Source organism: Aegilops tauschii, chromosome 7 (genome assembly GCF_002575655.3).
Source record: "Aegilops tauschii subsp. strangulata cultivar AL8/78 chromosome 7, Aet v6.0, whole genome shotgun sequence".
In the NCBI taxonomy this organism is placed as follows: domain Eukaryota; kingdom Viridiplantae; phylum Streptophyta; class Magnoliopsida; order Poales; family Poaceae; genus Aegilops; species Aegilops tauschii.
The window spans coordinates 144940531-145012619 of record NC_053041.3 but is presented as its reverse complement, the minus strand read 5'-3'; the positions used below and the strand labels follow the sequence as shown (position 1 = coordinate 145012619).

Here is a 72089-nt window from a genome sequence, read left to right as displayed (position 1 = left end):
ACAACCCTGGTCTAGGCGCACCAAGATCCTCCCTTAAAGGAATAGTATCATATCCCGAAGGGATGAGATCAGGATCCCTAAAAAGGGGGTAGCAATGTGTAGGGAAGGAAAGGAGGGATTTTCTTCCTCCCCCTTTGACCAACGACCCTAGGGCCTTCGAGGGCAAGCCACCAGCCCCCTCCACGCCTATATGAAGGTGGGGAGGCGTTGGGGGCAGCCCCCCTTTCGACGCTTGCCCGTTACCTCTCCCAACTCCTCCCACGTTTCACCGGTACGTGCTTGGCGAAGCCCTGCCGGAGTTCCGCTGCCACCACCACGCCGTCGTGTTGGTTTAGACCTCATCTCCCTCACTTGCTGGATCAAGAAGGAGAGGACGCCGCCGAGCCGTACGTGTGATAAACTCGGAGGTGTTGCACGTGCGGTACTTGGATCGGATTGGATCGCGACGCGAGTACGACTACGCCAAACACGATCTCTAGATCGTTAACGCTTTCGGTGTGCAAGGGCATGTAGACACCAGTCCGCTCTCGTTGCTATACATCTCCTATATTAGATCTTGGGTGTTCGTTGGAATTTTTTTGATTTTCATGCTTCATTCCCATCAAAGCGCGCCCGACACGACGTCGAGGCCGGCAGCTCCGACCGGCCCTCAGTCGAGCCATAGCGCTCGAAGGAGACCAAAGAGCGTGGCACACTCTCATGCAACAGTGGCCGAAAGGCGTGGAGCAGCTTTCACGAGGTCGGCGACGCGCTTTGGCCACCACCAAGGGTCTCTGCGAGGCGCAGATCGAGCTCCACGCCACAAAGGAGGCGGTGGACGACGATAAAGACGCCGCCGCCGAGCAGCTCGAGGCGGCCAAGGAGGGGCATGAGCTCGTGTGAGTTCTCTATCGGTTCACGGCCAAGTTATACCTCAAGTAGCATGAACTCCGGTGAACTATCATAGCACGAACTTTAAATTTCAAATATGCAGTATGGTTTAGCGGATCTGTACTGTCTGGCCTTTCGCGGTACAGCAAATTCTTCATTTTTTCTGTTTCTTTTCCTTTTTTGGTTTTTTATTTCATTTTTATTTTGTTCTCTTTTATTCAAAAAAGGTTCAAAATATTCAAAATTTGTTCGCGTTTTCAAAAAATGTTTGAAGTTTTCATAAAAATGTTCTCAGAATTAAAAAATTGGTCACATTTTGTAAAAAATTGTCATGTTTTGCAAAAAATGTTCGGGTTTTACATTTTTTTCAAAGATTTAAATTTTTTTCCAGATTTCAAAATTTTGTTCATGTTTTTAGAAAAATGTTCACACTTCCAAATTTGTTCGGGATTTCTGAAATTGATCTCTGCTTCAAAATTTGTTCTGAAAATTCAAAAAAATGTTTGTGCTTTAAAAAGTTGTTCATAAATTCCAAAAATGCTTGTAGTTTCGAAAAATGTATGGGAAATATAAAAAATCGGTTTCATAAAATTGTTTGCGTTTGTGAAAAATTGTTCGTACATTCAAAGAATTACTCAAGATTTGGAAAATTGTTCGGATTTGGTCAAACAATGTGAAGTGTGATACTGCCGTTATTCTTTTAGTGTTCCGTTGTTTTTCTGTCCACAGAGTTGTTCGATCGTAGTGGTTAGTAACGAGCTTGCGCAAGTAGGGAGTGATGTGTTTCATTCCTAGCCACCGCATGAAACCCTTTTTGCCATTTTTCACCCTCGTATTCGCGGTGGACTAAATGGGCCGACCCAGTCGGTGCATCCTGTGTGATGGTGCTTGTATTTGCCGCAAAACACGGCAAACAGGATCTCCCGCAGATCCGGTCAAAAAAACAGCTTGTAGGCCCATATCGTCCCAACTCCGCCACATTTACTGGATAGATGTCGATTTAGGGTGCCTATCCGGCATTTCTACCACCCGCCTCCGCCGCATCCCACCTTCTTCGGCGACCGATTCACGCGCGCATGCACCTGTTTAGAGCACATCAATGGCCCGCGGAGGTCGCGGATGTGGGACCGTGGCGGGTCACCGCCGCACAAGCGTGCCCGACACGACATCGAGGCCGGCAGCTCCGACGGGACCTCAGTCGGGCCATGGCGCTCGAACGAGACCAAAGAGTGCGGCACCCTCTCATGCAGCGGTGGCCGGAAGGCGTGGAGAAGCTTTCACGAGGTTGGCGACGCGCTTTGGCCCACCACCAAGGGTCTCTGCGCGGCGGAGATCGAGCTCCACGCCGCGAAGGAGGTGGTGGACGACGATGAAGATGGCGCCGCCGAGCAGCTCGAGACAGCCAAGGAGGGGTACGAGCTCGCGTAAGTTCTCTATCGGTTCACGACCGAGTTCTACCTCAACGTGAAGCCCAAAATTATGTTTTACTTACTATGTTTTTAAGTTTGTACGTTTAAATGTATGATGAACTCTGGTGAACTATCATGGCACGAACTTTAAATTTCAAATATGCAGTATGGTTTAGTGGATCGGTTCTGTCTTGCCTTCCGTAGTACCGCAAATTCGTTTTACACGAACCCTTTCAACGCGGCGCATCGGCTGGATCCCATCATAGACCGCCCGCGTCGCCAACAGTATCGAGCTCCCGTCCGCATCCTTTGTATAGACCGCCCCGATCCATTCCTCTCTTGAGCGAATAGTTCTTTTTACGGAGGCGGGAGGGAGTGCAGCGACCGTGGGCTGTCTGTACTCGGCTAGATGTTGGGCTGTCTGAAGCGGTTACATATTGGTCCACTTTACCAGAGAGCTTTGATTTTCCTCCTGGAGTAGCTGCCCCTTAGGACAGTTGATCTGACAGGCCAGAAACGACCAAATCAGCCAAACGGACGGTTAGGAACGCTACGGCGTGGGAGGGCGGGGATTTGGTTCAGTTTTACTATCCTAAATGCACACAATTTCCAGTCTACCTACTATTGTTGTTTACAACACATATAGGGCTTGTTCGAAAGTCCTCCCAGCTCTCCCAACTCCAAAAATCCAGCTTCTCACTCCACATGACGATTCATGTCCGTTCTGCACCGTTGATGGGATCCACGCGACGATGCAACCGATCAACCACCCACACATGATTTTGGAGGATTAACCAGACAAAGAATTTGCATTGGGAAAAGCCCACATCTTCCAAATCATAGCAAGCATGGGACTAAAGGTAAGTCCAGCAAGTTGTGCCATGTACGCCAATGACGCAGTATATTCGCCACTAGTGGTGAGTTTTCAGGTTATTGTGTCATGTTTATCTTGGCTGAGGGTAACACCAGCAAGCATCTCCTAAAGGGCAGCGAACTTCGGAATATGAGTCAAGGTTGTTGGAATTTTGCTAGTAGGCCTTTGGCCCAAAGCCCAACTAAAATTCTGAAATTCTCTTTGCCCATTCATGCACACATGTGAGTGGAGTGAGTGAGACTAAAGTTTAGTCCCACCTCGGAAGTTGAGAGAGAGTTGCACCTCTTTATAAGGTGAGCTCTTCTACCACTTGTATGAGCATGAGAAGAGGAGACCTACTCGCTCGCCTCGCCTCGTCACGACGCGCCGCGGGTTGCGGGATTGAGCCGAGCCAAGGACAGAGCTATGCACGTTGTCTATATTTTTGCTGCTCGGGAAAATTAATGAGTCATTAATTAATAATTAATGGACGCGTTACGTCTACCCTAGCCGCCGCCGCTTCGTATGGTTTCTCACCACCGTTCCAGATCATTGCGCCGCCAAGCAAGTCTTCTCCATCCCTCCTTTCGGCGTGCACCGGGAGAAGGGACAGCAGGCCTCCGGAACCCCGCCTCTCGTGATCCTGTTCGGGAGAGGGGCGATCAGGTTTTTGGGGAGCGCACTCGCGCGACTGCTGGCAGCGACGACTTCGCGAACGACGACTTCTTCCCCGACCTCGGCAACCTCATCCTCGACGACATGGGCGACAACGTCAACGCCGGCGGTGCTGCGCCCGCTGTACCGTATGTGATTCTATCCTTCTTGTTCGAGATCGTGGTAGAATTCATGTTTCTAGTATGTGCCCTACATGTGATCTGTTCATCTACTATGCTAGTTCGCATGATTAGTTTAATCTCTGCCATTGCTGTCATGATCTATTTCCTATTTATTCGGATTAAATCTCGTAGTAATTTGCTCATATTTCCAACAATCCAAAAACCTGATTATGGGCAATTTACTCCGAGTGGTTTTGCTGCGCATCTGAAACCGCCTGCCTTTAAGGGGGCGCAGTATAAGAGGTGGCGCACGAGAGCAGTCTACTGGTTCCAGACCATGGGCTGCTATGACGCCACCAAGGGCAAGCCTGAGGGTGATCTTAATCCAGCACAGCTGGAAGCTTTTGAGAAGATCGATACCCTCTTTAAAGGCGCTCTTTTGAGTGTTCTTGATGACTCCATTGTGGATTCGTATATGTCGTTTGACAACAGCAAGGACATGTGGGCTGCGCTCGAGGCCAAGTTTGGTGCCTCGGACGCCGGCAGCGAGTTGTACGTCATGGAGCAATTCTATGACTACAAGATGACTGATGAGCGCCCTGTTGTACAGCAGGCTCATGAGATACAGTCGCTCGCAAAAGAACTTGAGTACTTCAAGTGTGTGTTGCCGGACAAATTTGTTGCCGGAGGCATCATTGCCAAGCTTCCACCTTCGTGGAACAATTTTGCTACTTCCCTGAAACACAAGAGACAGGAGTTTTCTGTTGCGGATCTCATTGGTACTCTTGATGTTGAAGAGAAGGCGAGAGCAAAGGACACACGTGCTCGAGTTGCTGGGGGAGGTTCTAGTGCCCACATGGTACAGAAGAAGAACTTCCAGCCCAACAAGTTCAAAAAACAACAAGAACAAAACTCAGGACAAAGGCAAGTTTGATACAAAGAACAAGCCATCACATTCTACCAACTTCAAGAAGAATTCTCATAAGAAGGGGAAGGGACTTTGCCATGTCTGCGGTGATCCTAATCACTAGGCTCTGAAGTGTCCTAACAGCCAATATGAATTTAATTCCAAAAATCTCTACTATCAAAGGCTCTAAGTGCCAAGTATGTGTGCAAGCTAAGCAACCTCGCAAGTCCCATAAGACTGCAGAGGCAAGAGACTTGGCGCCACTAGAGCTTATACATTCTGATCTTTGTGAGATGAATGGCGTGTTGACAAAAGGTGGAAAGAGATACTTCATGACGTTGATTGATGACTCCACTAGATATTGTTATGTGTATCTTCTGAAATCAAAAGATGAGGCTTTAACTTTCTTCAAAAACTATAAAGCCGAGGCAGAGAACCAACTTGATCGAAAAATTAAACGGCTTAGGTCTGATCGTGGTGGAGAGTATTTTTCCAATGAATTTGATTTGTTTTGTGCGGAACATGGTATAATCCATGAGAGGATGCCTCCCTACTCACCCCAGTCAAATGGGGTAGCCGAAAGAAAGAACCGAACTCTAACTGATATGGTTAACACCATGTTAGACACTTCGGGTCTATCCAAGAAATGGTGGGGGAGGCGCTAATGACTGTGTGTCATGTCCTAAACCGAGTTCCCACAAAGCATAAGACCATGACTCCATTTGAGGAATGGGAAAGGAAAAGGTTGAAACTCTCTTACCTACGTACTTGGGGTTGTTTGGCGAAAGTCAATATACCAATTCCCAAGAAGCGCAAGCTTGGACCAAAATCCGTGGATTGTGTTCTTCTGGGCTATGCTTTTCATAGCATCGGCTATAGATTTTTGATAATAAAATCTGAGGTATCCGACATGCATGTTGGTACGATTATGGAGTCGAATGATGCAACTTTCTTTGAGGACATATTTCCTATGAAGGATATGTCGAGTTCATCAAATCGGGAGATACCTACTCCATCTAGTGAGGAATTCGCTGTAATTCCTGAACCCACCATTGCGATGGAACACGTTGAGAATCCTGTTGAGGGTGACAATGGAACTCCTGTGAGGAGTAAGAGACAGAGGACTGCAAAGTCCTTTGGTGATGATTTCATTGTGTACCTCTTGGATGACACACCCAGGACTATTTCAGAAGCCTATGCATCTCCTGATGCTGACTACTGGAAGGAAGTTGTACGTAGTGAGATGGATTCCATCTTAGCTAACAGAACCTGGGAGGTCACTTATCGTCCTTATGGGTGTAAACCTGTAGGATGTAAGTGGGTGTTCAAGAAGAAGCTTAGACCTGATGGTACGATTGAAAAGTACAAGGCACGGCTTGTGGCTAAGGGTTATACCCAGAAAGAAGGTGAAGACTTCTTTGATACTTACTCACCCGTGGCTAGACTGACCACAATTCGGGTGCTACTATCACTGGCTGCCTCACATGGTCTTCTCGTTCATCAAATGGACGTCAAGACGGCTTTCCTCAATGGAGAGTTGAAGGAGGAAATTTACATGGATCAGCCAGATGGTTTTGTAGTACTTGGTCAGGAAGGAAAGGTGTGCAAGTTAATAAAGTCTTTATATGGCCTTAAACAAGCTCCTAAGGAGTGGCATGAGAAGTTCGAAAGAACGTTAACTGCTGCTGGCTTTGTAGTAAATGATGGTGACAAGTGTGTGTACTATCGCCATGGTGGGGTGATACGTCTCCAACGTATCTATAATTTTTGATTGCTCCATGCTATATTATCTTCTGTTTTGGACATTATTGGGATTTATTATTCACTTTTATATTATTTTTGGGACTAACCTATTGACCCAGAGCCCAGTGCCAGTTCCTGTTTTTTCCCTTGTTTCAGTGTTTCAAAGAAAAGGAATATCAAACGGAGTCGAAACGGAATGAAACCTTCTGGGGAAGTTATTTTTGGAAGGAAAGCAACCCGGGAGACTTGGAGTCCACGTTAAGGGAGCTTCGAGGAAGCCACGAGGTAGGGGGGCGCGCCCTCCACCCTCGTGGGCCCCTCGTGGCTCCCCTGACGTATTTCTTCCGCCTATATATACCCATATACCCTAAAACGATCGGGGGGCAGAATAGATCGGGAGTTCCACCGCCGCAAGCCTCTGTAGCCACCAAAACCCAATCGGGACCCTGTTCCGGCACCCTGCCGAAGGAGGGATCCCTCACCGGTGGCCATCTTCATCATCCCGGCGCTCTCCATGACGAGGAGGGAGTAGTTCACCCTCGGGGCTGAGGGTATGTACCAGTAGCTATGTGTTTGATCTCTCTCTCTCGTGTTCTTGATTTGGCACGATCTTGATGTATCGCGAGCTTTGCTATTATAGTTGGATCTTATGATGTTTCTCCCCCTCTACTCTCTTGTAATGGATTGAGTTTCCCCTTTGAAGTTATCTTATCGGATTGAGACTTTTAATGATTTGAGAACACTTGATGTATGTCTTGCGTGGGATAACCGTGGTGACAATGGGTTATTCTATTGATTCACTTGATGTATGTTTTGGTGATCAACTTGCGGGTTCCGTCCATGAACCTATGCATAGGGGTTGGCACACGTTTTCGTCTTGACTCTCCGGTAGAAACTTTGGGGCACTCTTTGAGGTTCTATGTGTTGGTTGAATAGATGAATCCGAGATTGTGTGATGCATATCGTATAATCATACCCACGGATACTTGAGGTGACATTAGGGTTTTGGTTGATGTGTGTCTTAAGGTGTTATTTTACTACAAACTCTAGGGTTGTTTGTGACACTTATAGGAATAGCCCAATGGATTGATCGGAAAGAATAACTTTGAGGTGGTTTCGTACCCTACCATAATCTCTTCGTTTGTTCTCCGCTATTAGTGACTTTGGAGTGACTCTTTGTTGCATGTTGAGGGATAGTTATATGATCCAGTTATGTTATTATTGTTGAGAGAACTTGCACTAGTGAAAGTATGAACCCTAGGCCTTGTTTCCTAGCATTGCAATACCGTTTACGCTCACTTTTATCGTTCGTTACCTTGCTGTTTTTATATTTTTAGATTACAAATACCTTTATCTACCATCCATATTGCACTTGTATCACCATCTCTTCGCCGAACTAGTGCACCTATACAATCTACTATTGTATTGGGTGTGTTGGGGACACAAGAGACTCTTTGTTATTTGGTTGCAGGGTTGCTTGAGAGAGACCATCTTCATCCTACGCCTCCCACGGATTGATAAACCTTAGGTCATCCACTTGAGGGAAATTTGCTACTGTCCTACAAACCTCTGCACTTGGAGTCCCAACAACGTCTACAAGGAGAAGGTTGCGTAGTAGACATCATGGGGGCGAAGGAGGTTAAGGATTTCTTATCTCGCTGTTTTGAGATGAAGGATCTAGGAGTAGCTGATGTTATCTTAAACATCAAGCTGTTGAGAGATGAGAATGGTGGGATCACACTGCTTCAGTCTCACTATGTGGAAAAGGTCTTGAGTCGCTTTGGGTATAGCGACTGCACGCCTTCTCCAACTCCATATGATGCTAGTGTGTTGCTTCGAAAGAATCGACGGATTGCTATAGATCAACTGAGGTATTCTCAGATTATTGGCTCGCTTATGTACTTGGCGAGTGCCACGAGGCCTGACATCTCGTTTGCTGTGAGCAAGCTGAGTCGGTTTGTGTCAAACCCAGGAGATGATCATTGGCATGCGCTTGAGAGAGTTATGCATTATTTGAAAGGCACTGCGAGCTATGGGATTCACTACACCGGGTATCCAAGGGTACTAGAGGGTTATAGTGACTCAAACTGGATATCTTATGCTGATGAGATTAAGGCCACAAGTGGTTATGTTTTTACACTTGGTGGTGGCGCTGTTTCCTGGAAGTCTTGCAAGCAGACCATCTTAACGAGGTCAACTATGGAAGCATAACTCACAGCATTAGACACTGCCACTGTTGAAGCAGAGTGGCTACGTGAGCTCTTGATGGACTTACCTATGGTTGAAAAATCAATACCCCCTATCCTGATGAACTGTGATAATCAAACTGTGATCGTCAAGATAAACAGTTCTAAGGACAATATGAAGTCCTCAAGGCATGTGAAGAGGAGACTAAAATCTGTCAGAAAATTGAGGAACTCCGGAGTTATTACGTTGGATTATATCCAAACGTCGAATAATTTGGTAGATCCCTTCACAAAGGGTTTATCACGTAATGTGATAGATAATGCATCGATGGAGATGGGTTTGAGACCCACCGCATGAGTTGTCCATAGTGGTAACCCACTCTATGTGATCGGAGATCCCGTGAAGTAGAAGTGGGAGACAAGCTGTTGGTCAGCTGGGAGGAGAGTATCCCTATATTAACCATCCCACTCCGTGAAGATGCAATACTCTCCTGATCTGCATGGCAGGTTGATACTTATCTTAATGTGTTCCAAGTGGCTTATTCGGGTAAGCAGAGATGTTGTCCTGCAGAACATCTTCTGAGGAACACACCTATATGAATTTGATTGTTAACGTCGCAGTCTGTGAGAATTGGGTGTTCTCTAATAAATTTAATGAAAAGGCCCTGGAGTACGATGTATACGCTCCACCCGCGGGGAAGCCTTGCGGCAACCCAGTATCGGTCAAAAATTTGTGTGAAACTAGTTTCACGGAAAACTTGTAGTTCAAGGCATAGTCCACTATTCAAGTTGTGATCTAATGTAGCACAAAACTCTAAGTGGTATATAAACAATGTTTTGGAACTAAATGATGAGATGTGCCAATGAGACTTTGTGGGGGATTGTTGGAATTTTTCTAGTAAGCCTTTGGCCCAAAGCCCAACTAAAATTCTGAAATTCTCTTGGCCCATTCATGCACACATGTGAGTGGAGTGAGTGAGACTAAAATTTAGTCCCATCCCGGAAGTTGAGAGAGAGTTGCACCTTTTTATAAGGTGAGCTCTTCTACCACTTGTATGAGCATGAGAAGAGGAGACCTACACGCGCGCTCCTCCTCCTCGCTCGCCTCGCCTCGTCACGACGCGACGCACCGCGGGTTGCGGGATTGAACCAAGCCGAGGACAGAGCTATGCACGTTGTCTATATTTTTGCTGCTCGGGAAAATTAATGAGTCATTAATTAATAATTAACGGACGCGTTAATTACTGAACCGTTTCCGATTCTTTTGGATCGTGACGACTCGGACGTGGAGCTTACTCCCACGACCTACCCGGCCTGCACTATATAGTCCGGCAGACGTCTACCCTAGCCGCCGCCGCTTCGTATGGTTTCTCACCACCGTTCCAGATCATTGCGCCGCCAAGCAAGTCTTCTCCATCCCTCCTTTCGGCGTGCACCGGGAGAAGGGACAGCAGGCCTCCGGAACCCCGCCTCTCGTGATCCTGTACGAGAGAGGGGCGATCAGGTTTTTGGGGAGCGCACTCGCGCGACTGCTGGCAGCGACGACTTCGCGAACGACGACTTCTTCCCCGACCTCGGCAACCTCATCCTCGACGACATGGGCGACAACGTCAACGCCGGCGGTGCTGCGCCCGCTGCACCGTATGTGATTCTATCCTTCTTGTTCGAGATCGTGGTAGAATTCATGTTTCTAGTATGTGCCCTACATGTGATCTGTTCATCTAATATGGTAGTTCGCATGATTAATTTAATCTCTGTCATTGCTGTCATGATCTATTTCCTATTTATTCGGATTAAATCTCGTAGTAATTTGCTCATATTTCCAATAAAGGTTGGCCCCTGCTGGGTTCCGATCTGACGGACCCAAAAATTACCGTCAAGAGCCTCGCTAACCAAGCACACCTTCTTTTTTTATATCTTATGTGCGATGTCTTTTTTTGACGAGTAATGTGCGATGTATTCGGGTAGACGGGGGAGCAACTAGTTAACGAGCGCTCCTTCGGGAGCCTCGCAACGATCAACGCCACTTGGCGCGCTCTCAGCCATTCGCCACGTGTCGCGCTCTGAACGCTCCCTTCGGATTTTGTTTTTTTATTTTTCCGCATGCGTTTTCCTTTTTTTAAACGATTTTTTCTGCGTTTTTTTTACGTTTTGGTTTTTCCCCGGTCTTCCTTAGCTTTTCGATCAAAAAAAATTTGAAAAAAAATTTTATGCGCGAAAAAACACGTTTTCTTTTTTTTCTTTCGCAAGAGTCACGGCCATGTCTTTCGGAAACAAAAAAACGCGTTTTCTGTTTTTTTTCTTTCGCGAGAGTCACGGTTTTGCTTCCGCGAGAGGCACGGTTGTGCTTTCACGAGTCACGGCCGTGCCTCTCGGAAAGGGAAAAAACAAAACGCGTTTTCTTTTATTTTCTTTCGCGAGAGTCACGGTTTTGCTTCCGCGGTTGTGCTTTCGCGAGAGTCACGGCCGTGCCTCTTAGAAAGGGAAAAAAACACACGTTTTCTGTTTTTTTCTTTTGCGAGAGTCACGGTTTTGCTTCCGCGAGAGGCACGGTTGTGCTTTCGCGAGAGTCACGGCCGTGCCTCTCGGAAAACGAAAAAAACACGTTTTCTGTTTTTTTTTCCTTCCATGAGAGTCACGGTTTTGATTCCACGAGAGGCACGAGTGTGATTTCGCGAGAGGCATGGGCGTGTCTCTTTCGGAAAGGGAAAAAGACCGTGCTCCCGGTTTCGGTTTTTTCGCCCAGTTTTTTTCGTCTGGATTTTTCGTGAAAAAAAAGTTCGTCAAAACCTATCAACATGGGATCTTGACGCGAGGAATCCAATGGTGAAAACGGTTCGAGATTTGGACGCACGGTTTAAAAGATAAAACGTTTTGAATAAACGGATCTACGAAAAAAGGGAAAACTCCCAGGTTGCGACAAGTGGCGCGTTGCATGTGTGCCACTTGTCGCGACCTGGGAAAGTGGAGTGTTCTTTGCAACGAGTACTCCTTAATTAGTGATTTCGGATATAGCAAGGGAGATTCCTAGAACTGGGCCTTTTTATAATCTCCAATGAGGACATCCACGTGGCCGCTGCAAAAAATTCCTTATCACTACCATTGCAAGGCGTTCCCAAACCATCCCAATTCCTAGGTGCATCGGCATATCTGATCTTAGATGTGGACCGTGCTTGTTAGTTCAGCGATTTTGTTTTTAATTGGAGGAGATAGTTGCCATTACATGCTTAAGTTGGTGTGGCTAACTCTCATCTAGACAAGAAATAACTAGGTCTCATCTAACTCTTACACCGTTGAATTTTACATGAAGATTGGGGTTTTCATTTATATTTTTTCTTTGGTTAATCAAATAGTTTATGAGTTAACAATTCTCATTTAAATGAGAATTAACAAATCTGTTTTTTCAGCGGGTGGCGCTTAGCTCCAAATCATTTTACACGAAAGATGGTGGTTATGTTTATATTGAAGTCTCTCGTAATGAGGTTGTTTTGCGTAATTTACTTGTCGGTTGAAGAAATCCTAAACAACACAGGAGACCAGGACACAAACTGAACTGAACACCCACGAACAGTAACTCACAACACACACCAGGACGTGCCAATAAGGCCAATCCGCTAGCTAGCTCAACGTCCAGATTTCACAATCGAGCAACCACCGACCACCCGCCAGCCTGAATTTACACGTAGCGCGCAGAGAATAGATAAAACAAGCGAACAACCACAACATACGCACCTGAACTACAATCTTTTCATCTACGTCCATCGGGTAATAACCCGGCCCGCGACTTCAATGAGCTCAGGGGTAGTCGCTGTAATCGTAATAGCCGCCGCCGTTGCCGACCCCGCCCCCGCTGACGTAGGGGTCGCTGTTGTCGCCGCAGTCGACGGCGGATGGGGGCGGGGCAGGGCTAGCACCTTTGTCTCCAGCCTTTTTGTGTTTGAAATGTTTGCCTCCAGCCTTGGCATTAGCGCCGACTCCAACCCCTCCCACGCCGGCCTTAGCGGCGACTTCCACGCCGACGTTAGCCTCCCGCAGCACTCTGGCGGCCGCCGCGAGGGGCACAACGGAGCCCAGTTGCATCTGCATGACGGCACCAAACACAACGAGGAACATCACGGTGCTCCGAAGCCGAACCATGTCAGCCATCACAAGCTGCTGAAGGTTGCTTGTTAGGTGTGTGTCGATCGACAGGGAGGATTTACGGGTGGTGTGCGTGTGCCTGTGGTGCTTGATCTGTTGTTCTTGTAGTGGTGTGAGAGTTGACATCTATGCAAAGGTGGGTTGAAGCTCCCGCCGGTACGGTTGTTGTAGGTCCCATTAAAATGAACTAGTTTGCCTGGTAATTGTATTGTTTAGCCAGCTCTGTCTTCTGCTAATTTGCTTCAAATAAGCTAAGTTGCATATTATTTGTAGACCGGAAGACCAACGTGGATTGGTCACCCAACCATGAACAAACGATATGTGTCTTTTTAGCAAAAATGGCTGACTTTTTATGTTAGAGTTGTGTCGAATATTATTGTACAAGATATGTTACAGTTGGACTTGGTTTTGGACTGTGTGTAGACAGGATAGGAGTTGTGTCATAATAGGACACTTGTATCCTAAGCCTCTCATATATATCGGGGGTAGGCACACGATGTAACCTATGCCAACATAATAGCACGGGCACGCGGGGGAGCCGGCGGCGTGTGCCGGCGCCCGGGCGGCCGGGGTGCGGTATTGTGACGGTGACATGGGGAGGAGCGCCCGTAGTCATGTCCTGGAATGTAGCCAGATCGATGAACCTCGTTAACAAATCTCGGTGTCGTGCTTGTGTGATTACTTGGTCCTCGGTATATCGACGGAGCGCCTCGGATATATCATAAGCAAGATTCGAAGAGGCCGTGGAAGTTGATCTAGAGGATCTGCCGCAGAGATCGGAAGTTGATCGGCGTGTGGCTGAGAGATTGAAAGTTGCGGCCACGGTGGATAGCAACTGGTTTGATCGGATCGGCGACATGATCAACCGATCTGCGTGGATTGGCAGCAAGGCAATCGGAGAAGCACGTAGATGCGTCAGCGTGGAACTCGGGAGGCAGATCGATTCAGTTCGAGGCCGGTCGGCTGGCTGCTGCGTGCAGTCAGCAGACGGGATCGAATCCGATCGGAAAGCAACTTGGCGGCAGTGGCGGCGGAACGTGCGTCAGGACTCGAAAGACGTAGCGATCGAGCCGAGGTGGCTAGTGACTACAACAGGAGTCATAGCAGGCCGTGGCCCATGGCTGGGCTGCACTACGGACCGGTGCAATAGGTGGCTGATAGGCACTGGGCTGGAGCTGACAAGGCCCATGTTGGGCTGCTGGGAGTTGCAGGTGAGACTTGTGCATGGTCAGAGGGGAACCGGGACAAAGCGCAAGTGCTGGAGAGTTGCAGGAGGCTGTACGTACAGGTGCATGAAATTTGTTTATAAAAAAGAGAGAATCTGCAACGTACAGTATGTACTGTGTCATGGACAGCAGTGGTATAGAAAGAGGAGTGATGGGACTTGTGGAGGCATGCATGGTGCAGCCACGGAAGATACCATGGTAATAACTCTTTTTTGGGGTTGCATTGCTAATCGCATAGGTGTTTTTTACCAGGAGGTTTGCAGGTTGCCGTCACATGCAAACGAACGTGCTTGGTGTCCAGGAGTAGTTGGAAGATAAAATAGCTTGTCTTGGCTGCTAGGGGTACACGGACAAGTGCTAGCAATGGATAAGGAAAATAATTTTTCAAGGAATCAGGTTTGCACGGAAGGTTTTTCTGTCAAGATTGCTAACAGGGTTCAAAGAGTATGTGGCGAGGATGGCGACGTGCGTATAAGGCTTGGAGGAGTCTGGAGCACGCCGTGACAGGATCATGCAAACACACGGCGTCAAGGCAATGCACAGATGTGCGAGGCGGACAAGACGTAGGGTGGAGCATGTTTGCAGTCGGACAATTTCGGCTGGGTCGGACTGGACTGTCTGACGGATTGACGGGGATGTCGGTCAAAGCAGGAGACGGCGGTTGATTTCAGCGACGACGACATAGGAGCGTGATGCTGATGGTGGCCGACTTCTGGGGCGTGGAAACACGTGATGCAGGCCTGAGGGCTTGTGCGGCTTCGACGGACTATGGAGCGGGGTTGATTCAAGATGGTGCGCACAGGAGAGTTTGAAGTCGACAGGGCGCGGGAGGGTGGCACGTACATGTTGAAGGTGGAGTTGGAGTCTGATGGACGACTTCACTCTGTGCTGATGGAGGGGCTACGACGTAAGAATTCGGAGAGTCGAAGCCTATTTCAGCGGGATAGCAAGAGACACGTGGATCGGACTGGGTACCAGTGGTCTGAGGAGACGTGATACTCGACATCGGTCGGTGATGATCGATGGTTCTCTGCAGTGGGGGTTGAGGCAGTGTGGGCTAGCTACCCGGGTGACTCAACATGGACAGCAGAGGCTCGACGCGGTGATAGCGGCGAGGCGTGCGGTAAGCACGGGACACAACGACAGGCCAAGGCACTGATGGTCAGATATGTTGTCAGACAAAGTGTGCAGGGGATGCTGAAGCAGTGTTGACGAGTACCGGATTCAAGTTGGTGACTGGGTCTATCGGTGCCGGTTGATGGACATGAGTTGACCATGGAGAATCTGAGAAAGTGACGGAAAGTCTGAAATTGTCAAAAGCTGAGAGAGTACATGGCCGTATATTCTGTGGTGTTCAGTGCACATGGCAAAGTGCGGATGACAAGTACAGAAGGAGGCAGAGTGCTATAGCTGTGGGACATGTCAGAGACTATCTGGGAAGAAGGGTGAGACAACTGTGAATTTGACTCAGGGTGACACATGCGACGGTGAAATTCCTTCAAGTTTCAGACAAGCAGTCAAGAAAGAGCGGTGACGTTGAGTTCAGGTAACTCTTATATGTGGCGTTCAATATGTGGGTTGTTCATTTTCATGCAGACAGTGGTCGGTGTGTGATAGCCTTGAACGGATACCCCGGAAGTTGGGAGCACAAAGTAGAGTAATGAGGAACTTAATTTTTCTCGAGTGTTGACTGTGAAGAAGACGAGAAGGGACTACAGTTGCAGGTGGAGTCACAGGGAGTCCGGGAGTAGCAGCAGAGCTCATGGCGTATCTCAAGTCCAATATACATGGAGGTTCGACGCATGAATGAATTCAAGGTGGTGAAGAATATTTGTCAAGGTGGATTTTGTTAGGGTTGTGTCGAATATTATTGTACAAGGTAGGTTACAGTCTGACTTGGTTTTGGACTGTGTGTAGACAGGGTAGGAGTTGTGTCCTAATAGGACACTTGTATCCTAAGCCTCTCATATATATCGGGGGTAGACACACGATGTAACCTATGCCAACATAATAGCACGGGCACGAGGGGGGAGCCGGCGGCGTGTGCCGGCGCCCGAGCGGCCAGGGTGCGGTATTGTGACGGTGACATGGGGAGGAGCGCTCGTAGTCATGCCCCGGGGATGTAGCCAGATCGGTGAACCTCGTTAACAAATCTCGGTGTCGTGCTTGTGTGATTGCTTGGTCCTCGGTAGATCGACGGAGCGTCTCGGATTTATTCTAACACTTTGAATTGCTTTTTCAATAGAGGGAGGATCTAATTTACTCAAAATGAAGCATCAAATGGATATAAACACAATGAGCACACACACCCGGCCTTTATATAATTAGGATGCACATATGTAACACACTGACAAATAGCAAAGTCATATATGACCAAAGCTATGCCTGAGCGAGGAAAAGGAAAGCAAAACCCCGAAGCATTCAAATCCACGATCGACAAACTACAACTATGACCATATCTGCACCAATTATCTCATGACACTACAAGGACAATGAAATTCTTCAACAATAATGCCTTCAAAAAGGGAGCGACACTTAAGCACCGTCGTCACCGGACCAATCACCAAAGATCATATTCTGGATTTTCACCCTGAAAAGTCCTTCCGAGCAATGCCTACAATAAGGTAACGATGCGAAAACATCATCACTACAAGGTATAACCAACTCGGGTCAGACCTGGTTTTCACTCTGATGCTTGTCCAAGTCAATCATGTGTTGTCTCCACCACTGTCCGCGATCCCGGCAGCTACATGAGCTGGCCTAGAAAACTTGCCGCAACTGCACATACATACACTCTATGAGCCATCGTCTGTAGATTGCCTCTCACCGTTCAAGGCAACCATCGGATTTAGAGAGAGGATCCCTCATCAAGACCTATCGATGGCCATTGCTATCCGCAGTGAGGCTGCCACCGCAGATCGAAGTGATCGTCCATTTCCGTCATAGCAGCCAGAGATGGAGAAGCCGGATCCGACAAAACCATTCCGAACAGCCATTCGTGAGGATGCAGCCACTGCAGAACAGCCATGGAGCCTCCGAGCTCCACGACACCGTTGTACTGCCGATGTCGATGCCCCCAGCCACCACTACCAGCCCGATACGTACACGCCCAGATCCGATGAGGCAGCACCCAATCACGCCGGTGGCAGCTGGACACTAAGGTCGGCCTCCGCCCATCCTAGGAAAGAGCCGTGGGGAGGAGGCCCAGCCAGGGCGGCGGCTACGCGAGACACACACGGGCAGCAAGATCCAATTGTTGGGAATCGTAGCATAATTTAAAATTTTCCTACGCTCACCAAGATGCATCTATGGAGTCTACTAGCAACGAGGGGAAAGGAGTGCATCTACATACCCTTGTAGATCGCGAGCGGAAGCGTTCCAATGAACGTGGATGACGGAGTCGTACTCGCCGTGATCCAAATCACCGATGACCGAGTGCCGAACGGACGGCACCTCCGCGTTCAACACACGTACGGTGCAGCGACGTCTCCTCCTTCTTGATCCAGCAAGGGGGAAGGAGAGGTTGATGGAGATCCAGCAGCACGACGGCGTGGTGGTGGATGTAGCGGGTCTCCGGCAGGGCTTCGCCGAGCTTCTGCGAGAGAGAGAGAGGTGTTACAGGGGAGGAGGGAGGCGCCCAAGGCTGTTGGTTGCTGCCCTCCCTCCCCCCCTTTATATAGGCCCCCTGGGGGGGCGCCAGCCCTGGGAGATGGGATCTCCAAGGGGGGGGCGGCGGCCAAAGGGGGGGAAGGGGTTGCCTTGCCCCCCAAGGCAAGGGGGAAGTCCCCCCACCCTAGGGTTCCCAACCCTAGGCGCATGGGGGGAGGCCCATGGGGGGGGGCGCCAGCCCTGGGAGATGGGATCTCCAAGGGGGGGCGGCGGCCAAAGGGGGGGAAGGGGTTGCCTTGCCCCCCAAGGCAAGGGGGAAGTCCCCCCACCCTAGGGTTCCCAACCCTAGGCGCATGGGGGGAGGCCCATGGGGGGCGCCCAGCCCACTAGGGGCTGGTTCCCTTCCACTTTCAGCCCATGGGGCCCTCCGGGATAGGTGGCCCTACCCGGTGGACCCCCGGGACCCTTCCGGTGGTCCCGGTACAATACCGGTACCCCCGAAACTTTCCCGGTGGCCGAAACTGGACTTCCTATATATAATTCTTCACCTCCGGACCATTCCGGAACCTCTCGTGACGTCTGGGATCTCATCCGGGACTCTGAAAAACTTTCGGGTTTCCGCATACATATATCTCTACAACCCTAGCGTCACCGAACCTTAAGTGTGTAGACCCTACGGGTTCGGGAGACATGCAGACATGACCGAGACGCCTCTCCAGTCAATAACCAACAGCGGGATCTGGATACCCATGTTGGCTCCCACATGTTCCACGTTGATCTCATCGGATGAACCACGGTGACGAGGATTCAATCAATCCCGTATACAATTCCCTTTGTCAATCGGTATGTTACTTGCCCGAGATTCGATCGTCGGTATCCCAATACCTTGTTCAATCTCGTTACCGGCAAGTCTCTTTACTCGTACCGCAATGCATGATCCCGTGACTAACGCCTTAGTCACATTGAGCTCATTATGATGATGCATTACCGAGTGGGCCCAGAGATACCTCTCCGTCACACGGAGTGACAAATCCCAGTCTTGATCCGTGCCAACCCAACAGACACTTTCGGAGATACCCGTAGTGCACCTTTATAGTCACCCAGTTACGTTGTGACGTTTGGCACACCCAAAGCACTCCTACGGTATCCGGGAGTTGCACGATCTCATGGTCTAAGGAAAAGATACTTGACATTGGAAAAGCTCTAGCAAACGAAACTACACGATCTTTTATGCTATGCTTAGGATTGGGTCTTGTCCATCACATCATTCTCCTAATGATGTGATCCCGTTATCAATGACATCCAATGTCCATAGTCAGGAAACCATGACTATCTGTTGATCAACGAGCTAGTCAACTAGAGGCTTACTAGGGACACGTTGTGGTCTATGTATTCACACATGTATTACGATTTCCGGACAATACAATTATAGCATGAATAATAGACGATTATCATGAACAAAGAAATATAATAATAACCATTTATTATTGCCTCTAGGGCATATTTCCAACAGTCTCCCACTTGCACTAGAGTCAATAATCTAGTTACATTGTGATGAATCGAACACCCATTGCGTCCTGGTGTTGATCATGTTTTGCCCTAGGGAGAGGTTTAGTCAACAGATCTGCTACATTCAGGTCCGTATGTACTTTACAAATATCTATGTCTCCATTTTGAACACTTTCACGAATGGAGTTGAAGCGACGCTTGATATGCCTGGTCTTCCTGTGAAACCTGGGCTCCTTCGCAAGGGCAATGGCTCCAGTGTTGTCACAGAAGAGAGTCATCGGGCCCGACGCATTGGGAATCACCCCTAGGTCGGTAATGAACTCCTTCATCCAGACTGCTTCCTGTGCTGCCTCCGAGGCTGCCATGTACTCCGCTTCACATGTAGATCCCGCCACGACGCTTTGCTTGCAACTGCACCAGCTTACTGCTCCTCCATTCAAAATATACACGTATCCGGTTTGTGACTTCGAGTCATCCAGATCTGTGTCGAAGCTAGCGTCGACGTAACCCTTTACGACGAGCTCTTCGTCACCTCCATAAACGAGAAACATATCCTTAGTCCTCTTCAGGTACTTCAGGATATTCTTGACCGCTGTCCAGTGTTCCATGCCGGGATTACTTTGGTACCTTCCTACCAAACTTACGGCAAGGTTTACATCAGGTCTGGTACACAGCATGGCATACATAATAGACCCTATGGCCGAGGCATAGGGGATGACACTCATCTTTTCTCTATCTTCTGTCGTGGTCGGGCATTGAGCTGTGCTCAATTGCACACCTTGCAATACAGGCAAGAACCCCTTCTTGGACTGATCCATACTGAACTTCTTCAATATCTTGTCAAGGTACGTACTCTGTGAAAGACCAATGAGGCGTCTTGATCTATCTCTATAGATCTTGATGCCTAATATATAAGCAGCTTCTCCAAGGTCCTTCATTGAAAAACACTTATTCAAATAGGCCTTTATACTTTCCAAGAATTCTATATCATTTCCCATCAATAGTATGTCATCCGCATATAATATGAGAAATGCTACAGAGCTCCCACTCACTTTCTTGTAAACACAGGCTTCTCCATAAGTCTGTGTAAACCCAAACGCTTTGATCATCTCATCAAAGCGAATGTTCCAACTCCAAGATGCTTGCACCAGCCCATAGATTGAGCGCTGGAGCTTGCATACTTTGTTAGCATTCTTAGGATCGACAAAACCTTCCGGCTGCATCATATACAACTCTTCCTTAAGGAAGCCGTTAAGGAATGCCGTTTTGACGTCCATCTGCCATATCTCATAATCATAGTATGCGGCAATTGCTAACATGATTCGGACGGACTTCAGCTTCGCTACGGGTGAGAAAGTCTCATCGTAGTCAACCCCTTGAACTTGTCGATAACCCTTAGCGACAAGTCGAGCTTTGTAGATGGTCACATTACCATCCGCGTTCGTCTTCTTCTTAAAGATCCATTTGTTTTCTATGGCTCGCCGCTCATCGGGCAAGTCAGTCAAAGTCCATACTTCGTTTTCATACATGGATCCTATCTCGGATTTCATGGCTTCTAGACATTTGTCGGAATCCGGGCCCGCCATCGCTTCTTCATAGTTCGAAGGTTCACCGTTGTCTAACAACATGATTTCCAGGACAGGGTTGCCGTACCACTCTGGTGCGGAACGTGTCCTTGTGGACCTACGAAGTTCAGTAACTTGATCTGAAGCTTCATGATCATCATCATTAACTTCCTCCCCAGTCGGTGTAGGCACCACAGGAACATTTTCCCGCGCTGCGCTACTTTCCGGTTCGGAAGGGGTGACTATCAGCTCATCAAGTTCCAGTTTCCTCCCACTCAATTCTTTCGAGAGAAACTCCTTCTCCAGAAAGGACCCGTTCTTTGCAACGAAGATCTTGCCTTCGGATCTGAGGTAGAAGGTATACCCAATGGTTTACTTAGGGTATCCTATGAAGATGCATTTTTCCGATTTGGGTTCGAGCTTTTCAGGTTGAAGTTTCTTGACATAAGCATCGCATCCCCAAACTTTTAGAAACGACAGCTTAGGTTTCTTTCCAAACCATAATTCATACGGTGTCGTTTCAACGGATTTCGACGGAGCCCTATTTAAAGTGAATGCGGCAGTCTCTAAAGCATAGCCCCAAAATGAGAGCGGTAAATCGGTAAGAGACATCATAGATCGCACCATATCCAATAGAGTGCGATTACGACGTTCGGACACACCATTTCTCTGAGGTGTTCCAGGCGGCGTGAGTTGTGAAACTATTCCACATTTCCTTAAGTGTGTACCAAATTCGTGACTTCAATATTCTCCACCACGATCTGATCGTAAGGATTTAATTTTCCTGTCACGTTGATTCTCAACTTCACTCTGAAATTCCTTGAACTTTTCAAAGGTTTCAGACTTGTGTTTCATTAGGTAGACATACCCATATCTACTTAAATCATCAGTGAGAGTGAGAACATAACGATAGCCACCGCGAGCCTCAACACTCATTGGACCACACACATCGGTATGTATGATTTCCAATAAGTTGGTTGCTCGCTCCATTGTTCCGGAGAACGGAGTCTTGGTCATTTTACCCATGAGACATGGTTCGCACGTGTCAAATGATTCGTAATCAAGAGACTCCAAAAGTCCATCTGCATGGAGCTTCTTCATGCGCTTGACACCAATGTGACCAAGGCGGCAGTGCCACAAGTATGTGGGACTATCGTTATCAACTTTACATCTTTTGGTATTCACACTATGAACATGTGTAACATCACGTTCGAGATTCATCAAAAATAAACCATTGACCAGCGGGGCATGACCATATAACATATCTCTCAAATAAATAGAACAACCATTATTCTCGGATTTAAATGAGTAGCCATCTCGAATTAAACGAGATCCAGATACAATGTTCATGCTCAAAGCTGGCACTAAATAACAATTATTGAGGTTTAAAACTAATCACGTGGGTAGATGCAGAGGTAGCGTGCCGACGGCGATCACATCGACCTTGGAACCATTCCCGACGCGCATCGTCACCTCGTCCTTCGCCAGTCTCCGTTTATTCCGTAGTTCCTTTGGTGTTGCCGGCCTTCTTCTTGTCCGCTAAGTATTTGGGGCAGTTCCGCTTCAAGTGACCATTTCCCTTGCAATAAAAGCACTCAGTCTCGGGCTTGGGTCCATTCTTTGACTTCTTCCCAGTAACTGGTTTACCGGGTGCGGCAACTCCCTTGTCGTCCTTCTTGAAGTTCTTCTTACCCTTGCCCTTCTTGAACTTAGTGGTTTTATTCACCATCAACACTTGATGTTCTTTTCTGATTTCCCCTTCCGCTGATTTCAGCATTGAATATACCTCAGGAATGGTCTTTTCCATCCCCTGCATATTGTAGTTCATCACAAAGCTCTTGTAGCTTGGTGGAAGCGACTGGAGGATTCTGTCAATGACCGCGTCATCCGGGAGATTAACTCCCAGCTGAGACAAGCGGTTATGCAACCCAGACATTCTGAGTATGTGCTCACTAACAGAACTGTTCTCCTCCATTTTACAGCTGAAGAACTTGTCGGAGACATCATATCTCTCGACCCGGGCATGAGCTTGGAAAACTAATTTTAGCTCCTCGAACATCTTATATGCTCCATGTTTCTCAAAACGCTTTTGGAGACCCGGTTCTAGGCTGTAAAGCATGCCGCACTGAACGAGGGAGTAATCATCAGCACGTGATTGCCAAGCGTTCATAACGTCTTGGTTCTCTGGGATTGGTGCTTCACCTAGCGGTGCTTCTAAGACATAATCTTTCTTGGCTACTATGAGGATGAGCCTCAGGTTCTGGACCCAGTCCGTATAGTTGCTGCCATCATCTTTCAGCTTGGTTTTATCTAGGAACGCGTTGAAATTGAGGACAACGTTGGCCATTTGATCTACAAGACATAGTGTAAAGATTTAAGACTAAGTTCATGATAATTAAGTTCATCTAATCAAATTATTTAATGAACTCCCACTCAGATAGACATCCCTCTAGTCATCTAAGTGAAACATGATCCGAGTTTAACTAGGACGTGTCCGATCATCACGTGAGACGGACTAGTCAAGATCGGTGAACATCTCCATGTTGATCGTATCTTCTATACGACTCATGCTCGACCTTTCGGTTCTCCGTGTTCCGAGGCCATGTCTGTACATGCTAGGCTCGTCAAGTCAACCTAAGTGTATTGCGTGTGTTCCGAGGCCATGTCTGTACATGCTAGGCTCGTCAACACCCGTTGTATTCGAACGTTAGAATCTATCACACCCGATCATCACGTGGTGCTTGGAAACAACGAACCTTCGCAACGGTGCACAGTTAGGGTGAACACTTTCTTGAAATTATTATAAGGGATCATCTTACTTACTACCGTCGTTCTAAGCAAATAAGATGCAAAAACATGATAAACATCACATGCAATCAAATAGTGACATGATATGGCCAATATCATTATGCTCCTTTGATCTCCATCTTCGGGGCACCATGATCATCTTCGTCACCGGCATGACACCATGATCTCCATCATCATGATCTCCATCATTGTGTCTTCATGAAGTCGTCACGCCAACGATTACTTCTACTTCTATGGCTAACGCGTTTAGCAACAAAGTAAAGTAATTTACATGGCGTTATTCAATGACACGCAGGTCATACAAAATAATAAAGACAACTCCTATGGCTCCTGCCGGTTGTCATACTCATCGACATGCAAGTCGTGATTCCTATTACAAGAATATGATCAATCTCATACATCACATATATCATTCATCACATCTTCTGGCCATATCACATCACATAGCACTTGCTGCAAAAACAAGTTAGACGTCCTCTAATTGTTGTTGCATGTTTTTACGTGGTTTGTAGGTTTCTAGCAAGAACGTTTTCTTACCTACGTATGACCACAACGTGATTTGCCAATTTCTATTTACCCTTCATAAGGACCCTTTTCATCGAATCCGTTCCGACTAAAGTAGGAGAGACAGACACCCGCTAGCCACCTTATGCAACTAGTGCATGTCAGTCGGTGGAACCTGTCTCACGTAAGCGTACGTGTAAGGTCGGTCCGGGCCGCTTCATCCTACAATACCGCCGAAACAAGAAAAGACTAGTAGCGGCAAGAAGAATTGGCAAACTCAACGCCCACAACTGCTTTGTGTTCTACTCGTGCATAGTAACTACGCATAGGCCTGGCTCTGATACCACTGTTGGGAATCGTAGCATAATTTAAAATTTTCCTACGCTCACCAAGATGCATCTATGGAGTCTACTAGCAACGAGGGGAAAGGAGTGCATCTACATACCCTTGTAGATCGCGAGCGGAAGCGTTCCAATGAACGTGGATGACGGAGTCGTACTCGCCGTGATCCAAATCACCGATGACCGAGTGCCGAACGGACGGCACCTCCGCGTTCAACACACGTACGGTGCAGCGACATCTCCTCCTTCTTGATCCAGCAAGGGGGAAGGAGAGGTTGATGGAGATCCAGCAGCATGACGGCGTGGTGGTGGATGTAGCGGGTCTCCGGCAGGGCTTCGCCGAGCTTCTGCGAGAGAGAGAGAGATGTTACAGGGGAGGAGGGAGGCGCCCAAGGCTGTTGGTTGCTGCCCTCCCTCCCCCCTTTATATAGGCCCCTTGGGGGGGCGCCGGCCCTGGGAGATGGGATCTCCAAGGGGGGGGGCGGCGGCCAAAGGGGGGGAAGGGGTTGCCTTGCCCCCCAAGGTAAGGGGGAAGTCCCCCACCCTAGGGTTCCCAACCCTAGGCGCATGGGGGGAGGCCCATGGGGGGGCGCCGGCCCTGGGAGATGGGATCTCCAAGGGGGGGGGGGCGGCGGCCAAAGGGGGGGAAGGGGTTGCCTTGCCCCCCAAGGCAAGGGGGAAGTCCCCCCACTCTAGGGTTCCCAACCCTAGGCGCATGGGGGGAGGCCCATGGGGGGGGCGCCCAGCCCACTAGGGGCTGGTTCCCTTCCACTTTCAGCCCATGGGGCCCTCCGGGATAGGTGGCCCCACCCGGTGGACCCCCGGGACCCTTCCGGTGGTCCCGGTACAATACCGGTAACCCCCGAAACTTTCCCGGTGGCCGAAACTGGACTTCCTATATATAATTCTTCACCTCCGGACCATTCCAGAACCTCTCGTGACGTCCGGGATCTCATCCGGGACTCTAAACAACTTTCGGGTTTCCGCATACATATATCTCTACAACCCTAGCGTCACCGAACCTTAAGTGTGTAGACCCTACGGGTTCGGGAGACATGCAGACATGACCGAGACGCCTCTCCGGTCAATAACCAACAGCGGGATCTGGATACCCATGTTGGCTCCCACATGTTCCACGATGATCTCATCGGATGAACCACGGTGACGAGGATTCAATCAATCCCGTATACAATTCCCTTTGTCAATCGGTATGTTACTTGCCCGAGATTCGATCGTCGGTATCCCAATACCTTGTTCAATCTCGTTACCGGCAAGTCTCTTTACTCGTACCGCAATGCATGATCCCGTGACTAACGCCTTAGTCACATTGAGCTCATTATGATGATGCATTACCGAGTGGGCCCAGAGATACCTCTCCGTCACACGGAGTGACAAATCCCAGTCTTGATCCGTGCCAACCCAACAAACACTTTCGGAGATACCCGTAGTGCACCTTTATAGTCACCCAGTTACGTTGTGACGTTTGGCACACCCAAAGCACTCCTACGGTATCCGGGAGTTGCACGATCTCATGGTCTAAGGAAAAGATACTTGACATTGGAAAAGCTCTAGCAAACGAAACTACACGATCTTTTATGCTATGCTTAGGATTGGGTCTTGTCCATCACATCATTCTCCTAATGATGTGATCCCGTTATCAATGACATCCAATGTCCATAGTCAGGAAACCATGACTATCTGTTGATCAACGAGCTAGTCAACTAGAGGCTTACTAGGGACACGTTGTGGTCTATGTATTCACACATGTATTACGATTTCCGGACAATACAATTATAGCATGAATAATAGACGATTATCATGAACAAAGAAATATAATAATAACCATTTATTATTGCCTCTAGGGCATATTTCCAACACCAATCAAGAGGAGGAGAAGGTAGATCGGACGCGCGTGCGGGAGAGCTCCCGCCGCCGCCGACCACCACAAAGGGCTTTGCCTCGGCAATCGTGGCTGGCGTCGGCGAGGAGGCCGAGAGGAGGCGAAGGAAGGGCTAGAAACGGCGGCGGTGGTTCTACCGCCGGCTTTTCCTCCTCTTTTGAATTGCTTAATGGTTCGTGTGATGAACAGCTCAATAAAAAGGTTGCATGTTTTCGTATCAGCAAGTTAGTTTCGATGATCAAGGCTTATATCTCTAATTCAATAGTTAATGTCAAAACTAGATACTTTTATAGGTAATTTGTCCGACGTGAAAGGAGTAAGAGCTGTGGATGAGATCGCCATGGGGCATGAGGAGTTGGCACAAGTTGTGGATGACTATTACTCAAATTTGTTCAGAGAGGCGCCACCACATACATATTCCATTGATCTCAACAGGCTCTACCTTCTTCGTTGGACCTGCCACATCTAGAAGTACCATTCACGGAAGAAGAGGTTGAGAAGGTGGTAAAGGTCATACCGTCGGACAAGGCACCGGGGCTGGATGGTTTCATCGGCAATTTTTTTTGCATCTTGCTGGCACATAATCAAGGGTGACTTCATGAGGGCTCTCCATTCTTTCTATCATGGTGACATGCGTGGCTTACTAGCAATTGACAACGCCATTGTTTCTCTACTTCCGAAGCTGGATGGGGCGGTGGACTTAAAAGATTTCTGGCCAGTAAGCCTAATCCACGGTGTGATCAAAACATTTGACAGGATACTTGCGACCAGGTTCACAGATGACCTATCGAAGTTTGTGGGGAATCATCAAAGCGCTTTTGTAAAAGGGCGCTTGCTACATGTGAGATGTGTTGAGATCTCTTCGAAGAGGATGTGATGATGCAGTACAGTTGAGATAAGTATTTCTCTCAGCTATGAAACCAAGATTATCAATTCAGTAAGAGAATCCTGCAACAACTCGTTAGCGGCACATGCACACAAAATAACAAATTCTCGCACCCAACGCGAACAAGGGGTTGTCAATCCTTGGCGGTTATTTGCAAAATTAAATTGTATGGTGATAGATAGATAGATCGAATGAAAATACAAAATAAAATAAATAAAGTAAAATTGCAGTAAGATATTTTTAAGATTTTTAATATATGATAAAGGTAGACCCCGGGGCCATAATTTTCCCCTAGAGACTTCTTTTTGAAAATAGCATACGGTGGGTAACAAATTACTATTGGGCAATTGATAGAAAAGCAAATAATCATAACGATATCCAAGACAACGATCATGTATATAGGCATCACGTCCGAGACAAGTAGTTCGAAACAATTCTGCATCTACTACTATTACTCCACACATCGACCGCTATCCAGCATGAATCTAGAGTTTTTTTTGAGGAGTTCATAAAAAACAGAGTAACAGCAAGATGACATGATGTAGACAAAGTAAACTCAAGCATGAATAAACTCCATCTCTTTGTCCTTAACAGTAATGATACAATATGTGTCATGTCCCCTGCTGTTATTGGGATTGAGCACCACAAGATCGAATTCATTACAAAGCATCTCTCCCATTGCAAGATAAATCAATCTAGTTGGTCAAAGCAAATCAATAGATCGGAGAGAAATACGAAGCTATAACAATCATACATAAAAGAGTTCAGAGAAAACTCAAATAATATTCATGGATAATCTAATCACAAAACTGATAATTCATTGGATCCTAACAAACACACCGCAAAAAGTAATTACATCGGATAGAACTCCAAGAACATCGAGGAAAACATTGTATTGAAAATCAAATAGAGAGAAGAAGTCATCTAGCTACTAACTATGGACCCGCAAGCGCCATCTGCAGGATCCATAAGCGCCAAAGTAGTGGCAGCGTGATTCCCCTCACCGAGTCCTGTCCCCTCCTGAATGGTAGCAATTTATCCCAAGGCATTGGTCGGCTCACCTCTGTCCTCCACTTGGCCGCGATCCGCAAGACTCAGAAAGATTAGCACAAGGGCAACAGTGGTGGTTGGCTCCACTAGCAACGTCGCGAAGTCTCAATCGACTGAGACTTAGCAAAACTGTTAGGTTTTTTTTTGGGCTGGTGGCACGCACTCAAGTTAGCTCCAAACCATTTTATACGAAAAGTGCTGGTTATGTTTAATTTCAAGTCTCTTTTAACGCATTGATTTTGTGTAATTTACTTGTCTAATAAATCATAAACATCACGAGACCAGGACACAAACCGAACTGAACACCCACGACCAGCTAGCTGAACATTGGAGGACAATATCTCCGCCGAGAAAATATCAGGTGATACAAGAGCTTAGATGCTACCATGATACAGGTTTCTGTGAGCCGTTGGATCTGAGATCTAAGGGTGATATCCATGGTTTTAGACTTGCACGTAAATATCAAATTTTTGGAGGGTTTTGCTGCGAAGTTGCAGGAGCTTTGCCCATGACCTTTGGACTTCAGATCCAACGGTTCACGGGACCTCGTATCATGGGAGCATATAAGCTCCCGTATCACCTTAGCTCAACATCCAGATTTCACGAGCAACCACCGGCCGGCCCGAACTTACAAGTAACCTGTTCATATTCCAAGCGGCGAATGCATAACCCAATAAAAAACGACGACAAAATACGCACGTACAATCTTTTCATCTACGTCATCAAGCGATAGGGCGCCTAGCCAGTTTGCCACTTTAGCGAGCTCAGGGGTAGTCGCCGTAGTAGTCGCCGATGGCCCCGCCGCCGCCGACGCAGGGGTCGCTGTTGTCGCCACAGTCGACGGCAGATGGGGCAGGGCTAACACCGTTGCCTCCAGCCTTTTTGTGTTTGAACGGTTTGCCTCCAGCCTTAGCGCCGACTCCAACCCCTCCGACCCACACGCCGGCGTTAGCCTCCCGCGGCACTCTGGCGGCCGCCGCGAGGGGCACGACGGAGCTCAGTTGCATCTGCATGACGGCGCCAAACACAACGAGGAGCACCACTGTGCTCCGAAGCCGTATCATGCCAGCCATCACAACCTGCTGAAGCTTGCTTGTTAGGTATGCGTCAATCGACAGGGAGGATAATGTGCCTGTGGTGCTTGATTTCTTGTTCTTGTAGGGGCGTGAGAGTTGACATCTATGCAAAGGTTGGTTGGAGGTCCGGCCGGTACGGTTGTTGTAGGTCCCGTTAAGAATGAACTAGTTAGAGTCTGACTTTTGCTAATTTGCTTCAAATAAGCGAAGTGGCATATTATTTGTAGACCAGAAGACCAACGTGGATTGGTCATCCAACCATGAACAAACAATATGTGTCTTCTTAGTAAATAGTGACTTCTCGTTTTTTGAATTGCTTAATGAAGACCCGTTTCATTATAATGAGGCTCCATGATTGAACAGCAAAAGCTGCATGTTTCTGTTTCAACAAAGTTTGGACTATGAATGCACATCTCTACATCAATAGTTAATTTCAAAACTGAATATTTTTAGAGGTATTTATTTGTCCAACGTGGGAGGAGATAAAAACTGGATTACTTTGATGATATGAGCGCCGCTTCGGTACAACCCCGTCACGAACGTATAAAGGGCAATGTAGACCTTTGGCAAATTTATCAAAAGAAAAAACAAACATTTGGCAAACCATACCCACTTTCGTATGTATGGTGAGTCATCCGCCGAAACGTATACGTCGCACGTGGAAGGATCTCTTGCTGAAACGAATACAGTAACGAGCCAGCCCATTACAGCACACTTTATTCAAAGAAATAGAGAATTAAAAGGGAGAAGGTGGGATCGATCTCGGGTCTCCTAGTTCTCGGCTTTGTGATATAATAGTAGAGCGTGACTTACTTGACGGTAAAATAAAGGCGGGTTTTCACTTTCTTTTTTTTTGGGTTTACTTTTTTTTATTTGTATTTTCATCGATTTTTCTTCGTTTCTTTCTCTATTTTCACTGTTTTTTTCCTTTCCTTTTCTTTCGTTTTCTTTCTTTCTTTCTCGGTTTTCATTGGCTTTTTTCTTTCTTTCTTTTTTCTTTGGTTTTGTTGGTTTCTTTCTCATTTTTCGTCCATTTTTTCTCTCTTGGGTTTCACTTTTTCTATAGAAATTTTGGTTCATATCTAATACTATTTTTTAATAAAAATTTATCATTTTTGAAATGTAAGGTTAATTTTGAATACATGGTCAACACTTTTTATACATATTTAACAGTTTTCAAATGCTCCATTAATATTTTTTCAAATACACGTTTAACATTTTTTTTCAAATGCTTGGATTAACAATTTTCATACATATTTTAGCATTTTTCAAATGCTTGGTTAACATTTTCATGATACAAGATTAACATTTTTTTAATACGTGAGTAATATTTTTTCTACACACATTTCACATTTTTTAAATGCTTGATTAAAAAAATTAAATATCAAATTAACATTTTTTAATACGTGGTCAAGATTTTTCTATACACATTTAACATATGTCAAATGCTTGATTAACATTTTTCAAATAGCAGATTAGTATTTTTAATACATGATCAACATTTTTTATACATATTTAAAACAATCAAATGCTTGATTAACTTTTTTAATTACATGATCAACTTTTTCATACACATTGTATTTGTTTTACATATTTTACTTATACATGAGAAACATTTTTTTGTACACACTTAACATCTTTTAAATGCTTGATATTTTTTGAAATTTTTTATGTAAGTATTTTTGTAATATAGTATATCTGGAAACATAACTAAAGTAAAAGAAATAGAAACAAAAAAAAAAGAGAATATGGCATGTGACCTGTGGCGCGATGGGCCGAACCAATATGGAGCTCGCCTTCAGCGAGACTATAGACGGCGACACGCACAGGAGGCCGCCCGACTGGGCCAGCCATTGTCGCTCGTGGAAACATGAAAAAAAATCACCAAAAAAGAAAGGTTGTGCAAGGGATCGAACCCTGTAACTCCCACTGCTGACCGCTCGTCGCTAGCTAGACGAGCTAATAAGCTTCAGTGTCTATTTAGGAAACTCGGAGTACAAGAACTATCCCTCAGTGACCGGTTTACTGTAGCGAACCGGTCTTTTTCTTACTTTTTTTTTTGCTTTTTGTTTCCTTATCATTTTTTCGTTTTTTATCCTTTCTTTTTCTCCTTTCTGGAGTTTTGCCGATGAAAAAATGCCGATAAATGGTCTGACGCGTCGCAATATGCAAACGATGTCAGAATTCATTCGTACATGGCATGGATGCCTACCATGGGCATGCCCACATGCTTGCAAAAGTTGAGGGTCGTTTTAAGGTTGTTCAAAAATAGACCATGCTCAACAGTGTTCGTTTCATAAGAGTGCGTTTGAAAGCACGTTGTTTTTCGACATGCTTCAAATGACCCAATTTTTTTTTCACTAGATTATGTGACCAATTCAAGGTATCAAGCCAAGTTGTTTGGATTTTTGACAAGTTTGCATTTTCTCGAGTTTTCTCGATGAAAAGGGCAGATAAATGGCCGACTGTGTTACAACGTGCAAACGCTTTCGAAAGTCATTCAAACCTGCCATGGATGCCTCATATGTCCGTGCCAGGCTTCTGCAAGAAGTTGGAGTCATTTATTCACAGTAAAAAAAATCACCAGTTGAGAGGAGTGTGCGAGACTAGGCCAAACGGGTGCATATGTGACCATGTTGTTTTTCATAATTTGAATTATTCTATTATTTGCAATTCTCAATTATTTTGGTATACCTCAAATTTTCGAACATGTTTCAAAAAGAATAATAAGGTTCAAAAGTAGAAAAATGAATTAACATAAAAAAGATAAGAAAAGGGAAAAAGAAAAGAAAATAGTGCTTAGGCTTTAGCCCATGCGACAACATCGCTCCGGGTGCCTATTGAGCGGGCCCAAGCGTTTGTGGATTTGAAAAAAGTCAATTTTGAAGAAATGTTCACAGACTTGGAAATTGTCGCAGATTTTCAAACAAAGTTCACTAAAAAAGTTCAAAAATTTGAAAAAGATTCAAAAATTTGATACAAAGTTTATAACTTTGATTTTTTTAAATAAAGTTCATGCATTTGAAAAAACGGAAAAGGGGAAAATAAAATAAAAAATAGAATAAACCAAACAAAACCCAGTTTGAAAAAACGGGACAAAAAGGGGACTGGAAGTTCACGAATTTATATTTGCCACATAGGAAGCAAAAAAGAAAGCTAGTGGGCATAACAAATAACCTGTTTTGGTTGGTTACTAGAAGTTGAAGTAAACCTTAAGGGTTGGAGTTCGAATCGCCCAAGTAGATGCCACCTAGAAATTAATGATCCATGTGTTCTTCTCCATGAAACAGCAGAAGTCCCTGATTATTATCTTTGCACTAATCCTTGTGTCAGTTATTATCATTCAAAGAAAAATAATACTTAGTATTTTTTAATAAAAAAGATCCATATCAATCATAAAAGTTCATCAGAACTTCAAGGCACCTCAAACATTATAAAAATTACATCGAGGTCTTTAGACCACCGAAGAACCACTACCACCATCAGAACAAGCCGCCGACGCGCCGTTGTCGTCGCTCCCATACCAGAGTCGGCTTGATCTTGTCAATGACAGTCAGAAAATCGTCGTGTACGTGCCCCTAAGCACTAGCACCCTGGAGTCGCAGTTGTCGTCATTGAACCCTTGAATAGACCCGAAGCAATTGATACCAAATCTTGTTGTCGTGCACGCACGATGAGAAACACTAAACTCGTCGTCCTAAGGAGACAGCATGACTCTTCGCCAAAACTCCACTGACTATGTCCAGATGGACAAACCCGAGGAAGATCGGAGCGAGGAAGACAAATTCCAAGAAAAAAGCTCACAGGATTAAAAAACCCTAATCTAAACTAATAGCCGGAGCGAAGGCACCGGGATTCGCCTCCCCGCCAGAGGCCACGGGAGTGACGGGCAGAGAAGGCGAATCCATGGGCTCACCCATGAATTCTGGAGAGAAGAGTTTGCCCTAGCCATCAAGGGGAACGAAACAAAACGCCTGGAAAAAAATAATACTAATTAACACTTGAGTTTCTTTAAGCATTCATGTGATTGAGATTTGAGAGCATGAAAAATTGACGAACCCTGTCTGATACCGCGGCTTAAGCATTCGTGTAACTGAGCGTACCCTTGGCATTTTCAATAATGATTGAAAGCAATTGAATTGATGCAGCTACTATAGATGTGGCGACATGGTGCATCAAATCTGGAATCTGAACTACCCAACAGGCCAGCACATGAACCCCCACTGATGGGGTTTCTTTTCCTTACCTTCACTCGTAGCCTTCTGCGACTTTGCTTCAATGGAGAGAGCGTACGTGCATGACGGCATGGCGCCACTCAAATCAGAGGTGCCACAGATGCTTACTTTTAGATTCGGCAGTGTTATTAGTAGTAATCATGGTAGCATATCAGTAGATGCTAAATCTGGTTTGGAAATCAGAACTAGACATGGGCAGCAAACAAGATATCCGGCCGGGGTCGTTCGGTTGGTGTGCTCAGAGTCTACTCCGACATGCATAAGGCTCCACTTACTTTTGCCTTACTCAAGTGCTCTCTAGGAGCATATGTTCTTCTCCCGTTCCTAGTGGCATTCGTAGATACTTTGCTGCGTGATTAATTAATGTGCAAAGCTCCGGTTAATTCCTATGAATATTTGGCACATGTTCTTCTCCCGTTCCTAGTGGCATTCCATCTGATCCTAGATACTTTGTTGTATGATCAATTAATATGCAAAGCTCCAGTTAATTCCAACGAATATTTGGTATCTTAAGAGAATACAAGAAAATAGCCACGCTGTGGTCGAATCCAATAACCTTGTGAGAACAGTGATCGGTCACACCTAAAAAACAATTCCACAAGCGGATACCTCAATTACAGAACATCAAATCCGTACAATTACATACAACGTAAAACCAAATCTAAACGGAGCTTTTCCGGCTCCGTCGTGCCCATGTCCGGCGGCAGGCTGCGCCCCTCGAAGTGTTGCTCCCGCCGCCGGTGAGGTAGAGTAAGACATGAGACACGCACTGGCTCATGAGACTCGAGGCGCCGTCGTCTTCAATGCCCTGCTCTTCCTCATCGGAGGCCGGAGCCTTCACGGTGTCGTTCGATGTGAGATCGACGATGTATCCGTCATGTTCGGGGAGGCCGACACGTCCACCACGACGCGGCTGCGCCGCCCAGGGTTGCATGCCATCCGTTGAGGCGCCGGAGAGTGCGACCCTGCCTCGTCGATGTCGTCGGCGAGGGCTACCATGGCCTCTCGCGCCCTCTACCTCGCACGTCGGGCACGCCGCACCATACCCTCAGCGGACGGGCCACGGATAGCCTCGTTGGCGGCGCACCAACGAAGGGGTTGCGCGCCCGTCATTGTGTTCGGATGCTAGACAGAGCCCACCGCCCCGGGCGAGACAGCGACGACGCGACGCACGCCGGATCCACGCACCATTTGTGCGGACGCTACGGATTCCCGGTGGATTGATTCCGGCCGCTGTCGGGCATTCTCCTCGCGGGAGAGGTGGACCGCAATGCGGACAACCATCTCCTCCCAGGACCTGACTAGGATGAGGTCCCAGTTCGCAGATCGGCTAACGGAGGACTCTTGTCCGCTGCCCGCCATGCCGTAGAAGGCCGGAGTTTGCCGGAAGTGAGTTTGGGCGGAGGGGAGGGGAGTGGAGTGGCTAGGGTTTCATCAGGGGAGCGGAAGTGGACGAATACAAGTGGGGCTGGGGTGGGCCAGCGTGGGCCGGATCCGACGTGGCGGACACGCCCGGGCGCGCCCGGGCCTCCCCATATCCATCCTAGATTTGAGTTGTATATGAGGGGTGCCGGTCATCCTAGGCGTTTGAGGCCGGTTTGAGACGCCCCGTTGTATCACTTTTTTTTACCGGTCACTACCGGTCCGTCCGTCCGTCCAGGCGTTTGAGACAAGTTTAAGGCACCCAGCTGTAGATGCTCTAAGATAGTCCTGGCCATGGGCAGCCCGGCCCGAACGGCTCGGCCTGACCCGGCCCGGCCCGACGCCGCTCTCGGGCCGGGCTCGGGCCTAGATTTTGAGCCCGAAGACCGGCCCGGGCCGGGCCCGGGCCCATCGTTTTCGCGTTTTTTGAAGGACAGGCCGGGCCGGCCCGAAGCCCGACGGGCTTTTATGTGTTCGGGCCGGGCTCGGGCCTAGAAAACAGGCCCGACGGCCGGGCTGGGCCGGGCTCGGGCCTGGGTTTTTTTGCATCGGGCTTGGCTAGGCCCGGCGCGAAGCCCGGCCCGGCCCGAGGTATGGCCAGGTATACTCTAAGACCTACCAGAAAGAATAGCCTACTACAAAAACGTCTTATAATTTGGGGTAGAAGAAGTACATTACTATATTCTCTACAATGTGGAAATTAAACATGAGAAGTACTATGACCTTATCAACCCTCATTTACAAAGGAAAGTCACATCGGGAATTCACGGGGGCACGCGAGTGCGGTGGCGCCCTGCCAAGCCCTATCGCCCGCTCGGTTTGCCTTGCGATTCGCAAAGTAGTTGAATCCTAGGCACAATAAAAAGGAAAATCTCACAAAAAACTTTAAGTTTCAACGATGAAACTTATTGTTTGTGCATCTAAAAATGTCAAGTTTCAATAAGTTTCAGAGATATAATTTTAAGCAATTTTTTCTATCGGCGTATACACAAAATAATTGATTTTTATCAATTGCTCTTACAAAATTTCAACATTGAAACTTAATATATTTTTTTGAAGTCGCCAAAATATATTTAAATGGATCTTATTTCAAAGCACCGATCACGAGAAACACGAATATGAAATTGGAAGCCAAAATAAAAAGCCGGCATCAGGACCTGAGTGCCCGTGCAATCCACGTCCAAAGCCACAGGCATGTTAATTAGTGTCACCACTCCTATTTGCAAAACAAAAAATGTCACCACTCGACCTTTATTTTCATCGGTGACTTCATCTCCTTTTTTCATCTGCACTTCATCTAGTGGAATACTCCCTCCGATTTTATTTACCCCGCGTATTAGCTTTGACTGAAATCAAACTTTATAAAGTTTGACCAAGTTTGTAGAAAACAATATGAACATTCACAATAAAAATTTATATGACGTGAAGTATATGCAATGATGAATCCAATGGTATTGATTTGCTGGTGCATATGTTAATAATTTTTTTTACAAACTTGTTGAATGTATATAAAGTTTGACTTTGGACAAATCTAATATGCGGATTAAATAAAAACGGAGGGAGTAAAGTAGCGATGTGTCATGGCCAATAAGAATTTGACAATTTGAATTAAGTATCTGCTTTTTTTAGCATAATGAGTTAAGTATCTGCCTAATGACACTTGGACTTTACCACATGTTGCAGAATCTCCTTATAAACGTCCCACATAAAGAAAACCTCCGGCAAGTTCCAGTTGACTCTGTAAGTCAACTTGCTTTTCAAGGGTGTTCGTTTCTCACTTGGATCATGTATCTCCGGCCGACTCCAATGCTTTGATAATTGATTCACAAGCAAACGCAACACTTTGCACGATCTTGTTTTGAGCAGAGGTTTTTGAATACAGAGTTCGCCGCGGTGGGGCTGTGACCATTCCCTGATTATCCACTTGGGGCCCAGACGTATTGCTGCTCGACGCTGGGGCCATTGTAGTGGACAGTCACTTCAATCATCGAAAAGCTTCGTCGCCCCAGCTGCCTTTGCACAAAGTGATCACTTGGATGGCGTCATTCTTCTCATCCAAATCCAGTTTGCAGCCTCTACCACAAATAATGCGACGTTGTTGCCTATATAAAAAAAACAAAAATAATGCGTGAGGCGTTCCAGTTGGAGAGCGGTGCTGGAGAATTGGGTACCCCTTCGCTAATGAGAAGGGCACCTATGGCTAGGGTTTTCCGTGCCTAGCGTTGTCGTCTATGGAGGCACGGTGGATTTTGGTTCTTGTTGGTGTGAAAGCTTCATTTTTGTAGGGCCCTAGCGTATCATTCATTAAAGAAGAAGAGGGGGTTGGGAGCCCCAAACCATCAGTACAACATTTAGTTTATTTACAAGCGGATTTCATCCGCCCTACCCGGGACTCACAGAGGTAAACTACTCATGTCCTACCCACTCTACCCTAGCTGGCACTTGCCCTAGGACCTCGCCGTTAAGCAGGCCTGCCTTCGTCCAGATAGCACCCTCGGACTAAATCTTCTGCAGCACACCTGACAGAGATGGTGCGTGTCCCTCGAACACAATGTCATTCCTATGCTTCCACAAAGTCCACATCACCAACAAGCACAGAGCTCGAATAGACTTTCGATGCGCCATAGTCTCTTCCTGCCTCATGCACCAATCTCCCAGCTCCTCGTCTGGCAAGGGGAGATACTCCATCCTACCCGCCAAAGTGGTGCACCACTGCCAAACTTGCCTCGCAAAGACGCAGCCTATGAGAAGATGCTGCATGGTCTCGTCATGTTGGTTGCAGAAAGGGCAAGTGGCTTGGTGTGGTAGCCCTCGGCGTGCAAGCCTATCTGAGGTCCAACACCGGTTCCTTAGAGCTAGCCAGGTGAAGAAACGACATCTTAATGGGGCCTTGGAATTCCAGGTGAACGGCGCCGTCGGAGATCGCTCACGTCCCCAGAATTTTGCCGCGTATGCCGATCTCGCAGAGTAGACTCCGTTTGCTTCCCAGGACCATTGCACCTTGTCCTCCAGTCAGGGCGCTAGCTCGAAATCCACAAGTCTCGTCCATAATCCCAAGTACTCCACCAGCTCCGGGCCCGTGAGGTTAGGGCCAATATCTCTAGCCCAGGTACCATTTCCGAGCGCATCTGAGACCGTCCTCATCGCCCTGACATGACCAGGCACTCTGCTGAACAGCGCCGGTGCCAGATCCTGCACCGTCGCCCCATCCACCTAGCGATCTTCCTAGAACCGCGCTGTAACTCCTACGCATTGCCGCCTTGGCCAAGGCCATCGCTTCCTGGGGGACGGAGATGGAGAACTCAACCCACGATCGCTCAGAGTCAGTTCTCTGGAGCCAAGGCCAACGGGCTTGCAAGGCTGTGTTCAGCCATCTGAAGTTTGGAATCCCCAGGCCACCAGCCCATTTCGGCGTACACACCTCCTCCCAAGCCACCGAGCAATTGCCACCGTTTGCCTCACTCTTGCCGCACCACAGGAATCCTCTACAAATATTCACCAACGCCGAGATGGTCTTAGCTGGGAGACTCAACGCGAGCATGGAATGAACTGGTATAGCACATAGCACTGACTGTATCAAGATTAGCCGCCCACACTTCGGCAAAAGGTCCGCTTTCCAATGTGGCAAACAGTCCCGAACCTTGTCCACCATGCCTTGGAACTGCGTCGTAGACTGTTTTCTGAGTGTTAAGGGGAGACCCAAGTAGGTGCACGGAAAAGCGGCCGTTCAACAACCCATGATTGTCCTCACTAAATCCACATCTTCAGGCGAACATCGAATCGGCCAGATAGCACTCTTGCTCATATTGACCACCAAGCCCGAGGCTTGCGCAAATACCTGCAAGAGTGCATCGCATGTCGTAGCTTCCAGCGTTGTGGGCTTGAAAAAGACCACCACATCATCGGCAAACATGGAGACCCTTTGCCTCAGACCATTCCTCGCTAGCTGTCCGAGCATGACAACTTCTTGACTGTCTACTACAATAAGGATTTTTCGGTTTCGATGAGGGAGGGACGATGACGGCGGCTCACCGTCGGTTCGCTCCAGTGCTTCTAATCCTCGCTAGGTGGTCTACGAACCTCGATGTAATTTTTACTTTTGGTGTCCTTTGGACTACCTTGACAATTGATGAATAGATCAAAAGTTTTTCTCGCAATAAAGAGTGAGAGCGGGCGGTCCTATATCGGGACAATGGCATCGAAAGGATCATGAGTGTTGGCCTAATGTCGGGTGGATAGTGAGTTTGTCGCTCCGGTCAGCGCGATCGGAGGACTCGATCCCGCTGGTAAGTCGGGCAACACCTCCGGTTGTTTGGCACAACGTTCATGGTCTACGGACGGTCGTCTCATATAACAAGGCTACATGATGTCCAAGTCATGCGACATTATGGCTCACGTGTGAGTGGGCCAAGGGACATCGGAGTAGCAACTTCGGGTTTGTTGTATGTCGTGTGGTGCGTGTTTTTGTGTCTTTTGACCCTATTTTTCTTATAAACATGGTGTTTTATTTATTTTTTATCCTGTTTCCTTGTAAATTAGACCAATCACTTTTCTTAAAATGGGGTCATATTTAGGTGGGAGCCTCTCCCTCCAGTTTGCCGAGTAGTACTCGAATCTGATAATCATATTCAAATCCCTGAACTATGGCAGCCAAAAAAAATGCAAGCGCGAGAATACTGATATTTTGTGTGTGGCTATCACTTGTAAGTTTACACGAAACGTGTTGCATAAATGGCTTTTGCTTTGTCGATTAAATAATTAAAAGTTGGTTACCGAAAGCAAGGTATCACAAGGAGAATATATAAAAGCAACAGGCAGAGTTTGGCATGGATAAACATGGGGGATTAAATTCACCTGCCCGAAGAGACTGACTTGGGTCAAGTCATGCATCCATGCAAATATTCTCTTGGTAACTAATAAGCCAAGATATACACAGCGCACAGGTCTAGTGCACTTAGATGCTCACTAACCTCGCCCATCCCATAGTTAGATTCACGTCTGAACATGGGCTCTCTCAGCGATTTCAAATTTCTGACCGTTGGATCTCTCCCTTGATGCAATTTGGTCCGTCGGATCTGCCCCTGGGATGAGCTGGGCCGTTGGATAAAATTCGGAGTTGGAGCAATGGACAGTAGTTCTGTTTTCTCACCTTGGTATATTAGGCAAGTGTCGCTGACATGTGGGATCCCTCGCTCATGGGCCGTGTCTGTGAGTGGCTTGGGTGCGTAGAGGCTTGGTGCAGGTGGCTCATAGTCAAAAACTCGTGCCACCACCTGTAAATCTCAGATCCCACTAAGGGCATTAGAGGGATTTCTCTTTATTGCCTTTGCGTGGCGTGCTGTGGGTGGACATTTCAGTGTAGAGGAGAGGAGGGCACCCCATTGGGTGATAACCCTAGCCGCCATCCCCATCCCAGCGCGCCCCCTCCTTCGCAGCCGCCGCCACGCTCCCGTCTGGTTCTCCTCTCCCGTCCTTGAGCTCGCCTCCGCCGCTGCTCTCCCCTGTCCCTCCCGCACCACCAACCCCGAATCCTCCCCTGTACACGGCGAGCTCGACGAGCAAGGCAGACATTTGGGCGTTGCTGTACGAGGGCCATGCCGAGCACGCCCCGGAGCACGACGGCCTCTGCTTCTGCTTCTCATCTGATGGGCACCTCTGCGCGTGTGACGACCTAGGTGCCACCGCTATCACCACCGACGCAAGTTCAAAGGCGACGGCCGCGCATCGCCATCATCGGGACGAGCGACAAGGCCAAAGGCGACGGAGGCGACGGCCACGCGTCGCCATCACCGAGAGGAGCGACGGCCGCCGAGACGGCCGTCCATGTCGCCGGTGTCATCAACCTTAAGGTGCTCTTCCTCCCATCTCAGCTAGGGTTCCTGTCCTTCCCCTCACTTCTTTCTCTCCCTCGCATATCTCTCTTCGTCGTCATCGTCGCCATCCACACGAGGAGCACACGGACGGCTAATCCGCCCAGGTTTGAGGCGGTGTGTCTCGCATCGCCCCTCTCCCCTTCAAGAACATTGTGCTCTCCCCTATGCTCATTGTTGGTGGTTCAGATACGGGCCATTGATGCTCATTGGTATTGACGTGGCCGCGTCGGAGGAGGAGGCATGGCGTTGTGCGGGAGATGGGGGGAGGCCGTCGTGGTGGTGGGGCTGGACTTTGCGGCCTGCGACGAGGCGGCCGTCGACGCCGCGGTGGCGGCGGCATGGCGCTGCTTTGGCCACGGCGGGCTCAACACCCTGGTTAACTGCTGCTCCTATGAAGGTATGCATACACTACTGACAGATACTGTGATACACATGCCCAATTTTCTGTCTGGCATAAGTATACACATGGGCAAGCCCAATTAATCACCAACCTACTCCACTAATTTCAGTCAGCTTACCATCCAATGATTCCAACCATGAAATGTTTGCTTGGCCTTATGAGCAGGGGAAGTGCAAGACTGCCTCAGTGTAACTGAAGATGAGTACTCACACCTTGGCTGCTAATAAAGGCGATGGCGAAGTAGTTCCGGGATGCGCAGTCCGGCGGTTCCATGGTATGCTTGATCCAGATCATCGGTGCCGAGAGAGGATTCTGCCCAAGGGTTGTGGCATATTGCACGAGTTTAGGCGTTGTTCATCAGCTTGTCAGAGTAAGCCTACCTTCCTGTTACAAAGAGGCCTGAATGCTCACAGAAATCCTGAATGCCTACATGATCATTGATGTTCTTTGTTGCTATCATTCTTTGCTGCTGTCAAAGAAAATCTTTGTTGTGAGCACATTTGCTCCATTTAGTGAGCACATTTGCAGGGAGTAGAAATCAGTGTTAACTGACAAATCTTCAGTAAATGTCTGTTGTCAAAGATTTCAGCATTTATAAATGTGCATATAAATGTTCAGTAAATGGCTGATGTCAAAGCTTTTATACTCCATTTGGTGAGCACATTTGTTAACATTAAATTAATGTTAGCTGAATTACTGTCAAAGAAATTATTTACTGTTGTCATATTAATGTTAGTAGTATTGTCATATTGACATGATCACTGAATTTGACAGTACAAATTATCAAGCTCACTGGAGTATATGCTCTATGTAAACTCTATTTAGAGATTCAGTGATGGGTTGATTAACAAATACTGAAGATAACATAGAGATTTGGAGTTGAGATAGAATAAGCTTGACAACAACTACTGCATATTTAGGGTCCAAAGTATGAATAACTTGGAGTTTGGCAGATAATAACAGAAGTTTTAATTTGATTGTCTTCAATCAATCCATTTAGCAGAAGTTTAACTTTTCTCAACCTTTTCCTTTTAAATGTTCACTTTCATTTTTAGTGGACTGACCAGATGCATGATTGAACTGAAAGGAGAAGGGCATTTTCATCAAAGGGACATTTATTGGTCTATACATTTTACTTCTTACTTTCTACTCACTCTAACAAAGCTAAGCTACTGATGAAAATTTTGAGGCCTTCTAACTTAACATCAGGACATGTTAAATCGCAATTTGTCACTTGCATGTTGCATTAAGTTACATGTCAGAGTTCTCTTGCGTATTGCAGTGAGCTGGATACAACCCATGTTTGATTAGTTGAGCTCTCCTCCTCGGCGATTGGCTGAAGGCCGTCGAGCTAAGATGGGCCGCATCTGACTCGCCCTGTTGCAGTGGGGTGCCTTGCCTCCTTTGACACTCAACATGAGACAAGGTGATCTGGTGTTGGTTCTTAGGTTTAGAAGGTTTATAAATGATCGGGGTGGTGTCTGTTGGATGATTGTGCCTTGGTGCTATTTCCTGAAGGATTGGAGTATCACCAAAGAGCTTGCTATGGGAAGGGGTGCGTGGAAGCTTGCTATCCATGTGCCAGAGCCATGAGTTGGTTGCGAGATCTTATGGGTTTCACCTCTAGCCTACCCCAACTTGCTTGGGACTAGAGGCTTTGTTGTTGTTGTTGTTGTTGTTGTTGTTGTTGTTGTTGTTGTTGTTGTTGTTGTTGTTGTTGTTGTTGTTGTTGTTGTTGTTGTTGTTGTTGTTGTGTATGAATGAAACGTGATTGATCTTTGCCCATTAACCTGTCTGACAGTTTAATTCAAGTTAGTACAAGCATATGTTTGTTAATAGCATGTTTTATGCTTTTTACAAGAAGCATTGTATACTGCAACTATTTTGGATGGAATAGTTACTATAAGAGTGGGCTATATGTCACCAACCTTCTAATTGTATATTGTATTATCTTAAGTTTGGTATTGTTTCATAAGCATTTCTTTCAATCTCAGATTACTATGATTCTGACACCCATAGTACATGGCACGGACAGTTATTTCTGTAACAAGGTTTTGATTCATGCTTATGATCACATTATGAAGTTGTACTCTGCTTCAACTCATGTTTCTACCCTAATTTGTCTAACTGGTTCTTTTTATTTTTGTCAACGAGGTATGTCAAGGTGGCGTGGCGGCACTATGGACGACAGCATGACCAGATCAGTGGTGAAAATCCCAGGTGTAAATACTCTCTTTATGATGTCTCATTTTGTTGAATGAATAGTTACTTTATATGATGCTGGTTAGGGTTTGTATGGAGATAGCAGCTGTTATGTTTGACCATCACTCATATATATATATATATATATATATATATATATATATATATATATATATATATATATATATATATATATATATATATATATATATATATATATATATATATATGCATTGCCTGCTATTTGCAAAGTTTGTTGGCTTTGGTCTGCAACTACAACTTGCACAATAGGTGCAATCGGATAAGTGACGCAACTTGCACAATAGTTACTTGATATGAGCTTATAAAGAAGCTTGAGGAAACACGAAGGTCAATAGGATGCATTTCCGTAGAGCTTGATCGTGCAGATTTTCTTGAATTGAAGCCTACTGATAAAGCTAAGGTTTCTATGGTTGAAAGGGATTATACCAATTTACAGGACCCAAAGTGACAGAAGATTCTGCAACTGTGGAAACCACCAGGTACATGTAGAACGCATAAAACAATACCTTCTAAGATGAACCAGTACCTTAGGAGTTAGAGAGCACACGTGAAATTACTATCAGTTAGGATTATCAAGTTTATTAGATACACAACATCAGAATGAGTGAGCGAGTGCATGTAAAATTGCTTTGAACAGTGAGCGGGTCCCGTACCAGTTTTAATGTTGTATAGATTGTGTACTTATATTTATTGAACTGGATTACTTAATAAATTTTGAAGCCAAATTTAAGATGATTCGATGAAGAAAAAATAGAAAACTTAAACAATGTCATGTCATGTGTTAAGCTTAGATGATGCCTTTCTTACACAAAGGTCTTACAGTGTATTTCTATTAGTCATTCTAATAAACAAGGATACCTTCCTTGCACAGGTAGTTCGGGAGTGATATCAATAAATTCGAAGAACCACTTGCTTCGGCACTATTATTGCCCAACTATGTATTATACCACTAGCTACCAAGTTGTTGCGGTGAATTTCTATTCGACCATTCACCTTTTGTAGGAATGTCTTGCTCTGAATATTATGTTGCATCAAAATTGCTGGATGCTCTCTCAGACCTTGACTGCTTTGTGTAAATATGCAGTATATAAAGCATTCTGTGTTAGCCCTGTTTGTGGTTTGCTAATTGTGTTGCTTGCTCAATACTGATCTGACTGCCACTGGCTGCTTCTGCTACTCTTCAGCACTGAACTCCCTATTGCTCTTGAACAAACTAAATACTTGTGCTTTATCATGGTCCTATTAATTGTGCTGGCTAAACATGCTAAGTTTGCCCCACAATTACAGTATACCTGGAACAAGTGTTAGGACCCGGTACCGCGCGCCAGGTGGCGCGCTGCAGGTCTAGTACTTATGGATGACACCGAGAACAATCTAGGAGAGTAACGCCTATGTAGATGCACTTAGGGCATCTTCAACGGTAACCTGTAAATTTTCTACCGCATCCAGTACCTGTCCACGGATATGGATGTGGGAGGACACCATCCAACCGCAGCCGCATACATTTCGAACCGCATTTTAACTAATTGAACAAAATTCACGCAAACCGGCCGATATTCATCAAAGTTTGGATAAAAAGAAGCACAAATCATCTATACGTAGCATACAAATAAGTCTAGTATAACAATGTCTCAAATTTGACTACATTAGCCAGATGTACAACAAGTTTTTCATCAACGGATCATGTCGTCCCATACATACTGCCCATTCAATTTCATAAACAGTGTGTGTACGTAAATAGCCGGGCACCCCCATATCCGCCCCATATTTGAGCTGGATATGAGGGATGTCTGTCAGTCCGCGCGTTTGAGGCGTCCGTCAGGGTCAAAATTTCGTGACCTGCCAGTGACCGGGCCGTCTATCTGGACGTTTGAGGCAGGTTTGGGGTGCCCCAACTCTAAGCTACCGAACTCTAGCTCCATATAAGATCTCAACATAGTTTTACCTTAATCCAGTATATTTTTAGTTAAAATATGTCCAAAATGTAATGAATTTTGTATGGTTTATATGAATATCATCCGGTTTCAATGAAGTTTGTCCGGTTTGTCTAAAATTTTGAATTGTATGCTGGCAGTGTTGGATGCCCGTATCCCGCATCCGTGTCCGCGAACTGATAACTCTATCCGTGGACGGATGCGGGAGAGAATTTGCAGGTCAGCGTTGAAGATGCACTAACCTTGCCCATATTTGTAAGCTACCAAACTCTAGCTTGATATAAGATTCTCAGGCTACAAAAAAAAGATACTATACGAGAGAGAGAGAAGAGAAACCATTGATTCTCTCTTGGGCAACAAAGCCACTGTGCCACACTATAAAAGGCCACGGCTTCTTCTCCTCATCTGCCATAGCCAACAAACAAGATCTACTAGTGCTACTACACTAGAAGCTGCTATAAGCAAAGAAGAGACAAGAAACAGGACCATGTACCACCATAACAGTGGCGAGGTTGCCAGCTTCCACTTCCTCCCGCCCCCAAACCCTTCCTCCTCCTTCACCACCCACCACCACATGAACATGGCCTTGCCCCCTCAAGCCTACTTCCCGCCCTCCTTCGATCCTGCCGCTCTACTCGCCGGTGACGACGACGTGGCAGCAGCCTTTGAGTTTGACACCATCCTACTGGAAGAAGCGGCTCACCTCGCCGGCGGCAATGGCTCGCCCAGCTCGGGCTCCGACGCCGGTGGCGGAAACTACTGCCAGGTGGGCGGTGCTGGCACTGCAGTTGGCGCCGCGGAGGAGGAGAGGAGGAGGCGGCGAATGGTCTCGAACCGGGAGTCGGCGCGGCGGTCGCGCATGCGCAAGCAGCGGCAGCTGAGCGAGCTGTGGGCGCAGGTCACGCACCTCCGCGGAGCCAACCGCCGCCTCCTCGACGAGCTCAACCGCGCATTGCGCGGGTGCGCCGACGCCCGCCGCGAGAGCGCCAAGCTCAGGGACGAGAAGGCCAAACTGAATGAGAAGCTCGAGCAGCTGTTGCAGCAATCAGCACCGGAGAAGAAGGCCGCCTCCTCTCCGGCCTCGAGCAATCACAGTAGCAGCTCCTCAGAGCCATGCAAGAACAGCACAGCTGCTGCAGCTTCTATCGAATGAAATGTTGTTTTTACTCATATTATCCACCCAAATTTTTAGAGGATAACTACTACTGTATCAATAAGATTATAAGAGCATGTGTAACAAAAGAATGTTAAATAATTTATTTAATGGCCATGGCTGGGGTCATGCATGCATGCACCCTGCAATCAGTTTCCCTATCAGGAATATGTTTTGTGTAACAGATTTTGGTACTTATCCTGTGTTGATAAATTAACATGGATAGGATGTAGTGCTATATATTTGCAAGTTGCAAGCTTGTGATGAATGAAACCAATAGAACAGTAGCAAGACCAAAGTATGAGAGTGAGAGATCAAGGAAGGATCAAAAACCGGTGAGAACGACAAGTGTTTAGCTTTCCATAATGCGGTGAACTACAAAGGAAAAAATATAGTGCATTCCACCCTTTTTAATGAAATTTAATGATTATAATTTCGAACCTTTTCCTCCACTTGATGATGTCATGAGCTCAACTTGTATGTAATGCTTTGTGATTGCTAATGTATCGTCTACTTCGTTGATGTCGACTTACCTACCTATCAGCTGCTTTTCTTTGGCAGCTAAGTCTCCCAGCATGCTATAGTTTTTGCAATGTTGTATCGAACAAGGTTCGACATATGTATCTAGCAATTTTGGCATATGATTGTAGCATCAATGCAAGATCTAACAACATATCCTATTCACTGAGATGCTTGTGGGTATATGTTCCCAAGAATCTTGAGCAAAAGCACAGTAACATGTGCATGCATGCCGCAAAACAAATCTACGCATGCATGCTTTTCACAATATATAAATTCCATTGCCATGTGCATAGACGTGAATGTTTTGTTAATCCAGATGGAAAATGAGCTTCAGGAGTCGGGTTTACAGCATGGAAACCTTCAAACACAGGACAAGTGGATTTGCCAAGTTAAAATGCCTAAAAACTAGGAGGAGGCATATTTGCTATTCAAATGGTTGTGGAAAAGTGCAAGCAGAATCAGACACAAATTATTATTTTTGGCTACTCCTGGATGACAGTGTCAACACCGGCCGTCAGTCTGCCTCGTCTCCGGTGGCCTTAGGGCCATGGCGACGTGGTGGATCTCAGCCCTTATCGGCGGGAGGGCTCTGTTTTTAGTTGTTCCTTCGCGTTTTGTTAGGGTTTGTGTACTGATCAGAAAAACGAGACAACGGCGACTCCCTGAAGTTGGAATAAGGTTCTCCCGCCTAGCCCCTGTCCCGATGGTGTGTCTAGCATCGTCGGTGGACGTGTGGAGATATGTCTCCGGTGGATTTGTCCTTCGTGGATTTGCTCGGATCTGGTCGTACTTCGTCTACATTCATGTGTTTTCAGGTTGGATCCTTTCGATCTACGCTACTCTTCATCGGCCGCGATTGCTGTTCTGCTGCGCTGGTCCTATGGGGCCTTAGCACGACAACTTCGCGACTGTCTACTACAACAAGTTCTGCCGGACTCCGGCGAGGGAGGGGCAATGACGGTGGCGCGCCTTCGGCCCGCCTCAATGCTTGTAGTCGTCGCTAAGTGGTCTACGTCTGGATGTAATGTTTATTATTTCTGGTGTTCGTTGTACTGTCCTGATTGAAAATGAATAGATCGGAAGTTTTCTTGTAAAAAAAATAGACAGTGTCAATACCAAATCCTTTCCTAAAAAAAGGTCATGCATCTTGACTGTTACGATTGTGCTTTCTGTAATGAGAGAACTGAAGAAACTGCAGTGCACCTATTCTGGGATTGTTCTTTTGCTCAAGATTGTTGGATGATCATTATACCTTCCAAACAAACAGGTACTTCCATCTACTATATATGATGAAGCAATTCTCACCAAAACCTGCCTGGAAACTTTGCCATGGACATCAGTATCTTGGGCTGCTGGAGAATTTGGAACCAAAGGAATGGCAAGGTTTCAGAAGATAAGCTCAGAGTTATGTGTAACTAAAGAAATGGCAAGGTACTTCCATCTATAGGTGCATTATAAATTACACCTCAGGAGAAAATTAAATTAAGTGGCGCGTTCACAGCTGCCCCATTGAAGATAGGAACGGCACCAGCACTGAGGAAAAGAAAAGGAATCAAGACAGAGAAGTGCCAAAACAAATCTAGAGACAGGTGATCCGTTGCAAGCGTAAGTGTCAGTGCAAGCGTGGGTTCAGCATCAGCTCACTGGATACCAGTTGCCAGGGGGTATGTGTGAACACAAGGGAGAAAAACCTCCCACCAGGGGTGAGATGCTCACATCACAGGGCCCAAGCAACAGCGCTCAAAAGAGGCAGCGCGCGGTGGAACAAGCACCACTGCACTCGATCCACCATGCAATGTTTAACTACGCGGTGGTGTGGACGTGTGGTGGCAATGGAGCTTTCCTCAACTCAGCAAGGGGGGACAGCATGAGAGTGCAGGAGCACTTCAACAAACCGAACCAAACCATCCGAGGAGCCAACTTGCAGTTGCATGTAACAGTTTGCTGAAGTTTCAGGTGGTGCTCCGGATAGCAAGTTAAAGCCTGCCGTGGATCGACGTCACGCAGATCGATGCGCCGGAATAACCGGGCATTGTGGGCGGTGCAGTGTCGGCACCGGGAACGGAATATCGCAGGATAATATACCGGTGCCCTGCACATGAAAGGGTTCAGCAGAGCAGCAGGGAAATATGCAAAGGCCGGGGACGTGACCACTGATGCAGGTAAAAAAGTTGAAAAAACATGTCTGTGGAGGAATAATATCGATAGCAGTATCACTGTATCAGTATGCTGGCACAAAAGTTGGGGAAATGATCCCACGAAGGTGGAAGGCGCTAGTTATTACTATGCCCGTCGACAAATAAACGTGTGAACGGACACCTAGCAAACGAAATTCCGGAACAGTTGGGGCAATAAGAAGGCAAACAGAGAGCAACTGCACCTGCTTGTTTGAATGGTCAGAGACAGGCGCATCTCCTGTCCACTGGGATGGTGAAAATGGAGAGAGGGAAGTTACATGTGCAGCAGCTCCACTGACAATGCCAGAGCAGAACGTAGCATCTGAAATCAACTTTGCTATCACCTAGATATCTGGACATCCATGCAAAGTAAGGAATGCATATTTCTCTTTTTTCAACAACACGCAAGAGAATTGCGTGACTTATATATATTACTCCCTCCGTCCTACAGTATAATTATAAGGTGTTATGACATATTAAACAAAAAGATGTTATGACAACCGATATACTCATATATTGGTTATAATAACATCTTATATTGCGGGACGGAGGAAGTAAGATAAAGAGAGCAGATCACATATACAGTGACAAGCAGGCGTGCCAATCAATCCTTTTGCCCGCAGTCAGGCCGTAATCACATTAATCCCTGTTGGCCCAAAATGTAACTTCTGGGTTAACCCTTTTGAGTGAAGTGAGGACATATGTTGATTTACGTATCTTGCAGTTGCCTTTGAGATCAGAATCATGATTCTGGTTAATTGTGCTTTTCAGTTCCTACAGCTATACTAGATATCTTCCCCTTCCTCCCCCCCCCCCCCCCCCCCCCACGAAGCCAACCATCGACGGTATCAGACTATGATTCAGTTGCTGTACTACTCCTCTTTGTTCTGTTTCATGTTTTTGGCGGTTTCGTTCTTGTGTCTGAGTCCGAAGAAGACGGTGGATGTTGATCCAGTAGCAAAATTGTGCTTCCTGTTGCAGGATTTATGTCCTCCACGCCCCCTTCTTTATATACGATAATAATCAGCCTTAGAAGTAAAATTCATAGGCTTTTGGTAGATTTTTGCTCGTAGCAATCATGAATATAGCCCGAAAGACTCCAATTTATTCAGTTGACTGTTTGAGAAAACAGTAATTTAGTCGACCGATATTAGAGTATACAATGAAAACTAAAGATGCTCTGCTACTGATCAATAGCAAATGCCAGGCGGAGTGGTATAGTACCTTTATCAAAAACCTTGCCAGAAAAGTATTTGGCCTTGAAACGTGCTGCAAGCATGGTATTTGTTGACCTTCTCTTCGTGCTCCGGGTCTTTTGCCTCTTCAATACAGTACTAATTCTCTTCATGATCCAAGTCTTTTGCTTCTGTAATACAAGGAATTTTTACTCTTAGCATTTATCAAGCCGTTGAGAAACTCTGATCAAGGTGTCACAGTTGTGAATACTTGTAACGATGTGGCAATCTTGCAAGCATAAATGACTGACAAAACTGAAAGTGTTCAAACAGAACATGAGGCCGAGTCTGACGAAACTGAACGTGTTCCTTTGGTGGCAAGAGGAAATAAGAATGTGAAATATATACTATGCAAAATCCCATTCACCACAAATACAAACGTGAATATATACTATACAAAATAATACAGTTCACTCTGATATTCGAATCAAGTGCTTACCCAACTTATCAAGTTGTGAAATAAGTGTACATTTGAATTTTTTTTTATCAAGTTGTGAATTAAGTGTACATTTGATTTTTTTTATCAAGTTGTGAATTAAGTGTACATTTGAATTTTTTTTCTTTCATGATATAGCTCGCTCCCTGGTGCTACTTTTGTTTTTAGGGGATTTGTTTTTTGAGAATATGCTACTTTGTTTTTTGAGGTAAAGCTCCCTGGTCTCCTGCTGTAAGCTTCTCGTCATACTAGCGGGCTATGGCCCAGTTCATATTAGCCGAAGCCCAGGCCCTTCATTTTCCAGTTGGAAACAGCCGAAGCCCAGGCCCTTTTCCAGTTGGAAAGAGCCGAAGCCCAGGCCCTTCATTTTCCACTTGGAAACAGCCGAAGCCCAGGCCCTTCATTTTGGAGCAGTTTGACGAGCTTCCGGAGATCTGCTCCGCAGGAAAAGACGGCGCCGCCCCCTCTCCGTTAACGTCCCATCGAGCGCCGCCGCTCTGGTTCCTCGCCGTCGCGCACCGCCCTCCTATCCACCTCCACCATACGCTGCCGGCCCCGTTACCCCTGCTCACAACCGTATCCAGAGGACTCCTTCGCGGGCGCCGCGGTCTGTCCTCCGGAAGCGGATCGAAGGCGGCGAACGAGCGGGGAAGCGGCGGCCGGAGGAGATGCTCAAGTTCCTGTCGAGGGTGGTGGTGGAGTACAACCCTTTGGACCCGCGCAAGGCGGCGGCCGTGGAGCTCCTCGCGCAGTGCAACGGCCGCAAGGCCAAGGACTCCAACCCCACCTGCTCCGTCGAGCTGCGGCGCCTGCCCTCCCCGGCCGCGGCCGACGACCCCAAGGCCCAGCCGCCCCCGCGCGTCCTCGTCACCTACCTCAACGGCGCCGAGGAGGCCTTCGTCGCCGCCGACGGCGCCACGGCGCAGGGCATGCGCGAGCAGATCCTCGCCCGCGGCCGCCTCCTCGAGACCGAGCAGCTCTTCCGCGAGGCCGGGGAGAAGTGGCCCGTCGTCATCCCCGAGGAGGAGCTCGGCATGTCGTTCCCTGGGATCAAGGTGCCTCTTCTGCTCTGTTTCGTTATCTTCACTTTCTGTCGAACACCTTACGTGCGTGGGCGTATCTTACTGCTCTGCACTGAAATCTCTCGTCGAATGCAGATATTTGCTGTGTACATTGTCGCTCATTCAACTTCTATATGTGGTCATGGAACCTCTTTGACAATGGCTTGCTTTATCAAACATCTTAGATGCACCCAAGTGTTGCCATTATCCACACGTAGAATGGAATAAGTAGGATTATTACAAAAAGAAAGAAAGAAAGATGTAGCCTGCTGTGCTTTACCTGTAGCCCTGTACCATGTTTCACATATATCACTTGTGTTGTGCATATTTGTCTTATTTTGCTTGATGCTTAATTTCAGATGCATTGCTACTGTTGGGTTTACTCTAACCTCATTTACCTTCCTTTCTTTTCATCAAACATTGCGTATATTTTTCTCTCCAGCATTTTGTACTAGTAATCCATACGTGCAAAAGCCCATCAAACATTAGGTAAGGGTATATTATCTCAGAAAAGATTAGATAAGGGTACAATATTACTCTATTGGTCCATATAGGGGTACGCAAATGATTCAACAAAGGTGGATTGTACAAAGTCTACATTTTAATCCACTTATTACCAGTGGGCCATATAACAAAAGGTTAACTTAACTTGTTCATGATGCATGCAAAAGACAATGTGAGAAGCATGCATCTGGAGAAAACGGATACAATTACCCACTGAGGTTTCAAGTTAGGCTTAAAAGAAGATTTCAAATTACTTCTGCGCTTTTACCAAGGCTGCACTGCATGCTTTTCTCAGTGATCACGTGGTCTCTACGGCCTGTTTGCCATCACAAATATACAGGTGCGGCTAGGCTAGTGCCTGTTAGAAATTTCCAGAGCAATGTACCAATATCGCAACTGATGAGCGCACAAGAAGCTAGGTGGTGTAGCCGACCATGAATCCCGGTGATTTAGACCGTTAGATTTTTCTATCCGACAGTATATATATTGCCACACACTCTGGTATTCAAATCCATTGAATTTGAGCCGTGTGATTAAAGAGATCCAATGGTCCAGATGCTTCAGTATTGGTACACTATGTAGCAGTATAGATGTTTGGTAGAATTACTGTTCGTGTCATACTGTGTATGCATACTTAATTTTTGTGGCCATGAATTATTTCACCGAGATTGATTCCGTGCATGTGAACTGGGCGAAACCATTGAAAATGACATTTGAATGCATGATCCTTCCTAGTTTCTGCTTAAAGTTCAAGTTCTTGTATATTGTGCCAATGTGTACCTATTTTTGTTGAGAAAACGTTAAGGTGTACCATTTGTGTGCAACTTGATAAATATTATTTGACCTTTAATCCAGTTCTATAAAAGGGAATTAGGATCAAAACTGGTTTTGGCATTTATAATCCAGTTTGATAAGGGGAATCATGATCACTACTGCCAGCCCATAGGCTGGTAGTATGCGTTTAACGCTGGCTCGTGGAACATACTCTTTTGTAGTCATTCATAACATTGGAAGTAAAAAAATGGGTTTTGAATTATAAAGTCAATAAGATGTTATGCTGACCATTATACTTGATTGCATATTATTTGTTCTCTCTGACCAGCATTGATATGGTTTGGCTGCATGCATTTTAGGGCATCATCCTTTTTTTTAGCTGGCGGTAGTATAAGTTATTAAAAAATCTTCTTAATTTCGAAAGATGTCAACTAATCTTAGCAGTACCTTTACTGTTGGTTGTTCTTAGGGGCAGTCAAGCAAACACCGATACATCATTTTGACTTATTTTCTTGTTTTGTTCACCTATTTGATAGTTGGTTTAATCTATTGTTTACTTGAGCTCTCTCAGGGTTTAATTTCTACTCCATTAGTCATCCTTCCATGATTTACCTAGATTTTCTGATGTTTCACTCCTACAGAAATTCATGCCTTGGTCCTTGTAGGAAAGAAATGCTTAACGTATTACACTAGTCTTTAACTATTTTCGTTCAAGAATGCTGCATTGGCTAAGTACCTTTATAATAAGACCATAAACATGCCCTTTTTTTATTCATGCAGTAGGCAGACATCCTGTCTGTTCTGTCGAAAAAATAAATTGAGCAAGCATATTTTTGTGGCCATTTTAGACGCCTCCCCGGCAAACCTTGTGCATAGGCTTCTTACACTTTTAGGAACAAATTTCATTTAATTTAAATAACAAAGAGTGCTTTGTGTTCCTTCATGCAGATAAATTTTAGTTTCTAAAGAATTTCTAATCTGCAGAAGTAGAACCTGAACATAGTTCCAATTGTCATTACTTAATAATACCTTTTGTAGAAACTGTCATTAGTAGAAGAAGACAGTGATATATGTAACGTGTACTTGTGCGGTTATGCTTAAAGAAGTTTACTAATAATTGGATTGAACTTCCATATGGTTCTCTTGGCCACAAGATTTCCACTAAAATACTCGGATAACCAACTTCACATTGCACTCTCCAGTAGTTCCTGGGTAACATTTATTTTCTATTACCCGTATGTACTGTTACCTGACATATAACTATTTTAAACCCAAACTAGACGCAGCCGTACATATCTCTTGGGCACAAGTTTTTCACCAAAGTACTCAAATAATGAACTGCACATTGCATGCTCTAATAGCTCTTGGACATCATATAGTTTCTAATTGTCCGTACTGTTACATACCTGTATACAGTACATACATACTTCTGTATGTTGTGTATGACCCTATATTTCTTTCTGCTCGCGAACCCTTTATTCTTCACAGTAGCACAGGATTTGATTTTCTGTTGATGCCAGAAGTGTTTCGCACACCAAAAGTTATTTTTCTTAAAAAGAATGATATTCTTGTTTTCAACCTTTTAATTCCTTTTTTCCCTATGATTGAATGATATTCTACACATACTCATCTTTGGTTGATGCCATGCCCATTTTCATGTTTGGAGAAGCATATTTGTCTCCTGGGCCATAGTATGCCACTGATGCGCTGGAGAATAATTTAATAATAAAATTTAGGAGCCATGTTGCTCCTAGAGAATTACGGGTTTCAAAGTGCGGGTGTTATTTCTAGTTTTGTTTAATCTCTAATGGTACCTTGGACATCCGTGGTAGATTTATTTTCTTTATTTACAGGCATCACCCATTATTGTAGGAAACGATTTTCTGTATCGTACTTCTACCAAGAAACCCACATGTTGCTGTGGATTAAGGAAAAACATGTTGCTTATTTACAGATCAACTACTAAACTGAATTGAGGTGTTCTCTGGCATATCCACGTCATTCATGGTAGATCAGGGTGTTTTTGCTACACGCATTTAAGTAGGTTGAGAGCATCCCATCTCAGTCTCACTTGTCGGCAGTGGATCGGAAATTGGTAGGATGGCCAGGTGGTCGCCACAGCGGATTTCTGTTTGGGACTGAAATATCTGTGCTTTGTTGGTATATAAGTAATTTGGATTGCATGCTTGAATTTTCAATTCCATGGACCAGGCCTGCTATTTTTCAGTACTTTGGTAGTATGAGTTTTTGCTCCTCTTGTGAATCCTTAATGAAAATCTTGCTATCTGTTCTTCTTTGCAGCCAAAGAAAGCCGAGGAGAAGCCCCAGGCTGCCTGATCCAGGCAACTAGCAACTACTAGCAGAACATCTATTATCCCATAAAATGTACTACCTCTAACTAAATATAAGACGTTTTTGCCAAGAGGTAGTACTGAATACCATCATGTTACCAAAGAAAACTCGCCGCATTTGGGAACTTGTCTTCATCGACTAGTTCTACATTCAGTCCGATGGCTATTGGTTTCACTGAAATATCTGGACCAGAAGGATGGAAGATTCACATGGAACAAGTTGGCTAGTTGCCATGATTAGACATCGAACCGCCTAAGATATTTTTGATCTGGTCTCGGGGAAAATCATCTGCTTCTGTCCCAAACAAATTAACGAGGCACCATGCTCTCGCGGTCAGAATACAGTGTCGCCTAACGGTGACAAAATCGCGGAACCAATAGTTGTGGATTGGCTGTTCTGTTTGGTGCAAAAAAGAATCCTTGCATGCTGCACCCCAAAGGGAGGAGACTTGGCTGCAAAGACACGGTAAATTTCCTTTTACGTAATATATGGGGTCTTCCAACTCCCGTGATTGATCGGTAGCTAGCTTGTCTCTTCCATCCGACGCATACCAGGATCCGTTCCTTGCCAGGATCAAATGCCATTGGGAACATGGACGGGGAAAAGGAAAACTTAAAAAAAAAAAGTTATCCTATCGGCGACCGTGAAGTATATCTATGGTGCGCACTCTGTTTTTCCGTGGTGAACCGAAGGCCAAGTTGTCCCATCGTCAATGATTTCAGCTGGATGGAGTTAAAGCAGCCGGGATCTTGCAGCGTTTCGTCGTCGTGCTGATCTTGTTCCGACCTGGCGCTACGCCAGTACTCCCCGACTCTTCTCCCTCCCCAAGTTGGAGCTGACGTATCCTTGAATAAGAGAAAAGAAATGGGTTTGGCTGATCTCGATGCCTGTCTACATGCCCCCCCAAACCCTTTAAAAAACGGCAAAGTCAGAACTGAAGCAGCGGCTGCGGCTGGGTTCCTCTGACTCGTCGAGGCCATACTCTTCCGATCGCAACCATCGGTGGTTTGGGTCACTCGTGGTCGTGGCCTACCCTCGTAGTACCACGCCGTTCAGTTCCCGCGATTAGAATAGAGACCCACCACGCCATATACAGCCGAAAAAGATTCAGTTCAGAGCCCGTGCACAGTCGCCGTAGGATGACTAAGCTCGGCAGACTTGGCACGATGTGCGCATGTACTGTATGTATGTATGTACTCCGTATCTCGATTTGTCAGATCGCGTATCGGGGCGTCAGGTCAGGTTAATTTTACGGCGCTACGCTAGCAGCACGGGGGCGCGCACCGACGGCCAGGGACAGGGGGAGGCGGTGTGGGGTGCACACAGCAGCTGCCTGCGATGCGACGCTGCGTTGGTTTGACGGCAACAAGTTGAGAGAGCAGTGCATGATTATCCATGCTACTGGTGCTTCATCTCCAAGTGCTCATGCGTGCTCCTGCCAGCACGCGGTAGCAAAGAAACTACGTCTCACAAATCAGATCCTTGCTTATGAAAAAAAATCAATGCGAGTACTGTAAAATTCCTAGAATCTCTAATGTTGTTTATAGAAATTTTAGTTTTCCTAAAAGAAAGCATGTTTTCGACATGTTTTCTTCTTCTAATTCCTTTTATTTTTCTGTTGAGTTGGCTGCCAAATGTGTGAGATGAGATTGTTGCCAATTCATCATCCAAACCACTTTCAATGGGCCAAATGGCCGAATCAAAATGGGTTAGAGACCTGAGGCACCAAGAGTGTCTAGTGTTACAGTTGAGGGACTAGTCATAGAGTTTGGTAATATTTGAGGGACTAAAATAATTCCTTTTATTTTGGATACAAAGCATTGTTGGAATTCATTGACTTTTTTGTTTGCCCCACCAGCTAATTTATGCACCGCAACTCATCACAACCACCAATCATAATCACACAACACAACTCCAAAGATTCAAAAAAAAAAACTCAAAATTCGGCACGACTTTCCTATTGTGTAATGACAAAACTTCACAAGAAATCGTTACTCCCTTTATTTAAAAACATAAGCCATATTTAGACCATCTCCAGCCGTTGCCTCCCGGAGGCATAAAAATCGCCGCCTAGGGGCGAGCCGACGATAGATTCGGCGCTGGGGGCGGTTGGGCATCCAGCCGTCGCCCCCAGGCGCCGATATCGGCCCATTCGTGGCCGCTTTTCGGCCCAGATAAATAGAAAATTGGCCCGATATCGGCGAGAAAAGGCCCATATTTGGCGTGGTTTGGCGTTGAATTGTCAACATAAATAATTTTTTTATCGCATAGTTCATCACAGAAAATCAAATAATTCAACAAAATAGTGCAACAACAAATAGTTCAATTCAATACAAATTATATAGTTCAACAAATAAAAACTCATATTTCATCACACGTCGAGCCCGGCGTAGCCCTTGATCCTCCATAGGTGCTCCACCAGATCCTCCTGCAGTTGATGATGCACCTGTGGGTCTCGGATCTCCTGACGCATACTGAGGTAGGCAGTTCAGGTTGCCGGTAGCTGGTGATCAACTTCGGCTAGAGGACCCTGCCTGTAGTATGGTTCAGTGTCAAACACTGGCTCTTCCTACTCGCTCTCGATGATCATGTTGTGCAAGATGACACAGCAAGTCATGATCTCCCACATTTGATCTTTCGACCAGGTCTGAGCAGGGTACCGGACAACAGCAAATCGAGATTGGAGCACACTAAATGCCCGCTCGACATCCTTCCTGCAAGCCTCCTGCACCTTGGCAAAGTGGGACTTCTTGCCTCCTGGCACAACGTTTGAGACAGTCTTCACAAATGTAGACCATCTTGGATAGATGCCATCAGCTAGGTAGTACCCTTTGTTGTAGTGCCGCCCATTGACCTCGAAGTTCACCGAAGGAGAATGACCTTCAACAATCTTGACAAAGACAGGGGAGCAGTACAGCACATTGATGTCATTGTGAGTTCATGGCATACCAAAGGAGTGCCAAATCCAGAGGTCCTGTGTGGCCATCGCCTCAAGTATCACACTGCAACCACCTTTGGCGCCTTTGTACATCCCCTGCCAAGCAAATGGGCAGTTCTTCCATTTCCAATGCATGCAGTCGATGCTTCCAAGCATCCCAGGAAATCCTCTTGCTGCATTCTGTGCTAGGATCCGAGCAGTGTCTTCCGCATTGGGTGTTCGCAAGTATTATGGTCCAAACACTGCCACCACTGCCCGACAGAACTTGCAGAAACACTCAATGGTGGTGGACTCGGCCATGCGTCCATAGTCGTCGAGTGAATCACTGGGAGCTCCGTATGCAAGCATCCTCATCGCTGTCGTGCACTTCTAGATTGAGGTGAATCCAAATTCGCCGATGCAATCCTTCTTGCACTTGAAGTAGCTGTCGAACTCCCGGATGGTATTCACAATCCTGAGGAAAAACTTTCGGCTCATCCGATAACGGCGCCGAAATGTTTTGTCGCCATGCAATGGAGCGTCGGCGAAGTAGTCGGAGTAGAGCATGCAGTAGCCTTCGAGACGATGCCGGTTCTTTGCTTTCATTCGCCCCGGCGCCAAGCCACCTCGCCGCGGCTTTTCATTGCTCGTCAGCAGGCCGGTGAGGGCGGCGAGGACCATGAGATGTTCCTCTTCCTGGACGTCGGCCTCGGCTTCCTCCTCCAGCAGCGCGGCGAGCGCTTCCTCGTCGTCCGAGTCCATTGCCGAGGCAGGCAAATCGTCGAACACCTTGCGGGCGAGGTGGGCGCGCACCCGCCGCTACACTGCCCCTCCGCGGCCGGAAACGCCGGAAAAATCGCCCAGCCGGTGGTGGAGAGGCTGCCTCGGCGAAACCTCTGCTCTTTTTCCGGCGGGGAATGGGCTATCTAGCAGTGGAGAGCGGTGGGCGGCGCCGGGATCAGCCGGTTGGCGGCCGAGCGCGCGGGGGGTGGGAGGCGAATCTAGAAGATAGACTTGAATTTTCGCCTGACGGTGTGGGCTAGACGCGCTTTTCCCTTGCGCCGGAGCCCCCGAGCGCCCCCCAGTGCGCCGGGTTCGGCCTGCGATTGCCGGGCCCAAAAACGGGCCGAGCCGGCGGATTTCGGCGTCCTGGGGGCGCGTCTGGGGCGTTTTTTGGCGCCGGCGCAGAAAAAGTCGCCTGGGGGGCCTGTTGGGGGCGCGGCTGGAGATGCCCTTAGTTCTAAGACAAATGTTTCAATAGTAACTTCATTAATGTGTATTTTATGCATGTGACATATACTGGAATTGTTAGAATTAGATTCATATTCAGAATGTGGTTTTTACATAATATATAAACAATGTATTGACAAAGTAATTGTTGATCAAAGACTTGTACTCCCTCCGTTTCTAAATATTAATCTTTTTAGAGATTTCAATACAAAGTACATACAAATGTATATAGAAATATTTAATTTAGAGTGCAGATTCACTCATTTTGCTTTGTATGTAGTTTATATTGGAATCTCTAAAAGGACTTATATTTAGGAACGGAGGGAGTGTTGCAAAACTAAATACGTCTAATGCTTTGGAATGTATGAAGTACACAACTTAGATATAGATAACTAATGTGGCAGTCCGTAGGGGCTGACATTACAAGCATCGATAGCAGACATCCCGTGCCTAGTTGCACATACTATTTCAATAGAGTTGCATCTTGCATGTGTTGACCCTTGAGCTGGTCTTGACCCCGGGGCACGAGCTAACAACCAGTTGATCAGAGCTCTGACCCTCCGAGAGCATCCGCTAGCTGCTCGTTGACAATATTATCACGCTTATCATGCTAGCGATCGATCCTAGCTTCCAATGATGATGCATCACACCATTAACCCACAATTAAGCTAGCTCACTTGCGTCTAAACAACCCATTGCTTCAACTGAAAGTGATTAGGGGCGGATTACGCGGGATTTCATGTCAGATACTGTCGCCGGATTGGAATCATTTGCACGCGGGTGCGGGTGGTAACTACCTAGCTAAGTAGCTAGCTAGTGGGGGCGAAACAAAACCGATCCCAGCAGCCAGTGCGCGCGCCGTGCATGGCAATTCAACAGCTGCATCGATCCCAATCCGATTGCAAGTTGCGGCGCAGCCGCGGTGCCCGAGCTCCGGTGCAGGTTCAGTGGACCTTTCCCGCGAGATAATAATAAGAATTAATAAAGAAGGTTCAGTGGGCTAACCATGTTTTTGATTTCGGTTAATTTGGTGTGGAAGAGCTGGTAAGAGAGTCAACGATGAGCTTATTTTGTTACTTGTTAGGGTTAGGCACATGCATGCATGCGGCGACAAGGTGATAATTTATGTGTTCTACCTAGCTTCTTAGTACTGTCTCAACAGCTCGTACGTTGGAGCCAGGCCAGATCTGTGCAACCCAAATCGGAAAGAGAATCTCTCAGCTTAGTTGATGCGATCGACGTTGCAAAGAATTTCATAACTTGATGTTGCGAACGATTTGGGTGCATGACACTAAGTTTTTTAGGCGGAATCGGGGAAGTGAGGCTGTACAACGAGTGTTCGGAAAGTGGAGTGAAGTTTCTAAAACAATATGGCAGCACTAACACGCTATATGCATCTACTCGGTGAATTATGTATTACAAGAGGCAATGGCACCGGGAGCCTATGAACATCCCCGGTGGGAACATTTTATTTCATGAACTTGTGAAATGGAATGGACTAGTCCTTAAGCCTGTCCTTCGGCTTCAAAATCCTCATAATCACACTGATCCAGTCTGAATCACCCGTTTTTCTATGGAAAGTTCCCTGGCACTAAAAGAATTTACATGGATCTATTCAAAATCACACCATTTAGGTCCTTTGTACATGAACTAAAATGTTCGCACCAGCCAAGTTTGTGGATCCCAGTGTAATGTCTCCATGCGCACCACACTACATAATATCTAGTGTTTGGGGGCTGCCATTGCAGGTCGCTTGAGTGAAAGTTGTGCACGCGTTTCTCCATCTTAAAGAGAAAAAAACCTCACATTCATCTCAAAATAAAAGGAAAACTTTCTTGCATTACTTGACATAACATCCATCTAAAAAAAACTCAAAAAGAAGAAGGAAAAAAGTCTCACTTCGATCTTCTAAACATAATCTCAGAAAAATCAAAAACTTTCTTACCGCTGCCAATCTGCATGCACCACGTGGCATAGCTGGCTGGCCGGCCTTGCAGTGCGCCTTAATGGGTTTAATAATGTACACTGCCTTAAGAACACAATTTCATAGGATGCCCCATAAAATAGCTATTGTTGCGACATTTGGTAGAAACTATCTAAAAAGTTACATAGATTTAAAGAAGTGGTTGATAATAAGTCTTGCGCCTTGAACATAATTTCACAAGGTAATCTCATAAATGACAACACTTTCATACGAGCGGGGGGGGGGGGGGGGGGGGGCGAAACCCTACATCGGCCGCTGCCAGCCCCCACCCCTCCTTGATCCCCTCAAGCCGCCGCCGCCGGGCAAAGCCCGGCCAGCGTCAGCGGCGGCGGGGCTGGCCCTGTTCATCCTTCGCGCGGGGAGGGCTGGCGCAGGACGCCCCCCCCCTCGGGCGTTTGTGTAGCGTTGGGCAGGGCACGGCGGCACGACGATGGTGAACCCCCCGGTGGCGGCTTTTGGAGGCGCGTGGTGGGCTGCTGGGAGGTTGGCGGGGCGTGCCTGCGCCGTGGGCTGCGTCAGGGCGGTGGCTGCTCGACCCAGATCTGGTGATCTGGCGGGCTGCTCCTCTAACTGGTTGCATGCGGGCGGCGCGGGCCTAGGTGGCGAGGTCCGGCTATCCCCGGCGGCCCTTGGGTGCTGGCGGTGGTTGGAGTGAGGGCGTGTCACGGTGGGCTGGCCAGCGACGTCGGCGGCTGGGTTGGCCTCATCCAAGGTACGGTGGTGCGGGCAGCAGCGCAAGCTTGGCGTCGTCCCCGTGCCGGTGGCACTGGGTGGCGGAAGCAGGCCTCCTTCCCCTAGCTCTAGGCCAGCCGCATGGCGGCGAGTTGGGGCTCGTGCTCGGGCGGATCTTGGCAGGGCCCGGGGCGAGTCGGCGTTCGCGCGCCGGGTTGGTGTGCTTGGGCTCGATCCGGGTGGTGCCCGTGGGCATGGAGGTCCCTCTCCTTGTGGGTACGGTGTGAGTTCACTAGTGCAGAACCGGGCTACAGCACATGTTCGTAAGGGCCTTTAGTGCCAGTTCTGTAACTGGCACTAAAGGGTGGGGACTAAATGCCCCCCCCCTTTAGTACCGGTTATGCACGAACCGCCGCTAAAGGGCCACCACGTGGCATGAGCAGACGCCGGGGACGGGGAGACCTTTAGTACCGGTTGGTAACATCAACCGGTACTAAAAGGTTAGGAGGGTTTTGGGTTCAAGGTTTCTTTTTCCTTTAATTTTGTGTTTTCTATTTAATTCTTTTTCGTTTGCTGGTATTTTATGATACTACATATTGTACACGTTATGCATATATATATAAATAGAATTTCTCGTAGAACCGATCATATATATATATATATATCATCGAATGTCTCGCACCACCATATCCACACATACACATGTACGTATATATATACAATTTGGTATATATAATTTCTCCTACATGGAGGCATTACTGCGGTAGCGGGTAATGGAATTCTCATTTAGGATCTATGACCTGGTCGAGCAAAAATCCTGCTATTTTCTCTGCAATTGCTCGTACGCGATCCATTGGTAGGAGCTTCTGCCGCACCTCATTGAACTGTTAAGAAGGAGATCAATATGCATGTATTAGTTATGTGACTAGATATCGATAATGATGTAAAAATTGTGTATAGTGTTCTCGCAAACGTACCCATATCTGTCTATCAGATGTGCTCTTTTCGGACGTCATCATGCGAATGTTCTCGCAAACGTAGTATGCACATAAATCATTCCCCGGCTCCTGCTTCATGGCCTGTACGAGAATAGAGTTCAATCAGATAATAATTAATCAAGCATGATAATTAATGTTATTGAAACTAAAATTAAAGAGATTGCATGGTAGCTAGCTAGCTAGTACTACTTAATTAATTACTGTGGGTCGATACCAATACAGATTTTCTCTGAACGGGCCTGGAACATCTTTGATAAACTTTTGCCAAGCCCTGCCGGCCCCCGGCAAAGAAAATGAATAAATGAGTTATTAATTAGTTGATATCAGGACATATATATAATGATTGAAATTACCTGTCGACTATCCCCTTCACGATTGAGTACTCTTTAGGTTTTTTAAGCAGTGAGTCCAGTACTTCAACTTTTCCTTCTTTACTTTAATGTCTACCAAGATCCAGTGGTACCTGCATGCGCATGTTTGCATGTATAAATTAAGCGGGCATGCGCATAACACTCATCAACTAACCCTGAACCCTATACACTTATTAACATCTAGCTAGTAACAAAAACATAATTTGTAGTACAAGACAGTGTGACTCACTGGAAGTTGTAAGGAAGTAGTATATCTGCATTGGTATTGAGGCGCTTCAAGAACTCTAGCATGTTATTCTCTACTTCTTGTTTATAATGTTCATATGACCATGTCTCTTCATTAATGGTATTTGGGTCAATGAACTCAGTGCCATAGCGTCCAGTTTTTCTCATTTCGGACATCTTCATCCTACATAATACCACAGAAAAGAATATAGTGAGGATAATTACAGGTAATGATCAACGAGAGCACTACAGCTAGCTTGAGACATAAATTACAGAAAGAAATCACTTACAGACAATAGCAACTGACGATAGATTTGTCGAGTGCGTCATAATTGAATAACTGAAACAGTTATGTATACTCAATAGACGCTAGCTTATGGAAGTAATCCTCTTCCTTGACTTTCACCATGAGGGACTGTAGATTGTGGGTCTTGCAAATTTCCATGTACCATTGATCCAATTCATACATTCTCGTTGGGAGGTTCTTGACCTCCTCGGGCTCAACCAAAGGTTCGCCGCAGACATATTTCCATTTTATTTCCTCCTCTCTAAGCGGAGACATGGACTCGATCTCGAGGAGTTGTCCAACAGTCATACCGAGCATTTCAGCCTGCATTATATGCTCCTCGGTTATTACCAGATTGCCCAGCTGGGGAACGTTAACGGTTTGCCCACATATATATAGGGTGCCGGTACTCTTATGTGTTGTTGGCACAACAAGCGGGGGGATCGATTGCGCCGCCTGTTCTCCCAGCTGGGGAACGGTTTTCCCGCATTTTTTGCCAGCTGCTTGGCTCGAGCTCGAGCTCGACTCCTTCTGTACTCGTGCTCGATGTGCCTTCCTGATTTGGCGCTCATAGTCTGAGTCAACAGGCTTGGGAGCTGGTGGTCTAGCCATACGAATAAAGTGGTCAATCTTTTCCTCAGGCACTTTCTCCCTTGGCGGTGGTGCCGGTTTCGGTCCAAAATGGGCGTCCACTTGGGCCTTCACTATGGCTGCGTTTTGCTCCTCGGTCATGTCGTAAGGCCTCTGAGTGAAGAGGAGAGAGGCTTGGACCATATTTATATCGCTTGCCTCCGCCTGTACCTCCTGTACTACCTCGACTCGTACCGCTACGCACCATAGCTGCGGCGGCTCTCTTCCCCGATTGCTGAGGCGGCAAAGACGGCTAACGTGGCTGAGTTGGAGCAGGAGGAGTGGCCTCACGCTGTGCCGGACTTGAAGCAGGAGGAGTGGCTGTCGGTGTCAAAACCGGCGGATCTCGGGTAGGGGGTCCCGAACTGTGCGTCTAAGGTCGATGGTAACAGGGGACAGGGGACACGATGTTTACCCAGGTTTGGGCCCTCTCTATGGAGGTAATATCCTACTTCCTGCTTGATTGATCTTGATGAATATGAGTATTACAAGAGTTGATCTACCACGAGATCGTAATGGCTAAACCCTAGAAGCCTAGCCTGTATGACTATGGTAATGAGTATATCCTTTCCGGACTACACCCTCCGGTTTATATAGACACCGGGGGGGGTCTAGGGTTACACAGAGTCGGTTACATAAGAAGGAATCTTCATAGTTGGTCGCCAAGCTTGCCTTCCACGCCAAGGAGAGTCCAATCCGGACACGGGTACAGTCTTCGGCCTTCATGTCTTCACAGCCCACCAGTCCGGCCCATTGATAATAGGCCGGACGCCCGAGGACCCCTTAGTCCAGGACTCCCTCAGTAGCCCCTGAACCTGGCTTCAATGACGAGGAGTCCGGCGCGCAGATTGTCTTCGGCATTGCAAGGCGGGTTCCCTTTTTTACGAACTCCAAGATATTCTTCAGACGCGATGATAGTATCCGGACCTGTCACACACACCATACTCAACCACAGAGAGAATATAATTTTACACGAATCCAATTCGCTGACAAATTTTTGTAGCATGACATCACGTCCGACCGGTCATAATTCCGAACCATTTTTGTGTCCGCCGCTCCACGTCCCGAGACGCGGTTGTCATTGGCACGTCTTGTCAAAGCAGAGATCGTGTCCCCTTATCGTGGGATTTTCATCAATGTGGGCATGGGTAACCCAACCGTGCCATTTATACAGCCCTTGGGAATAGGCGAATTCTAATGCGAGTGGGGAGGCGTTCAATATTTACTGCCTTTATAGGGGGATAAGGACTCCCTCTCCCACGCCTTCTCTCTATCTCCGCCCTCCCAATCTCGAGCTCCAGCGCCCAAGTTCTCATCTCCTTTCCACTCGAGCTAGCACTCAACCATGTCCGGATCCGGAGGTCAGGGCAGGTGGATGATCTCCTCCGTCAAGGAGGAGGACATTACTGAGCTTCGGGCGGCTGGATACTTGCGAAGGAAATCGCCCACCGTCTGCCGGCCGAGGGACAAGTCGTCCCCACGCCGAAGCCCAACGAGAGGGTGGTATTCATCCCTCATTTCTTCCACGGACTAAGGTTCCCACTCCACCCTTTCGTCCGCGGGCTGATGTATTATTACGGGATAGATTTCCATGATCTGTCCCCGAACTCCTTCCTCAACATCTCGGCGTTTATCGTCGTGTGTGAGGCCTTCCTCCGCATCCAACCCCACTTCAGGCTGTGGCTCAAAGTCTTCAACGTGAAGCCGAAGGTGGTGGATGGCCAACACGTGGAGTGCGGAGGAGCCATGGTGAGTAAGCTGTCCAACGTTTCCTGGCCGAAAGGCACTTTTGTGGATACAGTAAAGGAGTGGCAGAAACAGTGGTTCTACATCACGGAACCCCGTGGCACCACCTGGGACGCAGCTGCCGAATTCCGCTCCGGCGCTCCCATGCGACTCACCTCCTGGGTCGAGAAGAGTCCGAACTGGTGTTCGCCCGATGAGCTAATTGCGCTGCAGACGCGCGTTCAAAGCATGATAGCCAAGAACGTCAAGCTTGTCGATGTAATTCAGGTGATGCTGGTTCGCCGGATCCTCCCGTGCCAGCGCAGAAGCCGCCCTCTGTGGGAGTTTAATCCGAAGAAGCATCAAACCCTGGTGAGGCTCTTCGAAACCACTCACGAAGGTGCCTGGAAGTTGCTCTTTAAGGGCAACGAGAAACCGCCGGCCACAGATTCAGACCGTGGGCACGACATTAAACACCTCGCCAGCGAGGTATGTTATTTTTAACGTATCCCCTACTTGTTTGTTTCGAGGATGATGTCTGAGCTTTTATCATTTGCTTTTTCAGGATTGGATGGAGAGGGCGAAGCGGATCCAGTGTCCGGCTCCGCTGCCTGAAGAACCAGTCATCCCGCGTCTGGAGAAGATGCTGGTGCCGGCACCATATAAGGCGCCGGAGAAGAAGGCCAAGAAGAAGGCCAAGGGGGACAAAAGTGGCCCCGTCGCAAGGGCGCTTCAGACATGACGTCCGAAGACGAAGAAGCCCATTCCTCCGTCCCTGAGGACGATGACGAGGAAGAGGAGGAGGAGGAGAAGAACCCTCCCCCTGAGGAGGAAAAGAAGAAAAGGGGGGCCTCCATGAATCTGGAGGCGGGAACGCCCAAGAAGGGGAAGGGCGCCCTTGCGGTCAACACTGCGTGGGACGTTGACAGCAGTCCGGAGCGACGCCTCCACACTAAGCCTCGGGCCGCATCGTAAGTACTATGACTCACGTATACAAGTGTACCCGGCCTCTCCTTTTTATTGTTTTGACGTGGTTAATTGTGCTATTGCAGTCCGGCCCGTGACAGCATCCAGCGATCCTCATCTGGAGGTTTGTTGGATCCGGCGGAAATGGCAAGCATGTCGCCGCCGCCCGCTTATTCCCCTGAGGCCAAGGACGACACCGAAGTGTTGTCCCGGAGGACCGCTCCGAGCCGGGGAGGGGGCCAGGACGCTGTCTAGGAGGCGCCGCAAGGCGAGACCTCCGCTGTCGGACACATGGGGGAGCAGATCCCCATGGAGACTGGCGAGGAGGGACATATTCAGTTAGGCCCTCAGCCGAATACGATTTCGGGGACCGATGCGGCCCCGGAATCCGGCGCGCACCTTCCTTCGAAGGAGGGGGTGCACCAATTCCACCGATGGCCCCTGTCCAACCAGGGGCACTGGATAACCTGATGGAGGCGCTACGAGGCGCCTCCATTGTGGACGAGCACCGTGTCCTTATGGGTACGGTGATCGAGAAGGTTCAGTCCGTCAAGAGCGGACTAAACGAGGCCTGCAACAATCTGTTGACAGGTTTTGAGGTAAGTCTCGTAGAAAGAGAACACCCCGTGCTGACAGTAGCCCCTGAGACACTGTCCGTGTTCGGAAAGAAAGGCCGGACAGAGGATCAACCCTTTGTAGGAGACTAACTTGATATGTATGAATGAGCAGGCGTCGCTGTTGGCCGCGACCTCGCATGCTGCCGAAGTCTCTGAACTGAAGCAGAGGTTGGTGCGGGCCGAGAACGAGCTCGACGAGGTGAAGATTCAGCTCCAGGAGAAGCAAGGTGAGTGACGACTTGTTGTGTATTCGAAAAGAATAAGCGGTGAGTATTGATCGGAGTGTCATAATATGTGTAGGGGCGGCGATCGAGGTCGAGGTACCGGGAAAATGCCCTGGCCAAAGCCAAGGGGAAGGCTGTCCAGCAGCAAGCCGCCCGTAAGAAGCTCAAGGCCCAGGTCAGCGAGGTCCAGCAGGAGCTCCAGGACACGGTGAAGAAGTGCGAAGCCTTGGAGCGCGAGGCATCGGTTCAAGAGACCGAACTTACCAAGGCTCGCCAGAGCACGGAGACTGCACGGAATGAGGCCCGGGACGCTCTCCAAGAGATGCAGGAGGCCAAGAAGGTCGCAGCGGGTAAGGATTTTAACATGCAAAGCAAGTATGCGGAGAGGAAGTACCTTTTACTAACCCGGATTCGGAGTTGCCCAGGGGATTTTGCAGATCTACCACGCAGCGTGTCCGATGCTGCGGAGTTCTTCTGAGCCAGAGAAGGGAATTCCACGGGAAGCTGTTCTGGTCGCAGTATGCTGTGCCAGAACATCCGGTGCCCTTTGCCGATCAACTGAAACAGTTGGTCGGGCTGCATAGGGTGGCCGAACTGGCCATGAAGGATTTGATAATCCGGCTGTGGCCAGCCGAAGCTATACCTAGCAGCTATTTTGGCCTCGTGAAGCGGGTGGTGGAAGCCTGTCCGCGGGTAGACATCGTCAAGCGATCAGTCTGCATTGAAGGTGCCCGCATGGCCTTCGCCCGTTGCAAGATGTGGTGGGCAAAGATGGACGCCGTTGAGGTGGCCAGGGGGCCGCCAGAGGGCAAGGAGCACCGCACACCCGAGCGATATTTTGCGGATGTCCTAGAAGGGTCTTGACTTGCAGCAGCGCAGTGCGGGCAAGACATTGTTTTCGAATGAATACACTCATGTTTTGTCCTTGCCTTGTATGATAAAAACAAAGCCGGTTTGTAATATAATGCTTGTTATGTTCTAATTGTTTCCTCCTGTGCGGCCGTGTTGTATAAAATCTGAGGGTTGGCCAGTCGTCGGCTTCTGCCCTCACTTAGGTAGTACGGAGGTGTTCGGGATGGAATCTAAACAATCTTTATCCAATTATATGGTCCTTGAAGGAGTTGTTTAGCGCAGCGAACCAGGCAATTAGACTATGCGGCATAAACGCCCTCACTTAGCCATAGGAGTTTTATAATAAAACATGGGCGCAGCCCCTGGTATACGAACCAGAGTACTATCAGCGTCTGATCGGGAAGTACTGATCCTTTGCGGAATGCGGAAAAAATCTCCAACGATTTGTGACCTCCGAACAGCTGACCAGCTCTGGCCGCATCATGACAGTCAGTTTTCGGCTTTTCTCTACTGAGGTGCTCATCCGGTTTAGACCAGGGCACACTCGCAGTAGTTCTCCCTTTACTACCCTAGCCGATGTAGCGGAACGTAGGGTAGCAAGCACAGGAGCCGGGCAACCCAACTATTGACCAATGACATGATTCGGAGCCAATGCATATAATGCTAAATTCGGGGTGCCGAACTTATCTATAAGAAGTGTTCGGGCTTTGTTGCCGTATTATGGGACGATGGGGAGCCCCTAGTGAATATGAAACGTACCAAAGTGCACGGGTGCGAGAATATAAGTAATTAATGGCAAAGGAAAACAGAAAGAGAGCAGAGGTAGTATCTGGGGCCCCTTGACTTGGGCCGTGAACTGTTTCCATTATAGTTGGGTTAATGCGTCAAAGCGCATTTATACAAATAGTGCGAGAAGCAACCGGCTATTTAACATGCCATAACCAAAGGAGAGCTGCATTTGGGTACTGAAAAATAGGTAGAGTGATCGTTGGATTGTCCTCTAGGGCTTCCCCTGTATGCCTGTGCTCTGTGCCAATCTGGTGTACTTGTCCTTTGACAGGACCAGTAATCAGGCCATCGAAGGAGGCATGTATAAAAGAGACCTAAAAAAAGGAAATAGTAAAGATAAAAGTGAGTCTGGGATCGGTGTAGCCGAACTGTGAACTACAAGCTAGCTGTGCCTCCGTTGATGCCCATGGGATTTTGAGTGCGTAATTATGTACGCGTGGTGCGAATGCCGCTACCTCATCGGGACTGGGACGGAGGCCGTATTGCTAATCGAGCTCTTGACGAGCCGAGATGTCCTGTTGCAGTGTGGTCCGGACCCTCTTGGTGGTGTACAGGGGCTCGGCAGTCGGATTATAGTTATGCTTGAGAAGGCCGCTCTGTACCTCTGCTGCTAGGGCGGCTGTGTGCTCCTCTATACGGAGGGAGCGTTTGGTGTTTCCATTGACTGTTATGACGCCGCGTGGACCGGGCATCTTGAGCTTGAGATAAGCGTCGTGTGGCACCGCGTTGAATCTAGCAAACGCGGTTCGTTCGAGCAGTGCGTGGTAGCCGCTGCGGAAGGGGACGATATCGAAGATTAGCTCTCGCTTTGGAAGTTTTCTGGGGAACCGAAGACCACTTCCAGTGTGATTGAGCCCGTACAACGGGCCTCTATACCTGGTATGACTCCCTTAAAGGTAGTCTTTGTGGGTTTGATTCGTGAGGGATTAATGCCCATCTTGCGCACGGTATCCTGATAGAGCAGGTTGAGGCTGCTGCCCCCGTCCATTAGGACTCGTGTTAGGTGAAATCCGTCGATGATTGGGTCGAGAACCAGTGCGACTGAGCCGCCATGGCAGATACTAGTTGGATGATCTCGACGATCAAAGGTGATCGGGAATGACGACCACGGGTTGAATTTTGGGGCGACTGGCTCTACCGCGTAGATGTCCCTGAGTGCGCGCTTGCGCTCCCTTTTGGGGATGTGTGTAGCGTATATCATGTTCACCGTTTTGACTTGAGGGGGAAATTTCTTCTGCCCCCCAGTGTTCGGCTGCCGGGGCTCTTCGTCATCATCCTCACTTTGTGATCCCTTTTCCTTGTTCTCGGCATTTAACTTGTCGGCCTGTTTAAAAACCCAACAATCTCTGTTGGTATGATTGGCTTGTTTGTCTGGGATGCCATGTATCTGGCACAGACGGTCAAGTATGCGGTCCAAGCTGGATGGTCCCTCGCTGTTCATTTTGTAGGGCTTCTTCCGCTGGCCGGACTTGGAGCCACTGAATCCGGCGTGAGCTGTAGTGTCATCGGTGTTATCGCCATTGCTTTTGCGTTTGTGTCTATTGCGCCGGAGCTTGCTGGTGCTTTTTTTGGCCTCAGAGGGGCCTGCCTCGCTGGCTGTGGTTTTGCTACGAGCCGGCCAACTATCCTCACCTGCGCAAAAGCGGGTCATGAGTGCCGTGAGGGCTGCCATGGATTTCGGCTTTTCTTGGCCGAGGTGGCGGGCGAGCCATTCGTCACGGATGCTGTGTTTGAAGGCCGCTAGGGCTTCGGCATCCGGACAGTCAACGATCTGGTTCTTTTTGGTTAGGAACCTAGTCCAGAATTTTCTGGCTGATTCTCCAGGTTGTTGAACTATATGACTTAAGTCACCGGCGTCTGGTGGCCGGACATAAGTGCCTTGGAAGTTGTCGAGAAAAGCTTCTTCCAAGTCCTCCCAGCTGC

At 47.3% G+C, this 72089-nt stretch overlaps 2 protein-coding genes across 2 annotated transcripts; both read left to right on the top strand.

Annotated features, from left to right (window-relative positions):
- The first annotated feature begins 45891 nt into the window (after positions 1–45891).
- On the top strand, positions 45892–46729 carry LOC109733717 (uncharacterized). Its single transcript, XM_020292936.4, has one exon. The coding sequence runs from the start codon at positions 45954–45956 to the stop codon at positions 46617–46619; it is 666 nt and encodes a 221-aa protein (XP_020148525.1). The 5' UTR covers positions 45892–45953; the 3' UTR covers positions 46620–46729.
- Positions 46730–51398: 4669 nt separating this feature from the next.
- LOC109733728 (uncharacterized) lies at positions 51399–55921 on the top strand. The gene is made up of 2 exons (XM_020292944.4): positions 51399–52044; positions 55630–55921. The coding sequence occupies exons 1-2, from the start codon at positions 51658–51660 to the stop codon at positions 55663–55665; spliced, it is 423 nt and encodes a 140-aa protein (XP_020148533.1). The 5' UTR covers positions 51399–51657; the 3' UTR covers positions 55666–55921.
- The last annotated feature ends 16168 nt before the right edge of the window (positions 55922–72089 follow it).

Bases quoted from the DNA above. Each gene is read 5' to 3' on its own strand.
- LOC109733717 (XM_020292936.4), top strand. From the start codon at position 45,954: ATGTACCACCATAACAGTGGCGAGGTTGCCAGCTTCCACTTCCTCCCG.
- LOC109733728 (XM_020292944.4), top strand. From the start codon at position 51,658: ATGCTCAAGTTCCTGTCGAGGGTGGTGGTGGAGTACAACCCTTTGGAC. The intron at 52,045-55,629 runs GTGCCTCTTCTG...TCTTCTTTGCAG, and splicing joins TGTCGTTCCCTGGGATCAAG to CCAAAGAAAGCCGAGGAGAA.